The sequence below is a fragment of the Magnolia sinica genome, chromosome 3 (genome assembly GCF_029962835.1).
Source record: "Magnolia sinica isolate HGM2019 chromosome 3, MsV1, whole genome shotgun sequence".
Lineage (NCBI taxonomy): Eukaryota > Viridiplantae > Streptophyta > Magnoliopsida > Magnoliales > Magnoliaceae > Magnolia > Magnolia sinica.
The window spans coordinates 97,228,296-97,300,384 of record NC_080575.1 but is presented as its reverse complement, the minus strand read 5'-3'; the positions used below and the strand labels follow the sequence as shown (position 1 = coordinate 97,300,384).

General features: G+C 40.2%; 2 protein-coding genes across 4 annotated transcripts; one reads left to right on the top strand and one right to left on the bottom strand.

The window, feature by feature from the left end:
• Window positions 1–16,546: 16,546 nt before the first annotated feature.
• Window positions 16,547–56,842, top strand: LOC131240343 (uncharacterized). Of its 3 annotated transcripts, XM_058238493.1 has the most exons (18): window positions 16,547–16,703; window positions 18,408–18,632; window positions 18,922–18,988; window positions 24,683–24,866; window positions 26,746–26,798; window positions 27,581–27,669; window positions 28,073–28,309; window positions 28,586–28,650; window positions 45,537–45,597; window positions 45,672–45,789; window positions 45,874–45,955; window positions 46,076–46,148; window positions 46,224–46,285; window positions 47,118–47,213; window positions 47,341–47,495; window positions 47,965–48,061; window positions 56,205–56,282; window positions 56,374–56,842. In XM_058238493.1, exons 1-18 carry the CDS (start codon window positions 16,697–16,699, stop codon window positions 56,482–56,484), a joined length of 1,860 nt encoding a protein of 619 aa, XP_058094476.1. In that variant the 5' UTR covers window positions 16,547–16,696; the 3' UTR covers window positions 56,485–56,842. The 3 variants fall into 3 exon arrangements, with proteins under 3 accessions (XP_058094476.1, XP_058094478.1, XP_058094477.1); XM_058238495.1 differs by lacking the exon at window positions 18,408–18,632; XM_058238494.1 differs by lacking the exon at window positions 16,547–16,703 and having other exon boundaries at window positions 18,414–18,658.
• Window positions 56,843–57,991: 1,149 nt separating this feature from the next.
• LOC131240344 (GCN5-related N-acetyltransferase 4, chloroplastic) lies at window positions 57,992–68,024 on the bottom strand. The gene is made up of 3 exons (XM_058238496.1): window positions 67,767–68,024; window positions 63,506–63,902; window positions 57,992–58,508 (listed from the first exon to the last, which is right to left on the bottom strand). The coding sequence occupies exons 1-3, from the start codon at window positions 67,936–67,938 to the stop codon at window positions 58,214–58,216; spliced, it is 864 nt and encodes a 287-aa protein (XP_058094479.1). The 5' UTR covers window positions 67,939–68,024; the 3' UTR covers window positions 57,992–58,213.
• Between the last annotated feature and the right edge of the window lie 4,065 nt (window positions 68,025–72,089).

The following is a 72,089-nucleotide window of genomic DNA, read 5'->3' as shown; positions in this document are numbered from 1 at the left end:
CACTCCCGCATCCTCAAGGGGAGACAGCGCACGTACCGACTGCGGCGGTTGATCCTCAACCTTCCGCGCCGTAGTCTTTCGGGCCGAGCCAACCCCAAGGCGAATCAGAACCATCTCCGGCGCAGTCGGCCAACGCTTCCCTGCCCCCGACCGATCTTCGACACGAGATAGAGCGAAGAAGGCGCAACCGCCCTTCCATGGAAGGCACGACAGAGAGCAGTGAACCTTGGAAAGCCGATATTCAAAATTTTAAAAGAGAAGTGCGGGAAAAAATGGCGAAAGAGATGGCGGACATGAAGCATGGCCGAAATATGTATTCGACCAGATCCGAAGCAAAGGCGTCCCCCTTTGTGGACTCAGTAATGAAGGCTCGGTTGCCCGAGAGGTTTCGATTACCTCAAATCACTCCTTTCACCGGCAAGACCGACCCGACGGAGCATATCGAATGCTTCAGAACCTATATGGAGCTCCACGATGCCTCGGATGCAGTAATGTGTCGGGCATTTTCTCTTACATTGACCGATGTAGCTCGACTGTGGTTCAAACAGTTGAAACCAAAGTCCATCAGCTCATTCGTTGAGCTGAGCGACGCCTTCCTCACCAACTTCATCGGCGGAAAAAAGAAATTGAAGCCCCCTGCACATCTGAACAACATAGTTCAAAAGCAGGGAGAGCTATTGAAAGATTATATCAAGCGTTTCAATTTCGAATCCCTTCAGGTTCGAAAACATTCAGAAGAAACGGCTCTCAATGCGCTCATGCAAGGAGTTAGAGATAAGCCATTCCTGGCATCTCTAGACAAAACTCCGCCCGATACTCTGGCAGAATTTATGGCACGGTCGGATAAGTATGCAAACGCCGAAGAAACGCGAATTCTGCGTGAAACTAAAACTTTGGTCAAAGAGTCGGCCAAAAAGGAAGCCGACTCGGCCGGAGGAAGGAAACGCAAGGATGATCAAGCGCATGATGAGCGAAGGTCAGGCAAACGACCAGATCGAAGATTTTCCACATATACCCCCCTGAACAAGACTCAGGAACAGGTATTGATGGAAATCAAAAGCGAAGGCTTTGTTAACTGGCCCAGTAAGCTCAGGAGTAATCCTAATCGGCGGGACAAGGATAAATACTGCCATTATCACCGTGATCACGGGCATAACACAAGTGATTGCCGTCACCTAAAGGAAGAGATCGAACGACTCATAAAGGACGGCCGACTCAAAGAACATGTGGTTAAAGCTGGGGTAGCTGAGGGATGTCCGACCGAGAGTCAGCCTATGGAAGAAATCCGGACAATTATCGGCTGTCCGCGAGGTGGGGGCGACTCAAACAATGCTCGAAGGAATCATGCGAGAAAACTTAGTCAGCCTAAGTCCGAGCTTATGATTATAGATCGGCCACCGAAGGAGAAGAAAAGGGAAAGATATTGCATTTCGTTCACAGAGGAAGATGCCCGAGGTATCTATCACCCCCACGATGACGCATTGATTGTCACCCTGACTATCGCTAACCGAAAAGTGTTCCGGATACTCGTCGATACGGGGTCATCTGCAGACGTGTTGTTTACTCAGGCGTTCGACAAAATGGGGATCGAACGATCCATGCTACGCCCAGTTCGAACCTCGTTGATCGGTTTTTCCGGAGGACAAGTACTGCCCGAAGGGATTGTCTCGTTACCACTCACTGCTGGTAGTGGCCCACATCAGACGACGATGATGGTTGAATTCTTGGTCGTCGATCAACCCTCAGTATACAACGCAATACTCGGCCGACCTTCATTGAGTCTCCTCCAGGCCGTGGTATCCACATACCATCTTTCACTGAAATTCCCGACTGAGTAGGAATTGTCAAAGGAGACCAGCAAGATGCAAGGCGTTGTTACATGATAGCTGTAAAGGGAACCGCCGACAAAAGTCCGATCAACATATCAACGATCGAATCATTGGACCCTCGGGGCGAGAGTCATGAACGAGGGCAGCCGGTCGAAGATCTTATCTCAATCCCCTTGGTCGAAACAGATGGATCCAAGACGGTACGAATTGACTCGTCTTTACAGTCCCCCTTGAAAGAAAAGCTGATAGCCCTACTCCGTAGGTACGCCGACGTATTTGCCTGGTGTCATGAAGATATGCCCGAGATCGACCCCTCTGTGATGACTCACCGACTCAACGTCGATCCGTCATATCGACCGATCCGACAGAAGCGACCACCGCTCGGCCCTGAACGATACGCCATCATTGAAGAAGAAGTCAACAAACTCCTCCAGGTTAATTTCATAGAAGAAATACACTATCCAGAATGGGTCGCGAATGTCGTGCTTGTAAAGAAATCCAACGGGAAGTGGCGAGTCTGTATTGACTATACTGACTTAAATAAAGCCTGTCCGAAGGATAGCTTTCCGCTTCCGAGGATAGACCAGCTAGTAGATAGTACCGCCGGACATGAGCTCATTAGCTTCATGGATACATATTCAGGGTATAATCAAATTGCAATGCATCAAACAGATAAATCAAAAACTACCTTTGTCACCGACAAAGGCCTTTATTGTTACCGAGTGATGCCATTTGGTCTGAAGAATGTCGGCGCAACTTATCAAAGATTAGTTAACAAAATCTTTGCTCGGCTTATAGGCCGAACCATGGAAGTATACATTGACGACATGCTCGTCAAAAGTATACACGCGGCAGATCATGTCAATGATTTGGAAGAAATGTTTCTCATCCTACGAAAGTTTCGGATGAAGCTGAATCCGAGTAAATGTGCTTTTGGGGTGGGCTCTGGAAAGTTCCTCGGTTTCTTGGTTAGTCAGCGAGGAATAGAGGCAAACCCTGAGAAGATAAAGGCTTTGATTGATATGGAATCCCCTAAAACCATTAAGGACATCCAAAGGTTGACTGGACGAGTCGCAGCATTTAATCGGTTCCTGTCCAGAGCCACAGATAAATGTCTCCCTTTCTTTAAACAGTTGAAAGGAAGACAAACAATGGGTTGGACGGAAGAATGTGAAGCGGCATTCCAACAATTAAAATCATATCTCGGTTCTCCACCTCTCTTATCAAAATCCGAATCAGGGGAGTCTCTGCTCCTTTACCTAGCAGTATCCGAGGCAGCGGTTAGCTCGGCTTTGATACGAGAATCCGAAGGAAAGCAACTGCCGGTTTATTACGTCAGCAAAGCGTTATTGCCAGTAGAAACGAGATACCCAAGCTTGAAAAAAGTGGCCTTGGCTTTAATAACTTCCTCTCGCCGACTCAGGCCGTATTTTCATGTCCATACCATCATCGTGATGACCGATCTTCCGCTTCGCCAGGTATTGCAGAAACCAGAAGCTTCCGGCCGACTCACGAAGTGGGCTATCGAACTGAGTGAGTTTGACATTCAATACAGACCAAAGGTAGCAATCAAAGGGCAAGCCGTAGCTGATTTTATTGCCGAGGGAACACCACCAACCGAACTCCCGGTCAACGATATGCCAAAGAATGTTGTAGTTCCAACAACAACCGCTCCCCCGACCCTACCCTGCCCTATTCCCTGGAAACTGTTTGTCGACGGTTCTTCCAACTCGAAGGCAAGTGGGGTTGGGGTTGTGCTGGAAACCCCCGATCATACCTATATACAGTATGCCTTACGACTTGGATTCCAAGCGTCGAACAATACAGCAGAATATGAAGCATTGTTACTCGGCCTCCGACTCGCCGCTAGTATGGGAGTCACGCACGTAAGTGTTTTCAGCGATTCTCAGTTGGTTGTTAATCAAGTTACCGGTGTATACCAGACACGGAAAGACCAACTAAGAGCATACATGGAGAAAGCGAAAGAACTTATCAATGGATTTCAACTCTGTCGTGTCACTCGGATCCCTCGTACAGAAAACGGCAAAACCGATTTATTAGCAAAGCTCGCCTCCGCCGATAAAGATGATATACCCAGGTCCGTCCCTGTTGAATACGTCGATAAGCCGAGTATAAATGAACCAATTAGCGAGGCCGTCAATACAATCGACTCGGAACCATCCTGAATCGATCCAATCCGCCAATACATTGACAAGGGAAAGCTGCCTGAAGATCGTGCCGAGGCTCGACGAGTTAAGATCCGAGCCTCCCGTTACACCATACTCAACGGAACCCTCTATAAGAAAGGTTACTACGCTCCGTTGCTGCGGTGCCTCAAACCCAGTGAGGCGAACTATGTACTACGTGAAATCCATGAAGGAATCTGCGGAAACCACTCTGGAGGGCGATCTCTCGCCCACAAGGTCCTACGACAGGGATATTACTGGCCCACTATCCAACACGACGCTCGCAAGCTCGTCCAAAAATGCGACAAATGTCAACGGTTCGCGGCAATTCCGAGGCAAGCCCCCGAGGCACTGACGCCGATGACTGGTCCCTGGCCCTTCGCACAGTGGGGTGTCGACATCATAGGTCCACTCCCTATGGGAAAAGGTCAGACCAAGTTTGCTGTGGTAGCAGTGGATTATTTCACGAAGTGGGCCGAGGCAGAGCCATTAGCTAAAATAACCGAGCAGAAGATCACCGAGTTTGTATGGAAAAACATTATCTGCCGATTCGGAGTACCCCGTACCATTATTACAGATAATGGAAGGCAATTTGATAATAGGAGCTTTCGCGAGATGTGCGACAACCTCGGAATCAGAAACGCCTATTCTTCACCTCATCATCCTCAAACTAACGGACAAGTTGAGGCGGTTAACAAGATTATCAAGCAACATCTTCGGACCAAGCTTGACCGGGCCAAAGGAGCATGGGCCGAAGAGCTTCCGAAAATTCTTTGGGCTTACCGAACTACAGCTCGAACCGCCACAGGAGAAACTCCCTTTTCACTCGCGTATGGCTCGGAAGCCGTTACTCCCGTTGAAATCGGATTACCTTCAGCTCGAATCACTTCGTTCAATGCGGAAGAAAATGAAGAACTCCTTACACTCGGACTAGACCTTCTGGACGAACAAAGGGAAGTGGCGCGGCTGCCCACGGAGGCACGGCAACGACAAGTGGCTCGGTTCTACAATACCCGAGTTAAGATCAGGAGGTTTCGAATGGGAGATATGGTTCTCCGAAAAGTATTTTTCAATACCAAGGAATTTGGATCAGGCACGTTGGGACCCAATTGGGAAGGACCCTATATCGTCTCGGGCACCATCCGACCAGGAACGTATCGGCTAGAAGATCTAAACGGACAATCATTGCCTCATCCTTGGAACGCTGAGCACCTCAAGATTTACTATCCTTAGCTTGGTACTCAATGTTTAAAGACTCTGAACTAAGAAAGATTAAAGCCAAGTCAAATGAATAAAACTAAGCGTTTTCTTTCATTCATCAACCACATGTTAGTACAACATGTGAATACATCGATTTTAAAAAAAAAAAAAACGCAAGGGGCCTTGGTTACTGTCCTCCGGTAGGAACGGTACCCGAAGCATTCTCGCATGTACCGGCCTCATCCCCAGCAGTGACTTCAGCAGCGACGTCCGGATTTTCGGATTCTGAGGCTCCTCCACCCTCGATTTCTGAGAGATCAAGGTCAGGAAAAAATTTCTTTATGTCTTTGACACATTTCAGAAATCCGCTTTGGAACAAGCGATCCCTCTCATCCTCGAACTCCGCTGACTCAAGAAAAGCTTGGACGGCTTGGTCCCTAGCCTTCTCAGCCTCCCGAGTCTTCTCGTTGGCCTGCTGAATATGCCTCGCCGCCTCAAGCTTAGCCCGAGCCAAGTCATCTGCACAAGAAGCATGGACTGCGAGAACTCGTCGGTTCTCTTCTTCAGCTCTGGAAAGGAGAGCCAATACCCGAGTAACCTCGGCTTGCGCTTCATCAAGGGCTCTCCTGGAGAAAGCCGCCTCTGCTTTTGCGTCTTCGGTAGCTTTTCGGGCAAGGGCCGCCTCGCCTATCAGAACGCCGACCCGAGTTTCGGCATCCTCGCGTCACCCTTCAGCTTCCGACAGAAGAGTCTGCAGCCGATGAGTCGAAGATAACTCTTTGTTGGCCTTAACCAAGAAGGGAGCGAGTTCAAAAAGCACCCTTGCTGCATGGCCGATGGTTTGCGATGAAGGAGTGTTGTAGAGACTGATGAACTCTCTTTCGCTCCCATGGGCTAAGGCCCAGGGAACCATCCCCGACACCACCTTCTGCAGGACGGACGACCCTTCTTGGTTCGTTTCCTCCCCTCTGGAGGATGCAGTCCTCGTCTCTTCTTCCCCTCTGGAAGACGCAGCCCTAGTCTCTTCCTCCTGTCTCGGAACATCCGTCGCAACGTGTCCCAAGTCGGGTGCCGCCTGAGGTTCCGAGGCTGCGGCCACCGTCACTTCCACCCTTTCTTCCGGGTCAGAAATTACAACGACAGTAGGGGCAGAAGAACTCGCAGGCTCCTTCTCCTTCCGCACCACTCTTTGTCTCTTCCACGGCCGAGGCTCCGACAGAAGAACTGATCGCGGAGGAGCCTTTAACTTCGAAACCGCCCTAAGAGGAGGACGAGCTCCAGTCATTTCCGAGGGGGCCGATTCGGGAATAATCCTGAGATGGGGTCGAGCTTCGGGCAAATCTAAAAATAATAATGAAAAAAAAATGAAGTAAGTCGGGAAAAATTCAGAAGATACATGAAGATACGTTTTCAATTACCTGTGACGGCCGAGTCTAGACCTGCGAGATGAAGACGCTCCGGCTGTAAGAGCACCTTCCAGGACCTATCTGCCGGATCTAACGTCCTCAACTCTTTAATCCGAGCTGAAGCATTGGAGCCGAGCTTTTGCCACTTCTTTGGAATATCTGCCAGACACAAGCCCGTCAGACTCAAAATATTACAAAAATAAAGAAGGGCAAGAGAGAAGACCCAAGTCACCTGCTCTCTGGAACGCCCGAGGAACACGAGCCTCGCAGGACCCGGACTCAGCCGTCTCCCAGCGACCACAGACCCAAAACCAACGTTCTCTCCAATGTTTGTTGGAAGTGGGAGGGTCAGTTATTAGGGAGCCGCCTCCGCCCCGCCAAGCAGCGAAGACATAAAAGCCGGGGTAGTTCGGGTTCACGCGCACTTGGTATAAGTGGAGAAATTCGTCGACTGTTAGCGATGGTTGTTCCATCTCAGCCCACAACACCGCACACCCGAATAAGTTCCTCCACCCATTCGGAACTATTTGCCCCGGGGCAATCTGAATACGAGATAAAACTCCCCGGACAATGGCAGACGCAAGCCGCATTGCATCGAGACTTGGTAGATCGCGACCGCCCCAGCAGGAGGATGATCCGACAAGTCATTCGAACGGGGGAGATAAGTGATAACCGATATGGGGATGTGATACCCGATTCGGATTCTGTCTAAATCCGCCTCAGTTAAAACTGAAGGAACCGGGCCGCTTAGATCATCCCCCGATCCTTCTCCTTCAGACTCGGCGTGTGCCGACTTATCAACAGGAACCGGCCCAGAGGTTCCCTCGGCAATCAATATTTCCTCTTCCTCCTCCTCTTCTTCCTCCATGCCCCTTGAAAAATTAGGCCTTCCCGGGCGGGTTATTAAAGGCGACCCACCACGAGAAGGATCAACGGAAGCAGGGCGCTCCGCCGGAGCTTCAGTGACCCTTTCAGAAAGAAAAGCAGCGTTCGCATCAACTGCTATCTCTGTCAGTAAGGAAGGCGATTTCGCAACATTCCAAAAACGTTGCGCTTCGCCTTCATCTCCGGAAACTCCCTCCTGGGGACTTCGAGAACCTCTAGCCGCCATTATCACTAAATAAAGAGGAAGGGGAGACTCACCGGAGGGAGGAAGGAAAACGGAAATGGCGAAAGGAGCCGCTGACAGTTAAGAAAGAGGAAAGGAAGAAGACGAAAGACCGAAAAAGCTCCAAAGGAAATGCAAAGCGGGAATGGCAGTAGAAGTTCGAAATACGGGACCCCCACCATTTTATAAGATTGCCATGTGGCGGAAGCGATTAATGGGGAAATGATTCGACGCCTGCATTGACTCCCCCACTCGACACGTGGAGCATGTCGACTGACTACAATAATGCCCTTGCTACGTGTCCAACCCTCATTGGCGGGGTGAGCGATTTGACGGCTGTCGGCGCATGCGATGTCAGAAACTGAACCGTCTCCCGTCAAAGGCAACACAGAATGCATTAAATGACTACTTATTGTCTCGGACTAAGTTATGAACCGACTCAAAACTCGCTACTCCTAAGTGTCATATGAAACACATGGAGTAAGGGGGCTTACTGTTGGGGACAAAAGATACAGAGTTCGGAGACTCGGACTTAATGCCTCGGGTCGCCAAAGGATGTGTCAGATCCGAGGCATGGTTCACTAAACCGAGACAGAAATTAAGTCGGTTCGGACGATACATCAGCGATCCGGGCATGCATCGGGCCGATCTTCTTATCAGATCGGCCAGCGCAAGATAAAGCCTCATCCCGAATATCTTGGGATAAGATCCCCGACCCCGAAGCTCACGGGATCGGATGAAGACTAGAGATGGGCACGATCCTGTCTCCGTGATACCAGGAGAGGATCCCGCACACGATATCAGGAGGAGAATCCTCGTACGATTAAATGCTCCAGCAGCTATAAAAGAGGAACCTCCATCGTCTTGTGAGGTAGGTAAAAAATTCTTTCTCAAAACCCCTCAATACATTTAGACCCAGCATCCAGGCCTGACTTTGGCATCGGAGGGTCCCCTGCTCAAGCCAGGGTCTCCTTTGTCCTCTTTCCGTGCAGGTATACGAAGGTTTAAGAGGACGAACCAGATTTTTGCATCAACAATATTTGTTCCTACAGTTTCTCTAAGTTTTAATAATTCTCTGAACGGTTTGGATGGCATATAAACATCATGGTCAGGTGCGTTTCAACGGTGGACTTGTTGTTCCCACTGTTCTGTTGGTGTGGTCGCCATTAGTTTTGGATCTGACTGATTTTTTAAATTCCGTTCCATTGTGTACGTTCAAAACAGATGGACGGATTCGATTTGTCATTTACATCTCTCTGGGCCCCACTTAGCCGATATATCTCTTGGTTCGAGTCACAGGCAATCCGCTTCCCTGACGGAGTATTACGCGCCTGATGCGCAGCAGGGTCGGCGGTGTGTGTGTGTGTGTGTGTGTGTGTGTGTGTGTGTGTGTGTGTGTGTGTGTGTGTATATATATATATATATATATATATATATATATATATATATATATATATATATATATATATATATATATATATATTGGACGAGACCGTTTTATGACACATGCATAAAAATGAAGTAGATCAACCTTCCTCGTGCATGCATGTACCCATACGAAGGAAAACACAAATATCAATTCAAAATTGACGTGGCGGCGAGGAGTTTTCGATGACAGAGTTTCAATGTCTTCTTTGATGTGGTCCGCTTGAGCTTTGATTTTAGGTCATATATCTTTTAAATGATCCCACCAAATGGACAGATAATCAGTGTGGCCCCGCAAACCTTGGTGACGCCATCACGTCACGGAGCTTGGTAGCGTGTGACACACCATGCAATCCGTGTCCTTAGGAAAGGATTTGCCTTATGTGTTTGCGTTACCCAAGTTCTGGGGCCTCACCATGATGTATATGTTATACCACATTGTCTATTCATTTTATGATATTATTCTAGGGTACGGAACCAACCAAAACGGAGGAAGATCAAAAGTGCAAGCCGAGTACACGGTAAAGCAGTGGAGATTAAAGGTCTACCGTTGAAAACTTTTCGGATGTCACAAAAGTTTTGAATCATCTTATGTTTATTTTTTTCTCTTCATCTTGGTACGTGGGGATGACAAATAAACATCATGATAAGCTCTACGAAGGTTTTAACGGTGGAATTCATTGTTTGTGTCTTAGTTAGATTTTGGATTTGTCTTAATTTTCAGGTTATAACCTACAATGATCTTAATAGATGGATGGACGGTGTAGATTTAACAAATACATCTTGGTAGGGCGCACAAAACTTGGGTGGTGTCAACACACCACCACTTCCATTGAATGGGGAGCCGATTGGGTGATGCCGTCACTGACCAGGATAGAGACGCATGGTGCCCGCATATATATATAGAGTAAAAGAGATATGGAGTCCGAATGGGACGGGGGTTTTCTTCCGGGATCGAGAGATGGAATAGAGAGGGCCATATGACCCACCGTAATATATATGTTTTATCCTAGTAGTTTATCTATTTTAAAATAGTAAATCGCAGGTTTTCTGTTGTAAAATATTGATTTTAAATATATTTTGATAATAAAAAATTATATAAATATTATATAAAGTCGTTTTGCAAAAACTCACTTTTCGATGGTATGAGAATGGCCTCATACTGAAAAAGGAGAAAAAATTTGTGTTATATGAGAAGGGTGGAGTACCTTTATGTTTACTTACTTAGTCCGAAGTATATTGGGCTTGCATGTTTCACACTGGAACAACCAGGCTCTGGCTCGGGCACAGTCTTGGACACGATCATGATCATGGTGCAAGGGTGTGGGCATGTGAGGCAGTGCGGCTGAAAGTCTAGAGGTCTGAATGAGACCCTGCAACTTATATATAGGCTGAAAATATTAGCCATTGGAGTGAGGCGTAACTCCTCATGCACATAAAGGTTGATCATGCAAAAACTGTTGCATGTGGCTAGTTCAACAGCTAAAAATGACTAGCCAATGAGTTTAAACGATCAGCATGCAGCAGCTATTGCATAACATGCATAACGGTCAGAAACTACCAATAACGACTAGTTTATCACCAACAGCTAAAAACAGTTATATGGTTTAATAGCCTTGTACTAAAACTGTCAGTCATCCTATCTTATATAAACAATGCTTTGATGGGTTTGCAAATACCTTAGTCTGAAGAACAGAACCATGCTATGGTTTAAAACAATTCATTTGAACTTTTACCCGAAGAACAGACCAGTGTTATGGTCTAATACACTTTCTCTCTTTCTCTAAATTTGGGATTTTTCTTTTGCTCATTTCTGCCAGAATTTTGTGTACAAGAATTTCATTGGTGAATCCTTGTATTTGTTGAACGCAAATCCACACCAGGCTTATCGTATCATATAAGCTATTTGTTTGGAACCTTTCAGCATACTTAATTTATTTGAGTAAGGAGGGAAATAACGCTTTAAGGACAACGTTCTCGTACGTGCTTCAGCCTGCCCTGATTATTTTCGATTTACCTATTTACAGAAAATAGTATTCCCGTATTATTTTTACAGCATTAAGCAGACCACTCCACATGAAGTTGTGAGGATTGAACTCTTACAGTTGAAAACTTCTCAGGGCCACCACGATGCTTATTTGCCACCTAACGTATTCTTAAGGTGACATGGACTTGCATGAAGGGAAAAATTAAATATTAGCTTCATCTAAAAATTCTATTCTCATAAAGTTTTCAACATGCATGGTCTTTAAATCCCCATTTCTCAATGTGGTGTGGTTCACTAGAACCTTTGATCTACATCTTTTTTAACTTATGCTCTAAAATAATCTAGTAATATATATATATATATATATCACGTTGGCCCATGGAGGCCCTCATCCCATTAAATCATGGAGACCGCATCAGGTGAGATAGAATGGATTAGGTAAGACCTTGGCCTCACCTAAGACTGCGTGGGCATGTAAAGCCATATTTTTATATATCAAGGATGTCCTTCCATTTTTCCATGTCATTTTAGAGCATTATTCCAAAAATGAAACAGATCCAAATATCAGGTGGACCACATCATAGGAAACCATGCTAATTGACCATCAATGGGCCATAAAAGTTTTGGATGAGGTTGATATTTCTTTGTTCCCTCCATCTAGGCTCATATGACCTTATTATCAGAAAGCAGTGGCGAGAGTGCTGTCACTATTAAAATTTTCTAGGGGCCACAAAAGTTTTCAATCAAGCTGAAATTTGTGTTTTACCTTTTTTCATATCTGTCTTACCTTATGAACATGTTACAGATAAACATCATATTAGACCTTAGGAAGGTTTCAATGGTAGGCATCACTCTTCCCACTGTTTTCTTTGGTGGGGTCCACTCCAGATTTGGATCTGACTCATTCTTTGCCTCGTACACTAAAATGATAACCTCCAAATGGATAGATGGTGTGGATACAACACATACATCATGATGGGTCCCACTTAACTTGATGATGTCACTTCACTCAACCTTGAAATGCCTCCCGCCTGAACTTCTTGCAGAAGAGTATGTGTGGGGTCCACTGAGATGTTTGTGAGAAAGCCTGTCCGTCCATCCATTTTTTGAGCTCATTTTAGGACATGTGACCAAAAGTAAGATGTATCCAAAACTTAAATGGGCCACATCACAGGAAATAGTGGGGATTTTGTGACCGCCGTTGAAACATTTATACGGCCACAAGAGTTGTGCATTGGTATAAGTTTACAGTGTTTTCACTTCATCTCAGTCAAAATAACCTTATAAATAGTTTGGATGGAACATAAACATCAAGGTGGAGTCTAGGAAGGCTTCAACGGTAGGCATTCCTTTCCCCACTGTTTCATCTTTTATGGCCTACCTAAGTTTTCGATTCTCCTCATTTCGGTCAAATGTCCTAAAATGAGCTTTAAAAACGGATGGATGTGTTGGATTTCCCACAAACATCACAGTGGGCCCCACCCAAAATCCTTGCGCTGGAAAGGCTTTTGTCGGGGGATCCCCCGATTTACCGCTAAAGCCTGAATTCCCTGTGCTGGAAACAAAGGTAGGGCGCAGCTTCATGTTTGTGAGAAATCCACTTTGCCCATCAGTTTTGTGAGTTTATTTAAGGACATGGAATTGAAACCGAGGTGGATCCAACAATCAAGTGGGCCCAAAACTGGAGGATTGATAGTCCTCATTTGAAATATTTGTGGGGCAACAATCAACATAAGGAATTTATCTGTTTTATTATTATTATTATGAATAATGATATTTTATCTATTTTTTAATGAATAATGATATTTTAGTTTTCTCTTAACTACTTTAGTTTATTTGAATTAAATAAAATATTTTTTTCATTAATAAAAAATAATTTATTTATAATGTAAAACATTTCTAAACAGGAGATAGGGGCAAATGCATCAAATTAACATATTTTAGACATTTTTTAAATTCAATACTTAAATTTCTGACTTTAACCATAATTACCAAACAAGTTTTTTGACTTCAGATTTCAAGATCAACCTTTAAATTTCATATTTAGGATTCAGATTTCAAATTCAGGCTTCAGACTTCAGATTTAACAAAAGGGGCCTTAGCCCAACCTGACCTTCTAGGGTGCGGGCTAGTGTCCGGGCCTCTTTAGCTCATCAGGGTCTAGTAGCCCAATTCTAAGGCTTTAGGCCTTGGGGTGTGGCCAACGCTGACCTCGGCCCAAGCCTAGCCTAGCCCATTGCACTCCCCACTCACAAGGAAATAGAGGAGTACGGATACAACAATATTGAGATCCAAGAGAGTTATGATATTACAAATTTTTTATACCTTCAATTCCACCCCTCCAACGGGTATATGCAATTAGAGATTTGTTAATGCTATTATCCAATGTAATTAAGAACCAACGGTGATTTGGATTTATTAGTCTCCACCATTGGTATCTTGTAGCGTAAGCGTGCAATGATCACTAGATTTCAAGGATTAAGATGTACTTGATTAGATGTTCCCCCATCAAGTCTCGTCATCGAGAGGCCAATTACACTTGGTACATATTGACTTAATCATGCACTAGCTTTAACTAATCCTTAGACCTAAGCCTGCATTAGGACTTCATGTTCATGGTCTTTTGATATTATATTGGTGGCTAACATATAGGCGTAACTGAGCACACACACTATAAAGCTGTTGAAGCCTTGCATGAGCCAACATAGAGTCCGCTAGTGTTGTGACTAGATCTAATTGATCAAACTGTTAATCAAGTGTCTTATAACTAGATGATGCATCCCAATGTTTTCAAAAGGTCATAAACGTTTTCAACTATTAGATTTTTATTTCACCGCATATGTAGCTGCACCACTGATGGTGGAGGGGTTGGGGTCGTTTTGGATGCATGAGTTAGGTGGGTTTATGGACTTCTAATCCAAGGCATATTAAAGTTAGCGGGGTGCCGAGTATCTTCTTTGGAACTTTAAAATCCTTCTTAAATAGATCTTATCTTTAAGAAATTGTGTGAGAGAGGACCAGAGGTTAGCCCTTCTTCTTGGATACTTAAAGAGTTGGAAAGGAAATGAATAGGTAAAAAAATTGGAGAGGAGAAGGAAGAGAGAAAAAAAGAAGAAGAGAAATCTCCTTTTCATTTTTTTAATTCTCTTCACATGGTCTACTTATTGGATTCTCATCAGTTGGTTTTGATCACTGCCTAATAGCGTGATTAGAATGTGTCCTTCTCATTTCTCATTCACTAGAGATAGATCGAGAAGAGATTCATAGGAGGAATGGGATCAGATCTATAACTTTTCATGGTCAAACACAAAGGTATAATCCTAATCATCTATTTATTGTTTTTGAAAATTTATGTTCATCCATATGGGAATTATATTTTAAACAATTAAACACACAGGATTTGAAAAGTTTCACTTTCATCTTTCATAAAATTACAAACATGTCTTTCATAAAATTACAAACGCATGTTGCATGTGTATTACATGCAGTGTACATGACGATACATGTGGCACAAAGCACATGTGGGGTGCTTAAAGATGATTGCGGCACATGTTCCATGAATGACACATTGGGGTGTATACACCACGCTACAATGTGGGGCATTTTGTAAAGAGAGGAATGCTTTCTCTCACTTTCTTTAAACTCTTGGAAATTTTGGGTGAGCTATGCGCATATCTACACCAAAGTGCTCTTTCCATCTAATGCAAGTGAGCGCTATGCAAACAAATATTGCAAGATTAACTATGATGATATTTTTATGACAGTTGAAAGAAAGTATTAGAATCCAAACCTAGATACATGGAGAGATGCTATGCTTTGGAATATAGCAAATTTAAAATTAGTTAGGCTAAAACATAGCACATTGAGTGCAATTTTAGTAGCAATATAGTGACAAGAATTAATTAAAATCACCAACCACGAAGTTTTTCAAAATGACAACTTTCAATATTTTGGATCGATAATTCACGAGGGTGGAGAGATTGAGAAGGGTTTTGTACATATAACTTAAGCTGGCGAGAAGAAACAAAGATGTGGCTTTGAAGTTTTATTTGATCATCATGTTCCACTCAAATCAGAAAAAAGAAAATTTATAAGAAAACTATAAGATTGCCCATGCTTTTATGGGACAAAATATTGTGTAATTAAAGAACAACATGTTTATGTGACAAATATAGCTGAAATGATGTCAAACTTTATGAATGGAAAATCAAGAGAGGATAAAATTAGACATGAAAAGTATTGGACGAAACTTATATGTAATACAAATAGATAATAACAAAAGGAATAATAGACTTAAATGATTTTTTTTTTTTTGGTCATGCACAATAGAGAGCAAGATCCGATCCCATTAAGGGTGAGTTGGCATAAAATTAAAGTCTTCGAAAAAAGCAAAAGAAAGCTCAAAATGATATGAATAGAAGTAGTAAGAAAAGACTGTGTACTCCTCTAACTGAAGATTTGGACCTTCTTAGAGCATTATGGTGGGAGAAGATTCATGTAGTAGACCTCAATTGGGATAAGGCTTACAAGATGATGGCGGCAGCTGCGGTGGTGATGATGATCTTTTGAGGAGAAATGAACAAAATGGTACTATCAAGAGATTTTTGAAATATTGACAATTTTAAATTTCTCACAACTTCCAAATTATATAAATTGCAACCATTCATTACATCATTAGGTTTGAAAATATAGAAGAATGTATTTATTTAAAAATTATTATTAAGTTACAATATTTTTTTAAAGCTAGATTTCCCACTGATATATCCCGAGTAAACCTAAAATCTTGAAAATCTCCCGAGTAATAAACGAAAAATTACTGAGAACCAGATTTCTCACTATCAGAGCGTCGATGCAATACCTACCCCATCTCGGAGAGCGCCCAAGTCGTGCGGCCCTTACCGTGGGGACCACCTTGATGTATGTATTGTGTATCCACGCCGTCCATCCGTTTTTTCAGATCATGCTAAGGCATTATCCCAAAAATGAAGCAGATCTAAAAATCAGGTGGACCTAACATAAGAAACAGTGGTGATTGACCGTCCTACTATTAAAAACTTCTTAGGGCGCACCTTAATGTCTCATAGTGTTTATTTACCATCCAATCTGTTGATAAGGTCACGTAAGCCTGGATGAAGGTAAAAAAACAAATATCATCTTGATCCAAAACTTTTGTGGCCCATTAATGGTCAGTCAACACTGTTTCCTATTGTATGGTCCACCTTATAATTGTATCTATTTCATTTTTCGGTTAATGCCATAAAATGATCTGGAAAAATGTATGGACGGCGTGGATACGTAATAAATACATTAAGGTAGCCCCACGGTAAGGGCGCACCGTCTCGCTGAGGCCGGGTTCTTACCTAATCCGCTCTCCACATCTCCGTGACCACGTGCGCACAGTGGTATATTCTCCGCATCCAGCGTATTGTAGCAAGAAGCAACAGATTATAAAATTCGTTATTCTGGTGCCTATTCTCACTTTCTCCGCCAATCTATTTCTTACATCCAAACCTGACCCAAAAAAATCAAAGATTTCGCATTTTTCCCTTCTTCGAATGGCAGGTTTGGATTCAATTACCCTATTTTCTACTCAACTGCATTCGAACAATTCGAATTCATTTTTTTTTCCTCGAATTCAGGCATTTCCTTGATCAATCATCCGGTTTCTTTACTCCGATTTAGGATATCTGAAAAACCCTAGAATATATCTAAGATCGTTGGTCAACAGATTTGAAACTGTTAATGTAATTTAGGTTTCTGATTTCCTGTTTTCTTCTGATCCTTGTATGTATGTATTTGAGAATTCACTTCTTGTTGAATTTTATAATTTTCCGATCGATGGAAATGGTAGCTTGATGCAATTCAGGTTTTAAGTTACAAACCTTTTTTTCTTTTTAAATTTTTAAATTTTTATTTTTAACATTGGTATTGGACGGATGGAGGTGAACTGTTAATGTAGTTTGGATTCCCATCCACGCCTTTGGTTGATGAAGATGTGATTGTATTTTAGGTGAATGATATTTTCACTGTAGAATTTTATTGTTTTGATTTGGTTCGAAAGGATATTTTGAAGATTATATCTGGGCATGTCTGGATGTACAATTGACCTAGATTGCAGTAATTTAGTTGCAGCTAAGTGGAAGTGAATGATCACAAATCGTTTTTCAACTAGTAATTTTAGTTATATTTCAATATTATTGCAATTGTCTTTGTTCCAATTCAATCTTAAGATGAACTTAGTGTCAATTTCAGTATGGGTATTCACTAGAAAGAAGCGGGGCTAATCCAAACTTGGAGATTTAACTTCATTGCTACTTGGTTATCATAATCTAAGTGAATTGCGCACCCCAATGCGGCCTAAGTCTTTGTTGTTGATCTGCTCGATGATTTTCAATTATTTTCATTGTTTCGCATTGTGCCACTAGAGTTTTGAAGACCTAGTTGCCAATCTTCTTCTCCGTCTTTTTTTTTTTGGAGCTCTGAAGTTCTGCCTATGAAAGAAGAATAAAGAAAAATCATGTTGACTTTTTATCACGTGACTCGGAGTCTGAACTAAATGTCCATTTTTGATTAAGATGGCAATTACTTTAGTATCTTCTATCACATATTCACATATGAACATCGTCGTTGTCATCATCATCTAAGCCTTATCCCAATTAATTGAGTCCGGCAATTAATGTAGTATCTCTTATCATGCGTAAACATATTTAATGGAAATCCGTTTGGGTTGAATCTTATTTATAAATACAGGAGAGACATATGTTTTACTTGCCGGATTGTTATTTTTTTTTTCTCCCTGAAGAAACTATAAGTTACCCATAAATCGAAGTCAATGAAAATCTTGCACACCAGTCAAATGTATTGGAAATGCAATTGCATAATTAGAGAATTCGTGGCTTGTGACATCTGCGGCTGCTTCTGAATGTTTGTCCATATATAAGACACTCCTGCACTTGAAAACTGTTGATAAAATATTGTAACTGAGTAGAGAATTTCCAACGTTCTTTGGTTCATCATATCATAGAGCACAATCTATCCAGAGGGCTGTGTTCTGTAATACATGGAGCAGTTAGTTGCCACCATTTAGTTTAATATTATCATCATTCTACACAACAGTCACTACTATTTCACTCCAATGTTTTAACAATCTTTGCTACAAAATCCAGAGGAATAACCCTTAAACAGTAATAGCAGAATTCATGTTGCTCTTTTGATGAAGCTCACTCAAATTATATAAATCTGATAGGTTTGCAAATTTGGTTGCAGCAATATCAGGGAAGACTGCTCAAAATGTATTTCTGGCACAGTGTTGCCAACGGAATAGACAATTAGACACCCAACATCTCAGGGGCTGTTCTGCCCCTAATTTGCGCAACTTGCTTCCCCTGCATGGGAGGAAGCTGGCATGGGCTGGAATGTCAGCCATGCAGTTGCACGCTTTGGCAAAATACCAGAGCGGTCCCAGGAACCAAGCAAGTGTCCATTGCAACGGTCTGTTCTAGACTCTCACTATCCAGGTTGATATCAAGTGCGACTGTGATTTTTTTTTTTTTTTTTGTTACCCCTGACATTTTGCATCTGCATGGCCAATTTTTTGTGTTATATTTTCTCTATTCCTGTGCACACAATTGCCTATTTTCGTGGCAATGTTAACTATGTAAAATCCTTGACTTCCTAATGTGCTTCAACACAAACCTTTTTCTGACATTGGTCCATCGTTGATGAGAGCTAGTTCTTCTTTCTCAACTAATCGTTTTGCCTTATGTGGATACTTTTGCAGCTGCCGCATATGCCAGTGCAGTCCCATCTTTTGAAAAAGTTGATTTTTGTAAGCTTCAAAATGGAAGGTACAGATTTCTTGCCTCCATTGCATGTAGTTGGATGAGAATGTCAGGACCTGCATGAGGTGATGTTATATGCTGGCAATGGTGTACTATTATCTTTCAATTGTTTTGTTACCTTTAAAAATGAGTTCCTTTCTTTTATAGCATCACTCATGAATTGGAATAACATCTGTTATTGGATATGGGCTGTTCTATGGTCCATCTACAGCCCATCTATGTTTACGATATAATGGGCATTCTTGCCTTTGTTACTAATGACAAGAAGACATTCTTGTAATTATTAAAAACCATGTTAATAAATAGGTGGGTTGAACCCTAATCTCCGCTTTTCTTTTCCTCCTTTCATTCTTTCTCCTCTTTTCTTCTTCTCTCTCTTTTATCAACCACGCACATGGTATTAGAGAAAAATTGATTTGGATATTGATCCATTCCATTTCCATCTAACTTCCTCATTCCCTCTCTTTTCCTCCTATTTACTTGAGCTGAATTTTTGAAAGTCATTGGGGACTGATCTACAAGAGTTCTATTCCAACCACCATATAGTGAGTTGCGTAATCGTGTATAGTGAATGCATGTGAGGCCCACTTTCTTATAAGACCATTGTGATGGACAAAAGTGGGCCATCGCGTGTGTGGGGTCAGATTTGTGCATGTGGCTAGAATTAAGATCTAAAGTGTGTGAAAAAGTTGTGTATGGCAAGGATTAAAGAGCATATGTACTTGTGAAGTTTTTGGATCAAGCAGTGCTATTAAGTAATTGTGTTCATTGATTTTTTTTGGAATCCGTGGTGGGTTAGTTAAAAAGTTAAATGTTCTTTCCTCATGAATTTGATTTTGCCTACATCAATGGATGTCAAGAATGAAGCCAAGACTAGTCTTTTGTCTTCATCTGAGTCGATGAACTTTTAAATTGCATTGACTAAACTCAATGGAGCAAATTACTTGCAAAGGGCCACATCAGTAGAGGTTTTTCTTACGGGAAAAAGGAAATTAAAGTATTTGACTTCTCCCAAACCTGAAGAAAGTTTAATAGAATATGAAGATTGGGTGGCAGAGGATGCTCTAATTAGAGCGTTATTATAGAACAATATGGAGCCTCAGATTAGTGCGAATATTATCTTTTTCAAGCTCGTAAAGGAAGTTTGAGATAATCTGAGAGAGATGTATCTAGACGAAAAGAATTTTACTTGGATCTACGAGTTACTGCAAAATATCTTCGCTCTTCAACATGGAGGTAAGTGTCGGAGAGCATTATCCAGCTTTGCAAGGAATATGGGAAGAACTGAACACACACCAGCCCTATTTGTCAATTATGAGAATATGAGACAACAGAAAGAGTAATTCTGCGTTGTTAAATTCCTCTATGGTCTTCGCCCTAAGACAAGCTTGTCCAAGCTCAGATCCTTGAGGGCAGTGAGATCCCATCCATCACTGAGGTATTCACTCACTTCAGCATGTCGTTAGTATATAGAGTTCGTCTTCTTCAAATCGTTCCACATTTGTTTCTGCATGCGGTAGAGGAGATGGGAAAAGTCGTGGTGGCAGTCACAATCTTGGTGGTCGTTTTGGTGGTAGAGATTTAGGGGGACGTTGCTTTGGAGATAGAAATAATTAGGGAGGTGGTATAGATTTCAGTGGTAGTCGTGGTCTTGGCTGTGGTAATCGGTAATGCATTCATTATGGTCTTAGTAACCGTATAGTTGATACATGCTGGGACGTTATTGGTAGACTTTTTTGGGAATTAGGTTTATTCTTTCGATGATGGCACTGAGGGTTATGTCTACAACCCTATCTCCCCTGTTCAGTACTACATGTGATACAGTTACATTGTTCAAGGAAGAATATGCCAGATTTTAGAAGGATCGTTTGACTCATGCATCATCATTCGCATCTACTCTCGCGCAGTCAAGTATCATTTGTCTTGCATCGTCTAATAGTGTTCCCTAAGTCATTGACTCAAGAACTTCTGATTATATGACCGGTAAGCATAGTGTATTGTCTCAATCAGTACAATCCCTTCATTTCTTCTGTCACATTAACAAATGGTACTCCAACCATGTGTTTGAATTCAGTGATGCTTGTCTTACCTCATCACTTTTATTGCCGTTAGTACTTTACATCTATAAATTTCCTTTGAGTTTATTGTTTGTGAGTAAGTTAACTAAATCCTTAAATTGTTCTGTCACATTGTATCATTCTTATTGTGAATTCTAGGATCTAAAGATGGGGAGGATGATTGTTGAAGGGCATGAAGCGAATGAACTTTATTACCGCAATAGTGAAATAACTAGAGATGCATTGCGGATAAATCTCTCCACATCAGTGGTATCCAGGCTTGGTCATCCCTGATGAGCTTCATGTACACCCTTGCGTACGTATCAGAGGAGGAGACGGGCCATACCGACTTTCCTGTGGCTAGGCGAGTATTCGTGATCGTGCTGAAGACCCCATGTGCATGTGTAAGCATTTGTAAGACCCCACATTGGGAAGATGCACATGGGCTGCTTTATAGAGTGATCCAGACCGTTGGATCGGATTGATGTGACGATCGGGCCATTGGATCACATGATCGGGCCATTGATCGTGGAGCGTCCACACTAGTTTTTCTTGAATTTTATCAGCTTATAGTATTTAGTTTTGTTTATGTTATGTTTGGACACTATTATGAGTGTTTTTAGTTGATTTTAGTTAGATTAGGGCCATTTTCGTCAAATTTCACAAAACAGGGTGTTTATTGTAAATTTTGAACTTTCTTGAAGCTATAAAAGAGGGTGGGAGTGTGAACCTCTCCCTCATTGGATTTTGTGATTAAAAAAAGAGAAAACTCTTGCTTTCTTCTTCCATCTTCATGTGATTTGAAGATACTTCCATGCGATTTGGAAGAGAGATTGGTGTGAGGCTAATCTTCATCAACTTAGGTATGAGGTCTCCATCTATCTCCACACTATCTTCTCTCTTCTCCTTTATCAAGGTATTTTCTACGAATTCTTCGATTCTCCCATCCTAAGCCTTCATCCTTTAACAAACCTATATTTCTTTTATTTTTCAACAATCCCAAACCCTAACCGACCTAACCCATCCATCCCACGCCACACATGTGACCGTAAGGCCACACGTATGAATCCTTCGGGTTGGCTGTATGGCCACACCTTGCCCTTTTTGGTTTTCCATCATCCTTTTATCAAAACCCATTTCTTCTATTCCCAAAACCCTAACCCTAAACCTAAAATTTCTAATTTTCGTACTTTCCCAAATTACCCAAATCCTAATTTCTACCCTAGGTTGTATTAGGTTTTCTACTTTGAAATAAACTATACTCTATGCTAATTGGATGTTCCTACATCCATTAGATCATAGTTTCGTTTTATTTAATGATCTTGTGTGATGATGTTAGTAACTTAGGCTAGGATCATGTATGATGTTTTTTTGGTTTTTATGGGATTCATGATGATTATGGCAGTGTTTTTTTTTTTTTTTGGGTTAATTGCCTTAATTATGCTACTTGATCTCACATGTTATTTGGTTCATACATCGGTTCTACGTAAGATTTTAGTTATGTGTTATAGACCAATATGAGGACTCAACAAAACCTAGAAAAATGGCTGACTAAACTCTACGATTTTTACGATTTGGGTAAAGGGGTTCTGTAGAAAATTTTCACCACAAAAAAAGAATTGACAATAAACTGACTTACGCTAAAACTGTGCTCAGATACCAAATTTGATGTAGGATCATGCATGATGTTCTTTTGGTTTTCATAGGATTCGTGATGATTATGGCAGTGCTTGTCTTTTTTTGTTAATTGTCTTAATTATGCTACTTGATCTCACATGTTATTTGGTTCATGCATCGGTCCTGCGTCAATCCTTCAAGTAGTTTGAAGGGTCTAGTTCTATCGTTGTTGCACATGTTTATGTTAATGTGAGGTTCATGAGTTGAGTAAGCACCATAGAGTGTCGTTTCTTTCTTGTGTGGACAAGAGAAGTGATAAACCTTTTTATTTTGTACATTATGATATGTGGGGTCTAGTTCATCTTACTGGTTTATCTGCTTTCAAGTACTTATTTATTTTTGTGGATGGTTATTCTCGTATCACATGGTTATATTTGATGAAAGATCAGTCAGAAGTGTTTTATTGTTTTAAAGAGTTTTATATGGAAGCAAAAACTCAATTTGATTCAATCCGAGCCCTTCGCCAACATGCAATGACCTATGACGTCCATCCATACCATATTGATCAGCAGCCCCATGAGACAATTGAATCACTATTCTGGTCCTAATCATGAATTAGTTATTTTGGATCCTCGATAAAGTCCATATTTACAATATAGACGATCGGATCAGTCAGATCCTTGATCGAGATTGTTGGATGGGTCCAATCAGGGCCTGATATGCAATATGATGGATTGATCTCCAATCAGCCAGGTCACAGGACATTGATGCATCCTTAATTGCCCTATAGGGTCCTGGATGCATTAGAGAAGGGGTGGGGTAGCAACTGAAGTAGTTGATATCATCATGTAGATGGTCATCACTTGGCAAGTTAACTCATCCCGAGATAAAGGTGTTAATCAATCATTCCACCCTTTGAACAATTGTTTTCTGAAGCGGAAAGCATTTGGTATTTTGGTTGGTATTTTAGGTTCTAGATGTTGAGGCTTTGGACATATGATTTTGATATATAAAAGGGTAATGAAAAAAAATGTCGAGGAAAATCAATAATGATTCATATGAAATTCCTCTAATGGTTAGTATAAATGGGTAAAGTAAAAATAGCAAATGCACAACAGGACAAAGGAAAGGAGGTTAGAGATTCCTCCATAGCATTTATAGAAAATTATAAATTGTGCAATGAGTAGTGTGTAGAAGTTTATAGGTTATCCAGATTGACACAAGTGTTAGTCGAACTATCTCATCATTATATTTTCTGTGGCGGTGGATATTTGATTAGTTATTGTGAAAAGAGTCTACATGCAATTATGTACTATTGGACATCAATGATTATTGCAAGCCATGAAGTGTCACAGGCAATGTGGCAAGGAACCTATTCTTTTTGGCGGCACATAAGCTTGATATTCTAGAGAAGGGAATGCTTGTCCAGTTACTCAAATATTTGGACACTTTTTAAGGGTTGATGGTTTAGGCTTGAATCTTATTCCATTTCCATGCTTGTCAAAATGGGAGCACGTTGGTGTGGTGAGTTAAATTTTCAGCTAGACCTTTGTGCTGATAGCTGTGTCCACTTTTCAGCTTAATTAGACCTTTGTAATCAGCCCTGCTTTCTTGTGATTATATATGGAATCAAAATACATGTGTGTGTTGCTTTGAGTTGTCTTTGAATCTTTCTCATACCCGCTTCTTGAGAACTGAGATTTCTGTGTAGAGAAGTCATTTGTAGAGCATAGGGTGAAGCCTGTTTTATTACCAAATGAACTAATAAACAATGTGTTTTTTAGCCTATTAGTTGATGCGAATGTGCATACATGAGTTAGGGTCCTTTTGATGCTTGCAGTGCTGTGATTTATTTGCTAAATGGGTACGGATTTAGTTTTGGATGGAATACAAGTTTTATTACAAATGTCTAGATTAGAACCAAATTGATGACATTGATGCTGGGGGTTGAGCACTGACTCTGAAAGAAGACTTCTCTGGAAGAAGCTTATTATGGATTTTTAGAGATTGATCTGCATCCTTTCAGTGATATTCGAGGTGTTGCTCTTGCTGGTGTTGAGGGAGAACCAATCAACCTCACAGAACCAGTTGCCGAAGCAATAGCTGCTGCCTTTGCTACATGGTTATCCGACAAAAAGAAAGCAGATGCACCAAGACGTCTGAGAGTTTCAATTGGTCACGATTCACGAATTTCTGCACAGATGCTACAGGTACTTGTGTTCTTTCTAAGCTGCTGGGTTTTGATATTAATGATAACTCTGGCAAATAGGCTCTTAATTTTACTACCAAAGCGAACTGCTTGGTTGCTTTATTAGCTTCCAATGTCTGTTGTCTTGTTTCTTATGCTTGCAATATATATGCATGCATACAATATCCACACACCCACACACACCCACACACACACACACACTCACACACACAATTCATAAATTCAAAATGCATTGCTCTCTCTCAGAAAGAAAGAAAGAAAAAGAGATGCATTGCTGGTACTTAATGCGCCCTACCGACATGCATGTATATATGTATGCATGCATGCGCCTATTTATTCATTCACACACACACACACACACACGCTTCATAAACCCAAAATGAATTGCCCTCCCTTGGAAGAGAGAAAAAGAAGAAGAAGAAAAGAAATGTGTTGCTGGTTTTTCATCCACCTGCAGACATGCAATACTCATTTCGTTCCATCTTTCTGTTTATTGTTGGCACTTTCAAGTTCCAACACATACTTGATATTTATCATGTTAAAAGTGCATTGATATTGTTTTCACAGAGCTTGAAAATTGGAATTATACGTGTTGATAAAATAGCAGTTCTCTAACATTTACCAAGATGCTGGTTGAAGAGAGGTATTTGGTTATGGTTCTGTTCAATTTCTTGTGGTCCTTTTTTGGCCATTGGATTGTATTTTATTACTTCCTCGTAAGTTAGAGATCCCATGCATGGATTTTGGCTTTTCCTCTTTGTGGTCCTATGATGCAAAGGGTATGCTCATGTGGTTATGACTTATGATGCAAGGATAATTCTTGGAGGCGGTACTGGTTTTAGCATGGGGCCTGGGGATTGTCTTGGCCTGTACCTTGAATATTTTATGGTTGTACCCAAGTGTCATTGCAGTAACTTGGACAGAATTCTTTAAAAAACACTGCATCTTTGAAGAAATCTTCAAGCAAATTCTCGATGGCTTTCTTTTGCCTCTCCCTTTATCTGTCTAATTTTTATGAGAAAAATTTTATCTGGGCATTACAAGTATAATGTCCAGTAGATCACTAGTGTATCTGGCTAATATAATAATATGGCTTTGTAAAAACGGTGGGCGACGTCTGTACTATTTGTTATTACACTTGGGGGTATGACACATTTGATACATGTGGAGCAAGGAGGGAAGGGTTTATTCTCCCTAATGTATGGCTTCTGTTTTTCAACAATAAATCTTCCTAGAGATAAATGAAAACCCTTTATGTCAGGGTTTCTTGTCAGAAATAGAAACGCTATTCTGTAACTATAACAGACAATTGAAGGACACAGCCAATGGTGTAGCAAGTAACAAAAATACATCCATGCACAGACAATGAATGTCAGGGAGATATTTGGACCAAAATGAGGTACCCTTGCCTAGAAAAGCTATTGAACTTGGACAATGCCTATCTGCTCAGCAATGGATGCTTTTGACCAGTCCTCAGGAAACTTCTGCTGCTCCTCAACACCAACCATGCCATTAGTTCAATCAAGTCTACTAATTTGACATTAGATACTCAAGTTTCTCTATGAGCAGGCCACTGACTTAGTAATTTTTTCCATGACCTTTAACTGGCCTTTTAAAATTTTTTTCCTTTCATCAAACATCAGATTATCATTGTCCTGATCAGCAAGGTTCTGGAGTTGTTTGGTTCCTTGTTTATCTAGCAGTGGGTTTATCATGCCTTCTTACTGGAAAACCAATCTTGGAAATTTAAAAAAAAAAGACAAAACAAAGTCTTTGGACGTTAATTATCTTAATTAATTATAGTAGCAAATCTTCTTGTTCACCAATTTCCTTGTAAGCTAATATTTTGATATCTGAGACGATGACAATGCACCTTTCAGGATGCAGTTTCTCGAGGAATTGCCAGTGCCGGCCTGGATGTTATCCAATATGGGTGAGTACCATTTGTTGTCTAATTTCCCATTATCCACATTGTTGGAGTATTACTTGAGGTATACCCTTTATATATATATATATTAAATTTTATTTAAATAAAGATATTCCCATGGTGCACTTTTCACACTGAGGAAGTTGTATGGATGCTAGTGTGGACAGTAAATTTCTTCAGAACATTTCTTTTGAGTAATTAGGTATTAGTATCTTGACTATCTTCACCACATCTGATTTATTGAATGGAATTCCTATTGGCGTTTGCAATAGAACTCTGCATAATTTGTAATATCATCTACGGGGCATTTCCCCGTAATCTTTGTATTTTGGCCCGGGGTGTACAGACCTGTGTATTGTCAGGTCCAAAATTACTTATGTATGTATGGATGGATGGATGGATGTATGTATGTATGTATGGATGGATGGATGGATGGATGGATGTACGTACGTACGTATGTTCCTAGAGATAACACAAATAATGCAATTGGACGAAATGGGTTAACTTTAGGTTGAATATACTCTCTGCATTGTATGGTTTTCCTCTTATTTCCTCGTTCTCCCTTTTATTTTATGGAAAATAAACTCTAAGAGAAATTGAGTTTCCTGATGATAATTCTCATATCTCTGGACACATGCTGTAATATGTCAGCTTATAGAGCCGAACAATACTTGCTATGGGACAAGATGTAAATTCTTGAACCTCTGTTGATGTACCCTTAGTTTTATGAACTTCCACCAGTATGACTTTATACTCTCATGCTTATGGGTGCTGAATGTTTGTTTTAGATTGGCATCTACACCGGCAATGTTTAACAGTACGCTCACGGAGGATGAGGAATTCTTCTGTCCAGTTGATGGATCCATAATGATAACAGGTATTTGGAGAAAATAATGCCATTTTTGGATTGAACGGAATATGAACTTAGGTTAGAGTACATTGCCAGTTACTTTTAGGACTGAAGTAGCTGGTAGATAAAGGGCCTAGATCTAGTTGATAGCTGGAGTATTTGGGATAGACAGGAAGGAGTTGAGGTCTAGTAGCTTGGTACCTAAGTTAGTATGCTGGAGACTTGTACAAGTGAACAGTGGTTGAGATCTAATGCTAAATAGATTGTATTTACCTGTTACAGTCATGATTCATAGTAGGGGAGGTGGGTCGGGTTCCTATCATTTTCTCAAAGTTGACCTTCCAATTTTGTCATACTTTCATATCTATTCACACCTTTTTTTCATTGTCCAATTGTTTTCTCTTGATTGAGATGTAGTTTCTGTAAACAGCTAGCCATCTTCCATACAATCGAAATGGATTTAAGTTCTTCACAAATGCTGGAGGACTGGGAAAAGCTGACATCAAGGAAATCTTGGAGCGTGCCGCGAGTATATATGATAACTACTCAGTTGAAAGTTTAAAGGAATCACAACGAGCAGTTTCTGCGGCTGTGAAAAGGGTAGACTACATGACAGTTTATACATCTGATCTTGTAAAGGCAGTTCGTAAAGCTGCAGGAAATATAGGTACTAACCATGCTATGTGCTTTTGAGTGTTGCATCTATTATCAACAGTCTTGTTGCATAGCCAGTTACATATCAGGAGTCATGACAGTCCTACAACAGGACATGACAATTTTAGTCATATGGTCTGGTTTCTGTGTTCTCTGTTTATTGGAACTGAGGATGGTCTTTCTGTTTTTCGCATCCAGCTTTTAGATGTGGCTGTTATTTTTTGTTATTATTTTAATACGAAGCAGTGTATGATCGATCCATTGATTGTGCTTCCTTGTCAACTTTCAGAGAAACCATTGGATGGATTCCATGTAGTTGTTGATGCAGGGAATGGAGCAGGAGGTTTCTTTGCGGTAAGCTTATACATTAAATATGAACCTGAAATTTCCAGGATAATGGGTTAGCTTATACATTAAATATGAAACTGAAAATTCCAGGATAATGGGTGTATAAAGTACTTGGTTACGTGAGACGGTGATTTTAGCTCAAAATTTCTCCATTGATTCAACACAAAATGTGTATATCAGTATGCATGATCCCACATGTACACATGATGTTACCCGTGCATATATTTGGGGAATGTGAATTCCTGATCTTTATCTAAGATGCTGAAACTATGAGTAGGAACACTATTATGAATGCTACTTCTTAAGGAAGTCAAAGGTCTCCAAATATTTGCAATTCACCTAGGTGACATTCTTTCGCTAAGGGGCTGTTTGGCAACCTGGAATTTGGTTATTACTAAACAATTCAATTCCAGTATAGAAATTCCTTGAATATCTTATTTTGTCAGTCGCTTTTTTTTTTTTTGAACACTGACAATTTTATTGATTAGAGGCCAAAGCCTAAAGAATACAACAAAACAAAAAGAGAAAAGAACTATAGGCAAACAACTACAACTCTTCCCAAATTTTATAGAACTTATTGGCCACAATAATCCTTGCATCAACTGCCCATTCCATAAGCAATTCCTTAGCGATTTTGCAAACCTCCAAAGATGACTTTTTCCGATTTCGAAAGCAACGACTATTTCTTTCCATCCACATAACCCATATTCTTATAGGAAGACAAAGATGCCATACTTTCTTCCCTATCTCCCCTCTACTTCTACCATGCCAGGATGAGAATAAAACTTCAATAGAACCCGGCATTAGCCATTGAAACCCAAACTTGACAATGAATTTGTCCCAAATCTTTGTCACAAAGTTGCAATGAATGAAGAGATGATTCACCGATTCTTCAGCTTTGTAACATAGAAGACACACATTCAGAAGAATCATCCCTCTCTTATGTAAATTGTCCACCGTGAGCACCTTATTCTGCCCATGAGCCATGCCAAGGCTACATTCAGCGGAGCTCCATATCTCCAAACGCATGCTGTATGGCTAACCTTGGTGACATTTAACTTGCCGCTGATTCTTCGATAGAAAGATTTAACTGAGAAATTTCTGGATTTTTCATCTAACCACCTCATCAAATCGCTTTGATAGACAACCGGCCGAACCTTACTTGACAACTCCAATAAACTCAAAAGCTCCTCCACCTCGTCATCATATAAGTTCCTCCTACAAGGAGGAGCCCAAATAACTGAAACCCCATGGAGTGAAAAACATCTTGCCGCCACTATATTCGGCTCTTGAACAATGCCTGCTAACCGGGGGAACCTCTCCCTCAAACTTTTTTTCCTAACCAAACATCCTCTCAAAATCTAATTCCCACCCCACTACCCAGTGAAAAACTCACTCCTTCTCAAATCCTATCTTTCAAATAGGCCACCGCTTTCCAAAGAGACAATGCCCTATAGAATGACGACGCCTTAATCTATCTAGAATCTTCTTGGAAACCATACTTTCTTCCCACAACTTCTCTCCATAAACTACCCTCCTCAACCCCAATTCTTCACACCCATTTCCCCAATAGAGTTAAGTTCATTACTTCCAAAACCCGAAGTCCCGCCCCCCACTTGATCCCATGGCTTGCACACATTTTCCCATTTCATGGGATGAAACTTTTGTTCATCTTCCGCCCCCCTCCATAGGAAATCTATCCTACTTCTTTCAAGCTTATTCACCATTGCCTTAGGACATTTAAACAAGGACATATAGTAAACTGGTAAGTTGGACATTGCCACCTTAATTGACATTAATTTCTCACTCAATGACAAGTGTCTGATTTTCCAACTAGATAACCCACTCACAAACCTTTCAATTTCTTTATACCATATATATTAGGTGGCTTCCCTATATAGAGAGGAAGCCCAAGATATGTTGTCGGAAATGGACCTTCTCTATAAACAAAGGTCTTAGCAAAGAAGCCCACCTCTTCCCTCGTCAACCCTACTCCCAATACCCAATATTTCGCTTTTACCCACATTCACCTTCAAGCGCAATACAACCTCAAAGCATTCAATAATCATTCGAAGGCTATTAATCTCCAATTCATCCTTTTTGCAAATGAGCAGCATATCATCTGCATATTGTAAGTGTGACACTTGAAACTGAGAGTTATCGACTTTGAAGCCTTTAATTAAACTGATGGCCACACTTTTATCAATCATCCCACCTAATGCCTCCATCACCACCACAGCTAAGTATGGGGACAATGGATTGCCTTGACGCAATCCTCTTGAGGCTTGAAAGAAACCATTCGGGGATCCATTTATTAACATATATAATTTTGCTGATTGGACACACATGAATCTGCAATAGCCATTTTGTTTCACAACCCAAGCTCCCCAACATTAATCTAGGAAAGCCCAATCCACATGATCATACACTTTTTTGATATCCAACTTGTAAACGACTCGTTTCTTGCCTTTCCCATCATCTGCATCAATTACGTCATATGTTATCAATGCACTAACCACAATCTGACGACCTCTACAAAAGGCCCTTGAGATTTAGAAATTATCTCACCAAACACCAATTGGAATCTTGTAGCCAAAATCCTCGCCAAAATCTTGTATGGACCTCCTAGAAGGCTAATTGGTCTATAATCCTTCGAACACACACACACACACACCCACCCCCCCCCCCGTAATTAGTGCCACAAATGTTGCCCCTAGTTCTGCCACAAGGAATCCCTTTTCAAAAAATTCGTTCACAAACTTAATCACATCCTCCTCAAGTAGACCCCTAAATTTTTGATAAAAAATTGTCCTCTTTGGGGAAGGGCCAATCCATTGATCATTTCAATACGGAGCTCTTATATCGGCGAGTTTGGCGTTTCATATGGTATGGCATTTGGTCCAGGCATCCAGAGATATGGAACTGGCTAGTAAGGGAGTAGGTATCCATCTGTTATGGGAGCTTTGTTACCCCCCAAATTCGAAATTGCCACTTTTATCTCCTGAACCGAGAAGGGTACCTCAAGTGCTTTGGCCACCTTCGTTGATATGGAGTCAAAATGAAGATCCTCAAGCAATGGTTTGTCCCACTCTTCCCTAGTTAAAATTTTCTTATAAAAATTCACGATCTTTGCACAAACATTGCCTTTCCCTTCCACCTTGATTCCATCTATCACCACGCTTTTTATTTTGTTCGTTCGAGCTCGCACGCTAGCCATTGCATGAAAGAAGTTGGTGTTCTTTTCTCGAACATTTAGCTAAAGAGCCCTTGACCGTTATTGCCATTTGATTTCATACTCCCGTATCCTTACATTAAACTTTGCCCTATGAATATCCCTCCATGCCCATTCTTCGTTCAATAACTTTGCTTCCTCTTCTTTAATTTGAGCCTTTGAATCTCTTGCAAAATTCTGAATATTCCTGATCTCGTTTTCCCAACACCTTTTTTTTTTCCCCAAATATTTTTCTTCCCTTTTAGCAATTTCAGCTTCTGGAAGAGGGACAAATCAGCCTTGCCTTGAATTGAGAAGGAAGACCACCACTGTATATCACATTTTTCAAGAAGCCCTCCATTTCCAACCAAGCAAACTCAAATATGAAATGATGCGGCCCCCAATCCTCTTCTTCCACTTTCAATATGATCGGACAATGATCAGTGACTGGCTTAAGCAAGCCTCTTTGGAACACTAAGTGCCCGTTTGGACGGGGGGATTGAAAGGGATTCGATCGTAACTGGGTGGATTGCATAGAAACCAATGGTATTAATGGCAAGTCAGTGGATTGTCTCCAATCCCACTGTTTTCCGTGATCCAGCGTCCAATGGAGGGGTCTGTTTGGATAGTCAAGTTTATCCAGGGATAGCACGTTCGTCTGGTATGTTTGGGAAGTTCACGCTTGCCGAGAAACGGATTGGCCCCATTATATTCGGTGCAGTGCCATGTCTTTGCAGGAAGCGGATTGCATACTGAGTTACTCAGTACACTCTTATCGTACTAAGTAAACTCTGTGGGGTCCACTGCGATTTTGCTATTGTATCCACTCCGTCCATCCATTCTACTCGATAATTTTAGGTCTTGAACCTAAAAATTAAGTATATCCAAACCTCAAGTGGACCACACAACAGGAAACAGTATGAATTGAACATCTACCATTGAAAATTTCTTGGGGGCCACAAAAGTTTTGGATTAAGTTTGTATTTTTTTCTTTCCCTTCATTCATGTTTTTTTAATCTTATGAACAGGTTGGATGAGAAATAAATATCACTGTGGTCCCTATAAAGGTTTCAACGGTGGAAATCATTATTCCAACTGTTTAACTAAATCGGTGTACATTGATACAATTGCATTTAGCACACGGTGAAAGTGCCGACTGACGGTCTCACCCGATCTAATAAATCTGTAACCTATGACCCGGTTGTGAACATTGTGCCCCAACATGTGTAGGAAAATAACTACTTGTTCTTCAAGACTAACATTACAAGTATCACAGAGCCGTGTCTTCTCGCGTAGCAGCGTACATAGTTCAAAAAATGAATCTCGATTCATCCTAAGTTGATCTACACAATCTCCGTCGCTAGCCCGAATGATAGAATTGATGAACCACGCTCACTCATCTTCCCCATGACGCGCCGGTTGTTTGAACATGTACGAGCGACAATATTCTCCAACAGCCTATACACAAGCTGCCACTGCTTGAAACTCAATTACCCTCTCCATCTCTTCCTCATCTGAATCATCCATCGTCAACTGATAACCTACACTCTCACGTGTGAATTTCTCATAAATATACATTGCAAATAACAGTGGATACAAATACACACACACACACACACACACGAAACTTTGGGGTCTGAGTGGCTGGATTTTTATATAGTATATGAATACTTAGTCAAGGGTCTATAGGGTTGATATGATTCAACCACCACCTTAATGCAGGGAATAAATATTTTATGGTTTTCAGAAAATTATAGAAGTCCTTGCAAAGCTTCAAGATTGAATCAGAAAGGTTAAGGTTTAAGCCATTATGTCATTGTGCCAGTTAGAAATTTTCAAGCATCTCTCTGTGACAAGTAAAAGACGGGGGCTAATAAGCCATGAGAAAATGGTGACATGAGTTTTCATTTTGCAAATAAAAAAAGAAGAATAAGAAGAACAGTTACTGATGCCACGAATGAAACTTGAGAAGAGATGTCTGTATAAATCTACTGCCTAGTGCCTACTGCTCCCACTCTTGTTTCCTTCATTCCTCACGAATTTTCTTTCCTGTCATTATAAACAGGACTGAAAAGTTGAAATAACGATTTATTCCCTTGATCTATGGTAATGAAAACTACACTCAAAATTTGTCACTGGTAGGCCACGTGTTGTTGAATGTAGACTGCTGGTAAGTTATTTTAAACCTTCCATTTTTTTCAGTTTATATGTGGGACTGCCTGATGAGCTGAGGTGATTTTGAACCAGGCCCTGTAAGCACTAGGTCTGACCTGATTCATGGTTCTAACACATTTGGTGATGAGGACATCGTGCACACGCACGCCCGCACACCACCACCCCTACGCACGTACGTACGCAGAAGGAGGACCCCACCATCGATCTGGCTTGATGACGACGTCTAGGGAGGGCCTCCTAGCTAGAAGACAAGTTTTGGTTCAGAAAAGTGGCCCGATAGTCAAGAAAAGCCCACCATGAGATCTCATGATCGTGGCCCACTCGTCGGATTGGTTTTATATTTTAAGTTTTGCTTATTGTTATTATTTAGAACATCGTGAACGCTTTAGATTTTCTTGTTTGGTTTTTATTTTAGTTTACTTCATCGCCAAGTAATAGATGTCGCACATGGTGCGAGTTCTTGGGTATAGGGTTCTCCCTATAAATAGGCACCCTTTGTAGTTCTTTTCATTCATTGAAGTTAATAAAAAAATTCCTGCTTTATTTTTCTGCTCTCTTCGTGAGTTGTGGAAGAATTCAAAAGTGGGTGTGAAGCCCTCCCTTTTCAAAGGGCTAACTACCGTGGTGCGAAGCCACATCGATCCCAATTCACCCCCATCTTCCATCATCTTTTTTTTCCATCTTTCCCCACCATCCATATGTCAAATTTGTCCTTTTGTTGCATCAGATTTCTTCATTGAAGCGGGTTTTCAGATTTCAGCCCGCAGGCGAGCTGAAACTTTGGCGGAGCACTACGCACAAACCGTACATCGGATCGAGCTAAAATTTGGAGGTTTTGGAGTCCATCCTTGGCTGACCAGGGCCAAGGTGGCCTTTTTCTGAATAGTGGGCCCCACACACGTGCGGCCGGGATCACACACACGTCCATCTGGACCATTGTTGCTGTCCACACGCGGGATCATCTTTTGGTTCAGGTTTTTATCTTCTTTTATCCTCTCATAGCCGTTTTTTTCATGAATCCTAACCCTATATTACATGATCCCTAATTGATTTGCCCCTTTTTATCACCTTAGGGTTCCTTGAATTGAAATTAGGGAATCCCTTGGATTAGGGACTGATTTTTATGCATGAGTAGTTGATTTTATTTCCCTTTGACATTGTTTGGTTTATAATTTTATTGGTCCAGTCCTAGCCTGTGTCGGCTTGGACCCGCATAGATTCCCCTTTAATTGAATGTTTGGATTTTCATGTGGGATGTGGAATTTGTGTGATTGTTTCTGAATTGGTGTGATCTAAGCCTGCAATCTTGCATATCATATTTAATTTTCCATGTCCTGCATCATTTGGCACATCCGGCTGTTCTTGGAGAGAATCATGTGACATGTGAAGAAATCACTGCACTTCTAATTGGCTACACTGCACTCACTTGGATGGTCCCCAAGGAATCACGGTGGAGTGAAGAAATGTAAAAGACTGAAAGAAAATATGAAATCCAGAAATGAAAAAGGGGTGGTTTCTCTGTCATGTATTTGGCAAAACAAAGAAACAAAAAAATACAATAGAAAAAAAAAAACAGACATGCAAGAAAGAAAGAAAGAACGAAGAAGAAAACAAGCTTAAAATGGTGTTACTTGATACTGAGCTATAACCTTTTCCCCACTATATCTCTAAATACCTGTCATTTGGTCCAAAATTAAGCATCATAAGAAAAAAGGCCACCCGATTTTGCATTTCATGAAAAGACAAAAAAATACATTGATATAGAAAATTAGAACTTACAAGCTTGCATTGTATAACATATATTCCAAGACTAAAAAAACTCAATGTACAAGAAATAACAAATGTAGATAACAACATTGTATCCATTCTATTCAAGCCATACTACTCATTTGAGAGGTGGGACCGCCTTGATACCAAAATGGTGGATCTTGGTCATGGAGTCAATGAGATCTCAAACACTTTAATCGCAGAGAATGGACAGGAGTAAAGCCACAAGAAATGTTTAAGCAAAGAGAAGAAATAACTTTTTTGATATTCAAACTTCTTCTTTTACAATACTAAAGGAAATTCACAACAGTGAAAATGTGGAATTCCTAACTCAAAACAGAGATTGGTAGCTAGAAGACCAGATACAATGTCCAGTCATGATGAGGTCCATTTTTCTGTTGTTCTAACTTGTTGATGAAATTATTGCCTTGTTCACACTAGGAAGGATCCCACTTTCAGCTACCAATTTTCTCTCCCTCATCATGTATCCATGGCAGTTGGCACATGTCTTTGGTGTTCAAGACTGCTGTTCTCATGGGCCCATGTACAGGGACCAAGCTTCTTCCCTAGCTGTGGTTAGACAGTACTAGCCATCTGATTGGTGCAAAATTTTCCTTTAATTCTGGCCATTTTTCACGCTTCTACTCAAGATATTTTAACCAACCATTTGTAAACAGCTGATGTAACCCTTAATTTAAATAGATAATATAAATGCCTATGAAAATAAAGAGAAACCTCACCAATACCTCTACAATAATCCATTATCAGTTTCAGCCATGAATAGAAAATGCTATGAATGAGATCGAAAAAAAGTAAGATAGATGATATGGACCATACCAGAGATCTTTATCAAATCCAAGGTCGGAGATCAATGACCTTTAATTCATGAAAACCAGGCTACGAGTAACCAACAGATTTCCAAAAAAAACTTATAGCATTAGGTATACAAGATCACTATAGTTGAAGTATTTTGAAGGAATCCAACTGTGTATATATATTGGAATCCAACAGTGTTAGATGAACTGTGTATATATATTGGAATCCAACAGTCAGAGAGGACCCCTGAGTTGCAAATGGAACCAATAGTTCAGTTGGAAATTAACAGTGTTAGATTTCAGATAACCCAAAACCCCCAAAATCCAGAGACCCCCATTTTCTTAGTACCTCATGAACGGTAGAAATCAAATATCATAAAACCCCCAAAATCTAGAAACCATGAGCAAAGTAATTTCGGAAAATCCAAACGATTGAATTGAATACAGCGTCTTTGAAGCACAAACAGTCATAATGGGAGAAAATCAATTTCAGATTAACCCAAAACCCCCAAAATCCAGAAACCCCCATTTTCTTAGTACTTCATCAACAGTAGAAATCAGATATCATAAAACCCCCAAAATCCAGAAACCATGCACAAAGTAATTTCAGAAAATCCAAACGATTGAATTGAATACAGCGTCTTTGAAGCACAAACAATCATAATGGGAGAAAATCGATTTCAGATTAACCCAAAACCCCCAAAATCCAGAAACCCTCATTTTCTTAGTACTTCATCAACAGTAGAAATCAAATATCATAAAACCCCCAAATTCTAGAAACCACGAACAAAGTAATTTTGAAAAATCCAAACGATTGAATTGAATACAATGTCTTTGAAGTACAAACAGTCGTCAGTCGTAATGGAAGCCATGGCAGAAACCAGACAACAGACATGCATCTCGGAGGGCCATGGCCCTATCATAACATGGGGGGTTGACATGCATGAAGGATTTACAGTAGTACATGGCGTGTCATGCCGGGAGGGAGGAAGAAGACCTACCTTTGCCCTTAGCCGAACCGTCCGATCGCGATGGCGACGGTGATGGCTGTAATGGCCATCGTGATCGACGGGAGTTACATTTATAACAGGGGATTCGCGCGAAAACTTACCTCCCGCCACCACTCCCGCCATGTCTACCATCTTCGATCCCATCCCGCAGTCCGTATGATGGACTGCGGATGGGTGTGGGATGGGCTCGAGGCGCAATCCAGAGAGAGAGAGAGAGAGAGAGAGAGAGAGGAGGATCCGCCCGGTTCGCTCGAATCCAACAATAAATCCTCTCAACCACTGTCCTCCTTATCTCTTCGCCCTGCCAAACAGGCCGTCGCCCGTACGCCCTGGGATTTGACTCCCGAATCCCATCCATTATGACCGAATCCCTTTCAATCCCCCCGTCCAAATAGGCCCTAAGGGATACTTGTCTACCCATTCGGCCGACAATAAAAATCAATCCAGTTTATATTGAACTGCCCTCACTTGACCATTTGACCATATATACTTCACTCCACTTATAGGGTACCATCTCATTTTTGGTTATCCAATCAGAGAAATTCTCCATACTTTTGGATGTGCGACCGGGTCATGATTTTTCAAAAGGAAATCTGATGACATTAAAGTCGCCTCCCACCACCCACTGTAAATTTCATTTATTTCTACTTGCATCCAATTCAACCCACAATAAATGTCGAACCATCGGTCTATTTGGACCATAAGACTGAAGTACAAACTCATCTAAAATCTGAAGCAACTTCTTTTAGAAGCAAAGAAATAGAGAACTGCCCCTCCCAACTATCCTCCTTAATCCAAAACTTAGCATTCCAGATGATTAATAAGCCACCAGCTAAACCAACCGCATTTAACCAGTCTTTCAGTTGGCCTTTCCATAAGGAATCCACCACCCTCTGATCACATGCTTGTAATTTTGATTCCTGAAATGAAATTATTTGTGCATTGTGTTGAATGCATAGTTCCCTCATTTGTACCCTCCTTTGTGGACATCTCAATCCACCAACACTCGTACTGATTATCTTCATAGAGAAACTGAACTGCCTTTGCATCCTTTGTTTGACTTCTCATTCTGCCATTCCTCCAACGTTTGATTTGTATGGACACTATTCAACTCCCTGTTGGGATTTGGACATTGATCTTCCAATGCCAGTCTGCCTCTAGCTTCCACAAATTCAAACAGCTCAACATAATCTTTGGGTCTATCACCAAAAGTCATCCCCACCATACATGCTATCTGCCCCACTACCCTCTTAACATACTTCATACCTTGCGCCATTGACATTCTACATACCTCAAAATGTCGGGCCTCAGATCCAGCCGTTGTCTCATCTCGAGATGCCAATCCAATCAATTCCTTTCCCACCGTTTCCTCTACCTGCTGAAAAACCCTTCCCAGGCCAAAATGTTGCACGCTCACCACCTCTAATGCAGACACCTTGACTACCTTACCATGGGCCTCTTGATACGATGTAATTGCCTTTGTTTGAGCAACCCCCTTGTAAATCATTAGTGCTTTATTGCAACTCCCGGATGTTTTCTGCTCTACTAATCTCCTAGAACTTTCTTTGGATTCTGCCCATCCTTCCTCTATTTCTGAAATGACGGCCTTCGAAACTTTGTGCCTTCGATCTACTTCCTGCAACTGTCCAAAGTCAAAGAAAAAAGAAACAAACATACCAGCAAGTCATTATATTTTAAGTCCACACAAATGCCGTGACTTAAGAAATCTTCCACTAGTGCAAAATACAAGACGTGCGTCACTTACTCTTGTGTCTCCATTTGTACGATAAATCGTTGTTCGAGACATCTATTTGTATCTCATCTCTTCTCAAAGAGTAAAAAGCATGATGTCAGTTGGACGCATGTCTTTCTCCCCCCCTTTTTTTTTCCCATTAAAAGCTAATACAGACTCTCTTCCACGTGTTGCCTTTCTATTTTTAATGGCCTTTGCTTTTTCTGCCTTGAGATCAGCACTTAGAGGAAAAAAGCAAAGAGTAGCCTCCGTCTCTGTCTTTGCTACCATGCGTCACCACCTTCTAAAGACACGCATCATCACATTTCTAACAACCAATAGATGTGCTACAACACATTGCTTCTCGGTTCAGTGGTCCTCTGGAGACTCGCACTTTTCGGTTCGGTGGTCCTCTGGAGACCGCACTCAGCGACCAATAGATGTGCTACAACACATTGCTTTCTCCCTTTTTTTTTCATTAAAAGCTAATATAGACTCTCTTCCACGTGTTGCCTTGCTATTGTTAATGGCCTTTGCTTTTTCTGCCTTGAGATCCGCACTTAGCGAAAAAAGCGAAGAGTAGCCTCCGTCTCTGTCCTTGCTACCATGCGTCACCACCTTTTGAAGACACACATCATCACATTTCTAGCGACCAATAGATGTGCTACAACACATTGCTTCTCAATTTAGTGGTCCTTTGGAGCTCTGGATGCATGCTCCTTCACCTTTGAGAACCGAAATCTCCATGACATGCCCCTGTGAGCTTCCTTCATCCATCTTCATTAACTGTGTGGGATTGTTGAGACTCATCTTTGTAGCGAACTCATCCTTCTGCAACTCTTGCAACAAAATGACAAGAATGAAATCTTCCCCGACCCTGATTCTAAAGAGCTCTGGAATGATGATGCAGGACACATGATTTAATGCTAGCATGCAACTTGGAGATTATGAAAGAGTCCATAAAGTAATTCAATTAACAAAAGATGCTAATCCACCAAGTAATTAAGAGCAAACAATAGGCAATAAAATCTGATTTAACCTAAATCACATGTCTGCATGCTAAGAAATCACATAAATCAATTAAAACTACGCCCGATAGAAGGATAGAACTTCCAATTTAGCATAGGCACGTTCCACACTCAAGGGACAAATTTGTAGGTTTTATGATTATGGTTAGGAAAGGGAAAATCTGAAAATTGAAAAATTAAGGTTCATGGGAATTGAGAATTTTAGAATTAGAATTTTTAGAAATTGGGGAAAATAGGAAATTGGGGATGTAGGGTTTATGGTATGGTTATGGATGAGAAATCAGGGGGTTTTTTGGGGGAAGCAAGGGGAAATCAAAGGATTGAGCAGTTGTCCATGCGGTTAGCCGAGGGGCTCATACGTATGGGTCGTTGGCTAGGCTTTTTTAGGTCCTCATTAGTTGATTTCGGTTGGGGTTGAAGTTGGATGACGAGAAGTTGAAGAAAAATATGATTTGGATGGTCTTGGATAGGAATGGAAGAAAAGAGATGAAGTTTTTGGAAAAATACATCTTTTGGATAGAAAGGAAGAGAGAAGGAAGATGATAGATGGAGGCCTTGCACCTTCGTTGAATGGGGAATGGAATCACACCACACCCAAGCTTTAAATCACATGGAATATTCTTCAAATTACATGAAGAAAAGAAAACATAGTTTTTTTTTTTTTTTCCAAAATAATGGCATTAGGGCTTCATACACCCATCTGTCTCTTTTATAGTATTAGAAAAGACCTTTTACAAAAAGACGCCCTTAGATAAAATTCTCAACATAAAGACGTTTAATAAATTAAAAGTTGTTCCTAACTCCCTAATCTCAACACAAATATAAGGTATACCAAAAATCAACTAAATTATTTCGTGGCCCATGTGTGTCCACAATCAAGATTCCCGATGATGATGATCCAACGGTCTGATCATCATGTCCACCTAATCCAACAGTCCGATGTGTCTATCAAGCTCCTATATGCAGCTCACGCGCATCTTCCCAGTGTCGGGTCTTCAAAGATGCATGAACATGCACGTGGGGTCTTCAATGTAGCTAGGGATGTGAATTGGGCCAAGTGGGCCCCATGTAATGGCCGTTTAACCATAAGAAGATTGGCTCAACCCTCCTCCTCTGGTATGGTGCTCGGATGTCCTCATCAAATGACCTTGAGCTTCTTCTTCCTAACTCGATCTCGACAAAATGTAGATTTTCACATTTTATTGTTGATGGATCAATCTCCAAAACCTCTCCGAAGAAATCCCCTATTTCCCTAAACACATCATCAATCCAAAGTTCTAACAAATAATCCATAAAGATGAGGCTGCAAAACGACAGGGGTTAGCATGTAGTCATGGCAACATATGACAGATGGTCAAGGCAAGATCAGTACACATGCATGCACAGTGTACTACAGGCAAGAAAGAGAGAACATGCATAAACAATACAATGACAATGCACAATTTGGGTGTACACTCAAAACACCATAATAAAAGAAGGAAAGGGTAAGAAGCATGGTTGAATGACCTCTTAAATGGGTTACGAGATCTAGGGATGGGACTGGGAATATAGGCTGCTGTGTAAGGAAGGCCAGCAGGATAGTGATTTTGAATGTTTGTCGGAATCAATGGAGGATGGAGATCTAACTTCAAATGGTGCCGAATTTGACGGGTTCGATGGTGGCCGGGTTGCCAGTTGTGGTCGGATCTCCGGGTCTGCAATTTGACAGTCAGATAGTGATCATGGTGATGTGCAATTTGCAATCTGCATGCTGATGGTCGTGGTAGGCTACGAACAATGGACAAAGGTGGCTCCGAATCTAATGGTAGGCTCTTGCAGTGCCCATGGAATTTGATAGTGATGATTTGGATGTTGGGACAACAAATCTGAGATGATTAGATGGCGACGGGCAGAGATCCAATTACGACAATGGCAATGGATGATGTAGTGGTTAATGGGAGCAACAATTCCAGTATGGTGATTGGATACAGTGATGGGGTCAAGAGACGGTAGATTTGGTGACATCTAGAGACAAGCAACGTTTGTTGGTGTGGTGGTTACCGGATCTAGGTTGTAGACCACTGAGGTAGTGTTGTAGACAGTGGTGGATTTATGGTAGTAGAGGTAGTGTTGTAGATTAATCTACTGGAGATGGGTGCTGGACAGTGGTGGAGATGAGCGACACTAATTGAAGAAGAAATGCTGGATAAAATTGGTGGGTGGCAGGATTATGCTTGCATGTTTTTTTTTTTTTTTTGGAGGAGAAGGCTGTCAATTTGATGGCGGACAACAAACAACGCTCTGATGATGGTCTTGGGATTATCGATGCGTAGGGACGATGGTGGTGAAACGTCATTGGGATTGGTATCGCTCCGATACCATGTTAAACCACAAAAGTATACATTGTGGAGTATGTAACTTATCTAAAGTTTATTTCATTGACAATAACATTAATATATAAAAGCGGTGAGATATTTGTAAAAGATCTTAACAAATACATGAGAATCTATCTAAATAGCTATCTATAGTAATAATCCTGTACTCTAACAATTCTTACTATTGACTCTTAATTTGAAGTTCAATTTTATCCTTAAAAAAAACTTACTATTGACATTGTTTTTCACTATTGATCATCACTGTTGATGATGGATCCAATCACTTGCGAATCCATGATCAATGTGATGGAGTGGTTAAACAAAGAGATGCATGTACACATGCAATGCAAATAGTAACAGATTAGATAATGGTGGGTCACACATTTTAGGCATCCTGGCAAAAATGTGGGCCCATTAATAATAGTAGGATATAATCACAATATCAAAATCTATAATCATGTAGAATATCTATTTTCATTATTTACATGTTTTGATTTTTGATTTATATGTTGATCATCATCAGCATAGGAGATCTAAACCACTGATCATAAAAACAGACAACACCCTTGGATAGATCTTGCTGACCCCCTTGTCTACTTCTCAAGTCATGCTTCAGATTAGCCCACAAATGACTAATTAAGGCCATCAACAAGCTGCACTTAATCCTAACTAAATAGGTAACTTGGGCTTACTTACAGCTTTACGTATAAATATGGGGCCTACATACACTGTCCAGATGCCCATGGACAACATGTGATGGCCCCCATATTATAGCTTAAAAGTGATGAATTAATGGTGTCACTAAAGCTATTAAAATGCCAGATTAAGGGTTAATGGGCTTGAGCCTAGATTGGGGCCTACATAATTAAAAATCCCGCAGTCACGATTAAAGAGTGCTGGCTATGCATGGGCTTGACTGAGTTGCATCCATGTTCAACAACAGTTTTGAGCCTAAAGAATGGTTATAACTGCTTGAATCAAGTCCTAAAAGAAGCAAGGCCACCTATTGTTGAGCCAGGCCCACAACCTAGGCCAATAAATCTTTTCTTCCTCACCTCTTTCTATCCCTGAGGGTTTGAGAAAGCCTATCTCCACCCACCCTCGATTTTCCAGGCTTCCATGGCTGCCAACATTGTGTCAGCGGTTGCCAGCATTCGGATTAGTAGCCGTTGGCTTTGTATGCCAGCCGATGGTTGCCGTATGTAAAGAGATGAGAAGAGAGGGAAATTGAGAGAGGAGAGTGAAGATTGTGGTGGGAGGTTGCATCGCTGCGGTGGCTGTAAAGGAAGGTGGCGGCCATGGCTGCCTCCATCTCTGTGAAAACTAAGATGATAAAAGGTGTGGGTTTGAGTTACAGAAATGGGCAGATGATGACAATTGATATATGGAAAAATAATGGACATTAACATAAATAAAATTTTAGTTAGGAAAAGGGCAATTGCCTCAACAACAGTCCACACAAATTGGAGATCCGTTGAAGCCGCTCTGATACCAATTTGAAAATGTTGGATGGGTGGACCCACTGGATCTGATGGTATCTACACAATGATATTAGGGACCTTCACAAAGCCAAAGATGGATGACCCTTGTCCAATGACCGCCTAACTACTATTGGAGTGGAAATGAGCTAATCACCACTTTAATCCTATGATTAGGATGGCCATCGGACATGATCAATGGTTAAGATCAGAGTCTCAAGGCAACCTAATGGACAAGTGATATTCTATCACTATTCCTCTCGATTTTTTCTCTGGAGAATTACTTAGATGTGTGCCTTTATCGAGAGAATGCCTCCCCTTTCGTAAAGGGAAGAACCGAGAGGATTAGGAGTTTGGAGATATTTCGAGGGAAAACTAGGTGGCTCCATTGAGTGGGAGCCACCCATAGTAGTTGGCCACAAGTGGGCCCCACAGGCCCATAGTCAACAAGCTGGAATTAGATTCTAGCAAGAATCCATCTCTCACCTTTTTAAGCATTGTCTACACTACCCTGATAAATGGACATACCATGCAATTTTTAAAATGAGGTCCATATACCCTAAGGGCCTGTTTGGATTGCAAATTACCTCAGTAATGTTAATGTAAAAAAAGCACCATCATTATGGTTTTACCATGGCCAAAGCAAACACGGGAATTGTCGGTAAAATACAATGTTTTCAGGAGACAAGTAAAGAAAATTGTAATAATTGTAATTTTCCATTGCATTACAGTAGAAATCTTGAATCTAAATGGGCATATCAGTGTATGGATATGATGATTTGACATTGAAGTAATTAAAAAGTGTCATCATTACGATTTTATAACGATAAACCAAACATGGGAATCGTCAGTCAAATTCAATGGTTTCAGGAGGTAGGTAAAGGATTTTCGATTTTATAATCATTGCACTTTTACGTTACATTACAGCTGTAGTTTGTAATCCAAACAGGCCCTAAAGTTTTTTACCCTCGGGTTTCATGGCGTTGAACTTGTTTTAAATTTGTTGTTTCTGGGTTCCTTTTCTATTGTGGGATTTTCTTGTGCTGTAAGATGAGAAGCACTGGAGAAACGAGTATAGCGTATGGTCATTTCATAAATACATACAAACAAGCATAACATGCATTTCTTGTTTAGATGTACATGGAAAAACATGCAATTATAGATCTTATGCTCTTCTGCTTTCAACTAGAAATGTGATTATCTGATCTTATGTGTTTCATGTTTTACGAGCCACAAAATACCTTGCATTGTTGGATAAAATTGACCTAGTTGCTAAATATTCCTGATTTAATTACGGTCATTTATGGCAATGGTTTTCTTAGGGAAGGGTGCTTGAACCTTTGGGAGCAATTACTTCTGGCAGTCAGTTCTTGGAGCCAGATGGTAATTTCAAAATATTTATATTTGAAAAAATCCTTCAATATGGAATATTACAAGAAATTTTCTTGTGGCGACAGGTATGTTTCCAAATCATATTCCCAATCCGGAAGATAAAGAGGCAATGAAAGCTATAACCCAGGCAGTCCACAAGAACAATGCTGATTTAGGCATAATCTTTGATACAGATGTAGACAGGTGCTTTTGAAGTCATGCTACCATTTATATTGTTCATCTGATGTTCATGTTACACTGTTTCTGAACATTTTTTTTTTCTTTTAGATCTGCTGCTGTAGATTCTACTGGTCGTGAGTTCAACCGCAATCGGCTCATTGCTTTAATGTCTGCCATTGTTCTGGAGCAAGTAAGATTTCCCTACTTTGAAGTTGTCCCTAGCAACAATTGCCTTAACTTCGATTTTTGTGGTTGTCTATTGTTGTGAATTTTCTTTTCTTTTCTTGTCTCCTCGTCCTCTCACAAGTAGCATCCAGGAACAACTATTGTCACAGACAGTGTTACTTCAGATGGGTTGACTACATTTATTGAAAAGAAACTCGGTAAGCTGGAGATTTGGGTCTTGTAATGTTTCCTATTCCTGGAGGTTATTTGCTCATTATCTTTGATTCTTAAAGGAGGAAAACATCACCGATTCAAAAGAGGCTACAAAAATGTCATCGATGAAGCAATTCGCTTGGTGAGAGTTTACTCCTGTAGCATTTCAGTTACATGTTATAAGTGGCATAAGCTCTTCCCCAAAATTCATATACATTCAATTTACCGGTTACACGTACATGATATAGTAGCTATAATCTTGAATATTTGATGGAAGCATTTCATTGACATTGTTTGTTGAATACTGGAATCATTGTATGGCTGGAACACATAATGACACTTTCCAGAAATCCGTCCATACATGCATTCTAAGGGAATAGCAACATGGACAGAGAACATATCATTGGATGCTGTTGGGACTTTGCAATTGCATGTAATAGCAGAGAAGACACCATGTATGAGCTAGTCACTATATCAGAATCTATGTTTGGCACTGGGGTGCAAAGTTTTTTTTTTTTTTTTTTTTAAATTTTTATAACCTTCAAAAATTATTAGAAGATACGTCTTTTTTGAAACCAATGCACAGAGATCTGCATATATGATTGCATGTCTGTCAACTAACCCTCCATTATCACATATGGTCTATAGTGCAGCCTTACGGTTATTTATGTCCTTGTTAACATCCGTCTAGAAGTAGACTGGATATGCATTCATGAGGCATTCAAGTTAAAATGACCAATTCATTTCAAAACATTCATTGCTGTTTTGAAATGACAGATGAATCTATCAAAGATCCAAGTATAGACCTATTTTGAGACCGATCTTTAGTTATTCTGTTTAACTCAATCCATCAGCAGCACATTTTGATTGCTTGGACATCTATATTGTTTTATTGCTTGGTAGATTTGGTTATAGTAATAAGTCATCAGCATCTCCTGAAAATCTCCAATTAAACTTCAAAACAATGATGACAGAACTCTGTTGGTGAAGAGTCACATCTAGCTATTGAAACCAGTGGCCATGGAGCACTCAAGGAGAATCACTGGCTGGATGATGGAGCATACCTCATGGTAGGCATTAGTCTGATATATCTTCTGGAGAGCTTGTACCTTTATAGTCTGGTGCTGAAAGAAATTACTAGAAAGGCTCACCTTGCATGATCATCTTTCCATATTTTTAATTTTCCATGTCTTGCAGGTGAAGCTCCTAAATAAACTTGCTTCTGCCCGGGCTTCAGGAATGGATACTGGTAGCAAAGTTCTAACTGATCTTGTAGAGGGCCTGGAAGAACCAGCTGTTGCTATGGAACTAAGAATCAAGATAGATCAGAATCATCCGGATATCAATGGAGGGTACGCTGGCTCCTAAATCACTCTAGTTTTAGAGGTTTTTGTCCTCTTGAGAAGAAAAACTTGTACAAATTTAGCCCATTATTTGGAACCCATTTTTTTTCCTCAATGGTTCTCACTTCCCATTTCATCTAATTACGTAATTACTGTAACAAACATTCTAAAATGGGATTTATGTGGCATCATTTCTTGCATCCATTTCTCAGTCTGGCAACCATGCTTTGGCCCATATTGTCATTATCCCCTAGGTCCATGAGTTTTTTCCTTGACAAGTCCTGTGTGTTTTCTTTATATTCCATTCAGCTCCTTCACCTGAAATATTTCCTAAATTATCAGCTGTCACTTAGCTTCTTGAAAAGCATGGGAATATTGGAAATCGTCTAATTGTGCATCCCGATACGTATGTCTTACAAATTCTTGGAATTGAGCCACTCTTTAGTTTGACTGATTTGATAAGCTTTGACAATTGCAGATCTTTCCGTGACTATGGAGAGGCAGTGCTGAAACACCTGGAGAATTTAATAGGTTCAGATTCAAAGTTGCAAAAAGCCCCTATTAACTATGAAGGCGTAAGTTCTATATTTTTTAGTTCACTAGTCTCTGGCAAGTTAGTTCTGTTTTTTCAATTTACTAGGCAGGTTTCACATGTGCTTGTGCATAAGGATGTGTGCATAAGGTAGGTGCACGTTTGACTTCAAATAAGTGGCAAGTAAAATTTGGCATGCACACAATTAGTAGGTTTTTATTATCATAATTTCATAAAATTGACAACAAATTTCATTTTTAAGATATACACACACCACTGATTATTAGTCACCATTGTTAAGCAAATTTTATTTTTAAGCTATAGAAAAGCCGCATTGGTTTGAACGTGATGGCTGGTTTTCTTGGTTCCATGGATGATTATCAAGAGGTGGATGACTAGATCTCAGAAAACCATATTGGTTTGAACGTGATGGCTGATTTTCTTGGTTCCATAGTCACTGGCGAGAAGATCGATCAGGGGAAGAAGATCGGCTGAGACGAAGGAAAGGGACAAGCCGAAGATTGAGAGAAAAGAAAAAACGTAGTTGGGGGAGAACTGAGTGGCTTCTAGCAGGTTGTAGGAAGAAAAGAAAGGAAAAGAAGAAAGACATGGAGATGGAGAGAAGAATGCTATAAGAGCTATCAATGGCTTTCATTGCAAATTTTCCGGAGTGGTTTGAACTACACTTTTGCAAGGTTTTTTGGGAAATATGGAGAGGTGATAGACGTAATCATACCAAGGGTGAAGGGTTCTGCAAAAATCAGAGGTTTGCTTTTATTTGAATGCAGAAGATGGAAGACCTGGAAAGAGCAATGAAGGTCTTGAATGCGCCTGTTATGGTGGAAGAACGCTTCAGGTCAACAAGGCAAGATATGGCCTTGAGGTGGTGAATTGGGAGTCCAAGAAGGGAAAAGGAGAAGGAGAAATGAAGATGAAGAAGGTTCAGTCACAAAGGGATTTCCATGCAAAGGAGATAGAGAAACGGGAGAATGGCAAGCACCTGGACTAGAGCTAACAAGATCTCAAGTGTAGTAGTAGAAGGCGAAAGGATAGAGGATAAGTCAAAGGTGTATGCTGCAATTGTTAACTTCTATAAGAATCATCTTAGTAAAGGAGGTTGGGAAAGGTCGAGACTTGACAACTTACATCTTAGCCGGATCTCAAGAGGAGAGGCTGATTTTTTGGAAAAACCTTTCTTTGAAGAAGAAATTAAGGCGGCAGTGGAAGATTTAGGAAGTGAGAAGGCACTTGGACCGGATGGATCCCCTATTGTTTTCTTTCAGAAATTTTTGGAGAGTGTAAAAAATGATTTGGTAGGCTTCGTCAATGAAAATTTCAAATGTGGGCACATTGCAACAGAACTAGGTGCTACTTTTACCGCTCTAATGTCGAAAAAGTAAGGAGCAAAATGCTTGGATTTCAGGCCAATAAATTTACTAGGGGCCCCTTACAAAATTTTAGCAAGAATTTTGGCTTCCAGATTTTAAAAGGTTATGGCAGGTGTGATATCTAAGAATCAGGGGGGTGTTTGTAGCAAGAAGGTAGATTACGGACAACGCCTTGATTGTGCACGAATGCATCAATGCATGTCATAGGGAAGGGAAGAAAGGAGTAGTTTGCTAGCTTGAAATAGAAAATGCTTATGATCATGTGGAGTGGGATTTTCTAGATAACATGCTTAATCGAATGGGATGCGGACATAATATGGAGGAATTGGGTGTAGAAGGCTGTTAAATCGACAAAGTTTTCGTTTTTGGCAAATGGATCTCCAAAGGGCTATTTCGTGGTAACCAGAGGCTTACGACGAGGGAATCCTTTGTCTTCATATTTGTTTGTGGTGGTGGCAGAGGCTTTAAGCAAGATGCGAGTCGGAGATGTGGAAGTAGGTCTTATCGACGGTTTTAAGGTGGATAAATCGGAATTTTCAAGTTTCTCACCTTTAGTGTGCATATGACACTACCCGCATTGTTATTTTTTTTTGGGCAGATGACACTACCTTGTTTGTGAGGCATAAGAAGGTAAAGTGGATAATTTAAGGAAGATCATTATGTGTTTTGAAGCGGTAATAGGCTTGAAAGTAAATATAAACAAAAGTGAGCTTCTAGGTGTTGGCCTTTCAAAGGAAGAAGTAAGCAATTTTGCTACCATATTCAGCTACTGTGTGGGTTCATTTCCATCTACCTACCTTGGGCTTCCACTTTGTAGAGGAAAGCCGACAAAAGGGCTGTGGGATAAAGTAATTGAGATTTGAAGGTAAGCTTTAAAGATGGAAAAGTAGATATCTTTCCATGGGTGGAAGGTTGACGCTTATAAAATTGGCTATGTTCAATGCTCTTATTTATTTCATGTCCCTCTTCAAATGTCCAAGATGAGTATTGGATAGGCTGGAAAAATTGAGGCGGGATTTCTTATGATGAGGTAGAAGAGAAATGTAAGTATCATCTAATAAAATAGGAAGAGGTACGTAAGCCATTTGAGGAAGGAGTGGGGCTTCAAAAGCTAGAGCAAACGAACCAATTTTAAATGGATCTATAAGTTTGGTGTGGAAAAAGGAAATCTATGAAGAGAGGTGATAGAAAGGAAGTATGGGGTTCAAGAAGGGTGGTGGTTGACAGCGGATGCACCTATGTATAGGGCTTCAACGACATGTAAATTAGTAGCAATGTTGAGGCAAAAGTTAATGGAGAATGTGGGATTTTCCTTGGGTGATGGAAAGAACATCCGCTTTTGGGAGGATGTTTGGTTGGGTGAAAATGCATTGAAGGCAGTTTTTCCAAGACAAGCAAGAATATCACCAGAGACCAATATATTGGTGGCTTGTTATTTCTCCTTCTCTGGAGAAGATATGATTTGGGTATTCCCATGTTGTAGGAATTTGTCGGATGAAGAGGAGGTTTGGTTAGGCCTTTGGAGTTATCGCGAAGTGTTAAAACTGTTGCCAAGAGTAAGGGATGAGATGGTGTGGACCCAAAGGGAAAACCAGGCATTTCTCAATAAAAGCATGGTATAGAGCACTAAGTAGGTCTTCAGGAGGAGGTCACTATAGCCTTACAACTTCGGTTTGGCATTATGGTTCTCCACTCAAGGTTGTGGCTTTGGCGTGGTTTGTGGGAAGAAATAAGGTGCCTACAGTTGACGATCTTTGTAAGAGAGGGATAGTGCTCCTGAATGTCTACGTAATGTGCCTTCAAAATGAAAATATAGTAGATCGTCTTTTTATCCATTGCCCATTTTCGAAGGAATTCCGGATAGCTTCTTACATATGTTTGGGGTGTCATGGGTAATTTCGGATGCAATGGAGAGTTTTTTGCTAGCATGGCATGGAGGTGGTTTGCTAATTCTCTCTTAAAAATTTACTTTGATCGGGTGGTCTTAACCTCCAATAAATGGATAGGATGAAGGGGCCATATTTGATTACAATAGACAATCCGGTCATTAAATTCGGACCATCCATGATGTGGGGCCCACCTCTGATTGCCAATTTTTGTATGAGATGAGAGAAAAAGAGAGAAAGAGGGAGGAGAGGGTTACCTTTGTGAGTTTTCCCCTTGATTTGGAAATCTAAGTTCTGATGGATCTGATGGGGAAAACTTTTGTGAGGTTTTCCATGGAACTGCAGTTCTTGCGAGCATGGCATGGAGGTGGTTTGCTAATTCTCTCTTAAAAATTTACTTTGAACTGGTGGTCTTAACCAGTGTTCGAAATATCGGTATCGCGCAATGTATCGCAACCTTGGGATACGGTCGGTTATCGCACAGGATATATCGTTTGTATCGCGTAATTTATCGCACTTTTTGGGAAACATTGGCAAAATGGTTGAACTTTTTTTATGAAACTTCAGGGATTATTTAAAAAAAATCTTAATACACACTTTTAAATCATAAAATCTCAAAAGGAAAAAAAAAAAAAAAGAAAAAAAAAAGTGCACATGATAATTTTCCATTGTATAGGGGTCCCAAGTTATGCGCTAATTGAACTAAGGTATTTAAATATGATGCATAACATTAAAAATTTTGTGGGCCACAAATATGTTTTTTTTAGATCAAGCTGATATTTGTTTTTTCTTTTCATCCAAGTCTGTGTGAACTTATCAACAGGTTGGATGGTCACATTGGACCTTAGAAAGTTTTCAATGGTGGGGGATCAATGACCAATGTTTCTTATAGTGTGGTTCACTTGAAACTTGTATCAGTTTCTTTTTTGGGACCATGCCATAAAATATGCAGTCCTAACAGATGGACGATGTTGATATGCAGTATATACATTGATGTGGGCCCTAAAAGTTTACTCGTGTACGCAGTTTGTTTGGTTAAATCCAAGCAACCAACAACTTGAATGGGACCTTGACCATGGGGCTACCTCGACATAAGATAGTGTATCAACACCGTTAATTCATTTTAACATATCACGTTAGGCCATGGGCCAAAAAATAAGGTAGATCCAAATCTAAGGTGGACCACACCACACAAAATAGTGGTCATTGAATGACCACCATCAAACTTTTTTGGAGCTACAAAATTTTTGGATGAAGCTAAGATTTATGTTTTCCCAGCTAGGTTTATCAAACCTTATGAACAGATTGGATGGCAAATAAACACCACGGTGGGCCCTAAGAAGCTTCAATGATGGACATCATTGCCACCACGGTTTCTTTGGTGTGGTACACTTGAGCCTTACATCTGACTCCTTTTTGGGCTCATGCCCTAAAATAACATATGAAAATGAATTGATGGTATGGATTGGTTGGTGTACCACGCACTAGTGACCTGGCTGGTGTGGGTACGTGTTGTGTGAAGATGAGCACTGACGCTCGTCGAGCTCCAATTACGCAAACAGTTCAAAGGAGAACAAAGTTACATAGGCTCCATAATAATGTATTTATTATATCCACACCGTTCATCCATCTGGAGAGATCATTTTAGATTATAGCTAAAAAATAAGTCATATCCAAAGCTCAAGTGGACCACACCACAAATATCAGTGGGATAATGATTCTCAGCGTAAAAACATTCGTAGGGCCCACCATAATGTTTATTTTACATTTGTTGAAGTGATAAAGTCCCTTGATATACATTGATACACCACACTTTAACAGCTTAAGCTTTTAGAGTAAATGGTTGTTTGACATAGTATCAGAGCGGAAGGTCCTATGTTCGAATGTTTAGAGCAGCATATATGCCTCGCTAATATATTATTCTCCCACGGGGGTCAGGAAAATTAGGTCCAACCCAAGGACCAGGAAATTAAGCCCGGCCTATTTATGGTGTGAGTGTCCCTCCACCCTCGTCAGTATGTTCCCGTGCGGAATTCCCACCCCGCATGTGCGGGGGTTGTTGAAGTGATAAAGTCCCTTGATATACATTGATACACCACACTCTGACAGCTTAAGCTTTTAGAGTAAATGGTTGTTTGACACCATCCAATCTGTTCATGAGGTCACACGGACCTGGATGAAGAGGAAAAACAAATATCATATCGATCCAAAACTTTTGTGACCCTTAAAAGGGTTTCAATGGTAGACATTCAATCTCCCACTGCCTATTTCAGTGTGGTCCACTTGATCTTTAGATTTGTCTTAATTTTTGGCTCAAGCCTTACGACCAGCTTGTCAAATGGATGAATGGTTTGGATAGAACATATACCTCATGATGGGACCCACAGAACTTGGTGACGTCAACACACCATCCAGGTCTGTGGTGTGTGGTACACCAGCCCAGCCACATCTCGTAATAAGGGCTCGGAGCCCTTTTTTTTTTTTTAATTTTAAGGAGAGAGGGTTTTGGAACCCTAAAATCTCTACCAAATCTATCATTTGGCAGAGGTTTTCTTCGGATTTCGTCGAGAATTTCTCCGGATTTCGCGATTTCTCTGAATTTCGACGGATTTCGCCCAAATCTCTCCTAAGAGATTTTGTTGCTGCAATTCGAATGGCCCTTCAAATACAGCTTCCGATTAGGGCGATCTCCTCTACAGGTACCAAAATCTACTTGTTGAAAGTTTTTTTTTTTTTTTCTTAATAATGATGTTGTACCAACATCTTGGAATTGTAGTATCGTTGATGTCGCACGATATCGAATGATATTTGGTGATATTATGTGATATTTATCAATATATCGATCCATATAAAGTATTCTGTAAATTTTTTCAAAATTTTAGTATCTTTCGAAGGGTTTCATATCGCTGGATTGCGATACTGATAATATCGGCCAATAGTATCGATATTTTGAACACTGGTCTTAACCTCCAATAAATGGCTAGGATGAAGGTGCCATATTGATTACAATAGACAGTCTGGTCATTAAATTTGGACCATCCATGATGTGGGGCCCACCTCTGATTGCCAATTTTTGTATGAGAGAGAGAGAGAGAGAGAGAGAGAGAGAGAGAGTTTTCCCTGTGATTTGGGGAAAACTTTTTGGGAGATTTTCCATGGAACTGTAGTTCTCCACCATTTTTAAGTATGTTTTCTATTCTTGCAAATAGTGGGAATGTAAGTTCCTGTAAAAACTATTTTCCAGAATTGGGTTCTGCTTCCCAAATATGCCAAAGTTCCATATAGGTGCCGATTGGTATCCATGTAAGGTGTAACCCAACTATCACGAGAGTGGCAAATATTCTTGGGTGTAGCCTTGTCGCATGGACCATGTGCAATATACTAGGATGGCCATCATCAGGATTTAGGATGATAGGTTGCTTGAAAAATCATGTTGGTTTGCAATTTTCAAAATAAATGGACGTTTGTGAAAAAGTTTAGCATGGGATCCACCTGATGCATGAACCTGCATGATTATTATCATATGGCATCAAGACATGGGTCCACCTGCTAAAGAACTTGGCTGCCACGGAGGTAACCATGATGGAGCATACACACACTGCCTTCTACACAACAGAAAAGTGACAGATGAATTTGGCCAGAGACAATAGAGCAGTGTAAATATGCATACAAGGATAGTCCATATCCAAACGGATGCACATTCACATCATGCCACAAGTTATGAGATTGCAGTCGTTCTAGACATGGGGCCCACTGTCCACATGCTTGTGAAAGAAATCTAACATGCTCAGTCGTCAAATTTCCACAGTTCATGAAACCAATGGATGAATGGATGCAATTTGATCACATTCCTGTGTCCATTGCCCCTGTATTCCCTCCATCTCTTATGTAGGTCATCCTTGAACTGTGCGTTACCTGATCAGTGGACAAGAACCCACATGTAGTGGTTGTGCCTCTTCAATCATACACATTGCATAGTTGTACATCAATCCAGATCATCCAAATCGCTCACCCAACTCTAGATGGAGCAAAACTGCAACATTACACTGGGAAGATAATACTAACCATCTGATTTTCTCTTCAAATTTCAACCAATCAATATATTACCTGTAATGATCTATATGATAGCCACTAAATGGATGTTGGGAGTTCTAAACATCATAAGTTGGGTTTATGATCTGAATTCAAGAACCAAAGTTCACGTGGTTTGAAGATATTGGGTGCTAGTGTTTGGATGTGAATTTCCAATAGCTCTCCATGTTCTCATGTCAGAGCAAGTCAGGTCAATGTTGAAAACTTGCTGATCCACCAGGAGCTCAGCCAAGCATGACTGAGTCAACTTGGTCCGGTCAGGCTGTGGATTACCTATTCCAAGCTCCATTTCTTGAGGAATCCGCTGAGTCTAACTGGCTAAGCTTTCATAAGATCAGCAAGTTTTTCATTTATCAGGACAAGTTAAACCCAGGAATTGATAGACCAATCTACAAGTGGAGTTTCGAGTCTTTCCCTGGATGCAAGTATTACGCACATGGTGACATTTCAATGTTCTCAGGGCAGTTCTCTAGTTGACTTGGAACTCTGTTTAGCTGCGCAGTCTGGCCAGACTCTAATTACTGAAGTCCAAACTCCAAATTTTCTTTTATGAAAAAAGAAAAGAAAATGAAAGGACAGTAAAAACAGCAGTAGTCAATATCATCAACTCTCTCCACTTTTTCATTTACTCATCCTAGCTTGAAGTTTCAACCTTATGTCTTGAGTGTCTTTTTCATGATTTTGGCATCTAATCTGCACTTAAGAAAGTGAAGAAAGAGATTTCTGCCAAGAAACCAGAACTGAGATGGCACTTTTGACTTTAGTTTTTTTTTTTGGGAAGTTCCTGAACACAATACATTTTTTCCACATTCCTGAACAGATTCGTGTCTCTGGATATGGCGGGTGGTTCCTACTCAGACTCTCCCTTCATGACCCTGTTTTGCCTCTTAATATCGAGGTAAATTACTTTAAATTTCCCAAAATGTCAGTGAACTTGCACCTTGTTAATATTATACCTGCATTGACAAAATAATCACAAAAAATTGCAGGCACCGAGTAACGAGGATGCCATGAAGCTTGGGCTCGCTGTACAGGCTGCTGTTAAAGAGTTCCCAGCATTGGATACATCAGCACTAGACAAGTTTGTCCAAGCATCATAGTTGAAGGATTTGTCGCGGTTTTTTCCAACAATGAAAGCCTTACGACCAGCTATGGCGCCTGTCATTATTGGGTTTCCTGAACTTGTTAGTAGTTTGTTTTAATTTGATTTGGGATTGCCAAATTGCAGATCAAGAGGTGGCCGATTGTTCTGATGTTCTTCTCCGAAACTCAGGGCACTCAAATGAGCAGTTTGGGTGGATGGCAATCCATATGGTGCTATAATAATGGCAGTGGGAATATATCACCAAAATACGATTTGAAATTGACAGTGCAACATGGTCGGTCCAAATCATAACTGAGTTGTTTTGTAGGAGCAGGATTTGAAGAGAATGAGAAGGAAACGTGCATTGTAGTGCAGCAACTCTCCACTGCCGTTTGGATGCCTCTAGAACTCTCTGCCAAAGCTTCGTGGACAGCAAGTTCCCGAAAAAAGGAAAAATGATTTCCTTACCTCATCTAATGAAAGAACTATTTCTCTATTTTGGAGTCTAGAACCTTAGAAGCAGGAGCTCGAGTTGGTTAAGTAGAGAGTTCCACACTTCAAAAGACACCAAGGTGAAAGGGTAAAAAGCAGACCCAACTGCCCAAGGTCTTCTATTAGGTTTTGGGGCGACATAAATTCAGGTGTCATTTTGATCTATTAAAATAGAATGCCGGTAGTTAAGCTTTGCCAATCAATCACTTCAGATGCTCTACACCCTTTGATGGCGTCCAGATCCTCCATGAGGGCAAAAGCTGACAATGGCAAGCAGATGGGGTTGGCATGGGTCTCGTCATCATTTATAGCAATCCAAGGCTCTGCATTTTAAAGATAGATTCTGTTGCAAATTTTAAGATCAGTGGTCACACAGCCATCAACCTTGTTTGCCTTTGACTCTCAGGAAATCAGCTAACTGGTACCCCACACAATCTAATCTAAAGGGCAAGCAAGTGAGATAATCTAGAGGCAGATGGTAGTTGCACTGCAGAATGAGCTTGTGCCGGAGCAGTTGGCTGAACAGAATCTGAAAGGGGTTCACCAGACCATTCTAGGCAAATGTTAGGCAACTATTACCAAGTACCCAATGGGGACTGCAAATAGTTAGGGTCTAAGAGCATGCACTCTCCGAGAGCATGATGAAGATTCCCATGGGTGAAATTGCATATTTCTCAGCATGCCCAAAATCCTTGAATCCCTCCAAGGACTTCTTTGATATTCCATCTTTCACACCAGAACTCCCTGTTCATTCAAGATTACCCTCCCACTGTTATAGTGGTATGTAAATCTTAAATGCTTTTGAGGTCACTTAATTAGGACTTAGAACCTGTGCGAACATCACACATGATTGTATTTTACCACTGATGAAACTTGTCTACTCTTTGAACTTTTCCTCAGATTCACTGTTCAAACAAATTGGATTTTACCAGTTCCTTTTCAGAAAACTACAACTGAATGAGAATATATCTCTGCAAATGGAATCGGGACAAGTTCTCTTACATGTCTCTTACATGTCGCTAGAAACTCTCTGCAAAATCTAATGGTATCAACTATACATTTTTCTACTTATATACCATTTTACCCAGTGTAAAGGCCATTAAATATTGTCCATCCATTGTACACGTCACTATATGCTTCTGCTATCCACACCCATTTGTGCAATCTATACATATTCAAACACATGGAACAGACATGGAAAGAATGCACGCTTGCTAACATAAACCCACAACCTTCTTTCGATGTGGGGTGAATCAAATGGCAGCAGCAGTGGTGCTGGTTAGGAGCTTCATCATGAAGTTAAACTCCATACCTGCGGAGGTTTTCGGCTGAGGCCAGTTTGCACGGTCAGGAACCTTGATGCATCTGAAGCCTTGGCCTACGTACAGTTGCATAGCTGCTGGGTTGCTCGCATCGCAGTGCAACGCAATGGCCCGGCAACCCCAGTTCCTTGCCACGGCCTCTGCCTTGGCAACAAGTCTTTTGGCAATCCCTTTGCGCCTGTCCCTCTGCCGAACTGCAACGTTTGATATGTATGCTATTCCTGTCCTGAGAAGATTTGGTCATCTCAATTCAGATATCTAGAGATTCCATGTGTGAAAAAGATGCAAATCATGGGGAATGTGTTGATGTTTGTTTTCTATCTACAGCTAGCAATTGTTCTGCAGCACTTTCATGTCAGGTTTGAGGAAAATTAATGCAACCTTTCCTTTCATTGATGTAAACTATTTAAATGCCTCCAGAAAACTTGAAAAATAATCAGAACACCGTCTTAAGATTCTACTTGCATTTGTACATATGGTCATTATGTGATGATGCATGTAATGATAACACTCTCTAACTCACCAACCATAAAGTCATGAGCTGGACAAAGACAAACAATGAATACAATATATTTTAAAAGGTTGAAGAGAGGGCAATACAAACTGAGCCTCATCAGTAAAAACAGAAACATGTAAACTGGATATGGATGCCCAACTAGGTGTAAGGCATGGGTACCAGATGTAAAACATGGAACACCCAGATCCATAGCTCAACCGGCAGACTGAGTGGATATACCTCCTTTCAACACTTGAGGTCTTGGTATCGATCCCTAGCGGGGGTGGCTAACATGGAGTGTGTGTACTGACATGGGTGTGTACTGACAAGCTAACCCAAAAAAAAAGATGAAAAACATGGAGACCCATGCAGGCATGTACATAAAAACATGAATACAAGAAGAGAGGAAGGAATCACCATAATCTGGCCCTTAAAAAGAAAAAGGAAAGCCCTAATCTGATCTCCATCTTGTTGTAAGACATTGGTACCAGATGTCAAATACGGAAACTCCAAAACCCAAAAAGCAGGCATGTACATACAAGCATAAGATGATAAAGATGGAAACTCTGGCTCTCCTTGATTAACATGTCTGGCACCTTTGAATAAGGCATTTTTTTTTACTTTTTTAATTTTTTTCTTTCTTAAATGAAGTTCCTGGTTATGGATGCATGTTAAATGACTTAGTTACAGGTATGAGCCTCGAACATCTGGGGTCATTAGTCTCACGAAACAACGGGTTACCCTCTCGATGCAACGGGTTTGATCCAACTTATCCACAAAGTAAAATGGCCCGTAATGGTTGTGGAAGCTTACATGGTATAACAGATAGGCTTACAAAGGTCCTTTAGGGTATATCTCCCGCAGCTGCATGCACGTCATCAACAAAAAAATAATGGAAAGCAAAGAGTAAAAAATTGGAATTCAAGTGCATGGGGAAGTGTACATACCCAATGGAGCCAACACTAAACTGGGAAAATGATTTCCAACAGACTAGTAGATTCTAGGATGACAGAAAGAAAAGAAACTCCCTAATTAAGGGGGGAATGTGGATGAATCCAACAGCCTTCTAGAAGCAAAGCCCACTAGAAAACTTAGAAGAATCACTTTTCTAAACAAGAGTATAAAAGAAAATACCCAAAAAAGTTCCATTCGCAAAAAAAATCTAGTAGTGATCCATGCATATGGCCTTGTATATATAGGCTTTGAACATGCACACAACTTTCCTAAGTTAACTTCAGATCTTTTCTTGCTAAGCAAGTTTTACACTCCAAAGGGAAACTACCAACAGAGAAGAAAAATGCTTAATCCACGCACGTGTACAGGATGAAAAGTGTTCCTGGGACACTTGGTAGGGTGCCAAGAGTTGGAAGTGTTTTAAAGTGTCAACTCCAAAAGTCTAGTCACTGGGACATTTCTGAACACAAATAAATAATATTTAATTCAATAAATAAACTTAACAAAAAAATAAAATAAAATGATGATAAACAATGATACTTTGATTGAGTGTGTCGGATGATACACATGCACATAGAAATTATTTAAAAGTTGCGTATGTGGCATAAAAGTCAAATTCAACTCTCCAAATTATGATTCCTAGTTCAGATGCATCATGAACAACTAGGCTTATTTGATCATCCAACTATTGTGGTGGTAGACATTTATTGGACAGTTAAAAACGAAAATATGCAATGGTCCTATTTCAACAAACAAATGTCCATGAATAAGAGGTTAGGATTGTTCAATCAATCTGATTTTGCTACTGTTGAGTTAGCAGAAGTGGGGTTCACAATTTAGTTGGCTTAATTTGAGTTAACATATTCCACATGTACCATTTCTGAGTGCCTGCATATCAAGTTTTATGTGCTGCCTGAGTATCCCATAACTTCCCTAAAATGATGAAAACATAAAAAGAAAGGAATTTAGACAAGCATATCCACATAGTTCTAATAGAAAAAATAAAAATAAAAATTGACTAATCTAAAGTAACAAATAATTGATTAATAAAACCACCAATCGCCCATAATCATCCCAAGAATTAGTGCTTTTTATGAACGTTGCTCACTCTCTGAAAAATTGGAGAACCCCCATGCAAGAATAAATAAAAAAAGAACAAGAACGCTTGCTTTTTTGTTATATGGGTCATCGTACTTATAATGAAAAATGAACTAACATCTAGAGAATGAGAGGAAGTTGGTTTCTTCAACAACAAGGGAATGGTGGCAAACTTGAGGGCTGGGAGTGAGAGATCTTTTGGCTTAAAAGAAAATTAACGAAAGGAAACAAACGAGAAAGATCAAAGGAAGGATTCTTCCATAATATGTTTGACAATTTAGTCAAGGTGTCCAACAACTGGCAATTTTGATGACATCGCCAGGACACTGTGTAATACATATTTTGAAGTGTTGTGTCATGTACAAAGTGTCCAAGACTCCCCAAGTTTCAGCACAGTCAAAACCTAGAAAGTGGAACTTTTCAAGTAATACTGATGAATTCAAAAAAAGAAGAAGAAGAAGAAGAAGAAGACGAAGCACCGATGAACAGTAGAGACATTTGAATGGACGAACAGCATGTATGTGTGAGCACTATGCACATGTGAACAATGCAAACGTGGGGTCCATAACAAGATCAGATTACTTCTGGGCCAATCAATCTGATCTGATCGCGTTAAGGCCCTCCATCTGATCTGATTGCTCTGTGGGGCCATCAATCTGACTGTAGGTGTCAAATCATTGTGATTGGAGGTCTGGATGCACCAAAACCACTTCTAGGAATATCAAAATTTTAAGATAAGGGGACTTCTCCCATATTTTTGTAGAGTGCCTTTTGTTGACCCGTGGCATCTTCTGATTGTACTTCAGTGTCTTGTTTGTGTTTCCTGTCTATGGGCATCCTTTTTTCTTTTCCTTCTCTTGTCAAAGGCCTTATAAGGGCATTCCTTAATTCTTCTTTCTCTGTTAAGGAGCATTAACACTAATTTCCAGGACTAAAATACATTATCCTCCAACTTTCCAAAAAAAAAAAATGGTCTCCTCCCATTACGGCTGACTATAATAAATCTTACATCATACCACTGCCAAATAATGCTTGCATCAAGATTGGTGTACAGCTGAATGTTTAGATCTAGTTTATTGTACAACCAAACCTGTTTTTTTTTTTTTTTTTTTCTGAGCTTTCATAAGATGCCTTGATCCAGGTAAGAGTGACAAAACCAAATCAAATAAAGAGTATCAATTTGGATATGAACCTTTTTCTTGAAGATCAAACCCTTAAGTTTCTTCACAGACAACAAAAAGATAAAAAAACAAGGGCTGTAGATTAATATCCAACAACCTACTAGCTGTTATGCTAGTAATTGCAATAAAGCCCGCTCTTCTTCTACTGTAAGCACACATGCCGAAGGGAACCACCACATAAAATAGCTCCAGAAAAAATGTCTTTTTATTCCATCATACCTCCCTAGAAGAGAGTCTTTACATGTATATAGATTCTTTAGTAAAGCAAGAGAAAACTTAATATAATCCTAACCATCTATTACTTTAATCCAAACCATCTATTTCAGTGAAATATTAAAAATGACTGAAAAACCTTGAAACATGTCACATCCCCAAATTTTGTTGTATCTCAAACAGTGTTAGAATCACAATATCACAGGCTCATTTGAAAGCTAACTCAATAGGCTCTCTAGCAAGACCAATGTCATCTTATTCAAACATCGTTTGATACTCGAAAAGTGGCCCCCTATATAAGTAACGAATATAAACTCAAACTAATTGAACAAGTTGTTTAAACGACTGTTGGTATGATTTAGAATGCACATTGGAACTGTTGATCTTTCATTGGAGTTATTAAACCCTCAAAGTGGTTTTGGTATGATTTAGAATGCACATTGGGACTGTTGATCTTTCATTGGATTTATTAAACCCTTAAAGTCGTTCAAATCTTCAATCTAGACAATTGGATGGTCTGTATCCTCCTTGATCACAACCCTTGGATTGGCTCAATCTATGATAGGGCAGCTTATGTAGCCTGGATGCATCAAAGAGATTGATTTCTATCATATTTTAGATATCTGTAGACTCATAATAACTTGCTTTGGAATTTCAGGACTCAAGAATAGAGTTTGAGGTGAAGGCCTCCGCACCGTATTGGGATCTTGTTCATAAGATGGCGTCATATATCACATATGATGGTTATCATTGCCAACAAGTACAACTTACAAAAAGTGTGCAATGTACATAAGCGTGTCATATTGGATATGATCCGGAGAATTACAGATTCAAATTGTCATATGAAGAAATATACAAAAACCTAGGCTCTCAAGAAAAGGAATAAACCACGAGGAGTCATAATAGCAGGTAAGGTTAGCTACATTAAGTATACTTTCATCTAACAACAAGGCCATCTAGAAGCCTTAGTTTTCCCTGTTTGTATATCCTGGCTTTGGCCCCCTTTTTTCAATAAAATTTGTTCCTATTGCTCAATAAAATAAAATAAAAAATAAAAAAAAATCTAGACTACTAGATGTTTTTGGATTAAGATTTAGAAAATAATGTCTAACCGAAGGTATGGCTCTTGATAGAGTGGAATGGTAGAAAAGGATTCAAGTAGCCTACCCCAATTAATTGGGATAAGGCTTAGATGATGATGATGATGATTAAGAAAACAATGTGTTCTACTATATTGCCAAAGCATGAACCTTCTAACTCAACAATTAAGCCTTAACTCACCTTCTTTGTCGAAGTGGACCTTTTCTTGGAAGGAAATCAGCCACTGTATCTATCGTCAATATTCCAGCAACAGACCCCTTGTTGAAGCTGAATTTCCCTTCAAAACCTCCAATTTTGAAGTCTTCACTTCCAAAGAAAAAGTTATCATTGAAAGAGTTGCTGATAACAGCAACAAGACATGTCCTCATGCAACCATTTGGTACAGAGAATCCTGACAACAATCCCACCAACCGGTTAATCCTCAGTGCCAAATCTAGAGGAAAAGAATAGTTTGGGAAGAATGAGCTACAGTGAGTCTCAGCCACTTCCCAGCAATCCTCTAACCGTGCCTCTCGGACGACAACCTCAGGGCGAACAGATGGAAAGAATTCAACTGCCTGACTGGCTCTGCAAGCTCCTATACAAGGAAACATTATTGAAGGAGAAATGAATCTTTGGAATTTCAAAATCTAAATGGTGCATGGACCCCAAGTAAAACAGAACTTGCAGGTCAAATGAATTCTCAGGGCTTTCAAATCAGGCTAAAAAATTCCAAGCATCATCAAAGTCACTGCTCAACTTGCACAATCCAGGCTTGCCCTAGATTAACTTTATTAACTTTTTATGGATAAACAAAATTTTTAATGAAGGCTGAATCATTAATTTCCGTGACTGCAAATGATTCATATTTCATCAACTTTTTTTTTTTTAAAAAAAAGAACATGCATCAGCCTAACCCCAACATATACTTACACACATCTATACAAACATAGATAAATTGCGTACACAGATAGAGTTATATACATATTGATCAGCATGAGTGCGGACGAACAAAACATACTCGCAAACACATTGTACACATGCACAATAGAAAGTCCCTTGTCCAATGCTGTTGGAAGTTGGAACCAGATGGTTAGTCTTCATACTAAGGAGCTACTTAGTGGATAATCAGAATTTAGGGTTACATGGCTGTCAATAATACAAGTATACAAAGGAAGTTGTTAGGAGTACCAGGATGATTAATGAGGATGACGGCCAAAATATCTCAACATTCCATCAACAGGATATAAATAATGGTGTTGTAGTACAACTTGCCTGGGGACCTAAACTGGTATGGCTCATCCGTTTCAGTCCAATTTCAGTCTGGTCACTTGCTTCATTGCTGAACCAAAATTGGTACGACTCAGAAGAAAAAAATTGTATCAAACAAATGTAAACCAAGCATTCAAGGCAAACAATGCCTCGCATCCTCTAGTGGGAAGGAGATCTGACAGCTAACAAATTTTATTTTATTTTTTGATAACTGATAATTTATTAATAAAAGCCAAAAGCCAAACAACAACAAAAGAGGAGAGAAACCAAAAGAAAAAAAAAAGAAGAAGAAATACAACCCAACAACAGAGAAATCAGTCTTCCCAATCCTAAATTAACACGAGCCTTTGTAATAATAATATTAGAGATCTCACTGCAATCCTTGAAACACCAACTGTTCCTTTCCAACCAAATAGACCATAAGATGGCAAGCAATGCTAACCACCACTTTGACCTATCTTTGAAACGAGGAGCTCCCTCATGCCAAGAAAGGAAAAGCTCAACCATGGACTTTGGCAATGACCCATGGCACGTTAAAAACAGGGAGAATGCCACAGCAAACCTCCTTCGCAAATGGACAGTGGATGAAAATATGCTCCACCAATTCCTCATTTCTCATGCATAGGAGAAACATTAGGAAGCACTATTGCCCTTTTGTGCAAATTATCAGCAGCTAAAACCCTATTCCTGCCTGCCAGCCACGCAAATGCTGCTACCTGCGGAGGGGTGCCATAATGCCAAACATATCTTGCATGACTGCCTTTATCAATAGCTGTGGGACTAGAGAGCACTTCGATGAAGGAACGGACCAAGAATCTTCCCAATAAATTCCTCCAGATAAGCGCCATCTTCTTCACCCAGATTGGGACATAGGCCACTGAGCCAAGAGAGGAGCCTAGATAACTCCTCGATTTTGACATCCAGAGGATCATGACGGCAAGGAGGAAGCCACGCACCCTCTTGACCTTGACCCAGCTACTGAGATGTTCTGGATGGGGCAGAGGCTTGCTAGGTAGGGAAATTCGAATATGAGGGTGGACCCCCGCACCTTGATATCATCCCAGAAACAAACATTTTCTCCGTTCCCCACTGAAAACCTGATTCTTGAAAAATAAAAAATAAAAAAATCCAGCCATCCCAACAATCAATTTCCAACAGGAAGAGGCCCTATAAAGAGAGGACTCCCAAATCCACCACCTTGAACTGGAAACCCCATACTTGCCCGCAATAACTGATCTCAAAAGACTCCCTTCCTTCACCCTAAATCTCCACCCCAATAGCATAGAATTAACAACTTCTATCCTGATTTGACCCCCCCACCCCATCCAGGGCTTACAAAGCTGCCTCCAACTCAACAGATGAGACTTCCCATTTTGAGGTCTGCCTTGCCAGAGGAAATCTCTCCTCAGTTTATCCATTCTCTGAAAAATGGACTGGGGGCAGCAAAATAAGGACATAAAATAAAAAAAAGGGAGATTTGACAAAGCCACCTTGATTAAGGGGATTCTACCACCTAAAAAGAGAAGATTGCTTTTCCAGAGAGATAATTTCCTTTCCATTTTTTTCAGTGACAACGTCCCAAAGATGTTTAGCCAAATTACCTATACAGAAAGGAAGACCAAGATAGGACCTTAAACCTAATTGATGCTCTCCTCTTCAATGAAGCCATCTCTGCTTCTGGTCTTAATTACACATGCATTCCTTCATTACATGGAAAATCAAATCTCAACAGTTGCTTGGATTTCAGTTTGTAAATTTGTAATTGATCAGAAATCCTAAATCCAAAAGGGAAACCCATGGTCCCCCCCTCCCCCCCCCCCCACACACACACACGCGCAAAAAGGGACAGGAAACACCTTACTTTGCTAGACAGTCTGCCTGATCTTTGGCAGTATCCAAAATGTGGAAAAACAAGGTTCCCATGAACTTGCTTAAAATTATTGTAATTCTTCTTGATTAAACTGAATGTTTGCATTTTAGTTCACTTCTATTGTGAGCAGACACCGGTGACAAGGAACACATTTTTGCTTTGTTGCGCTACTAATACTTATATTTTCTCTACAATTCTGCCCAAGCTTGTCTGAGGAAGAGTTACAGGGAGTAAAACACAGATATGTTGGTTCAGCCAGGCAACCATGTCATCACTTGGGCCTGATCTAAACAATTCGTGTGGAAGATGCTTTAGGCAAAATCCTTCAGTCTTTTTCTAATTTTGGTTGTGTGTGATTTCCTTTTGCTTGGGGTCTATTTGTTTCTCGCAAGAAACCAACAAATATTGAAGGATTACTAATCATAAAAAAGAAGAAGAAGAAGAAGAAGAAGAAGAAAAAGAAGCATCCAAATCTCATAATCTCTCCTCCTAGGCCCAATGCATGACTTGGACACGTAAATGCGCTGACTTTTGGGCCCCGCATGTCACCTGATCATCAATCCAGACCCTCTAGATCAATCATCGACAATCCAAGCCTCAACTAGCAATAAAATGACATGAGGGGGCCATCCAGACCATTAGGTTGATCATGCAGGCCCCATGAGACAATGAGATCATAGATCTGATTCCGATAATCAATTGGAGCATTTTGGACCCTTGATAAGGTCTAGATCTACAAGATGGACAGTCATATTGTTCAAAATCCTTGATCAACATCATTAGACGGGTCCGATCATCCTAATATGCAATTTTAGGGCCTGATTCTCAATAGGAAAGTAATGTGATCATTAGGACCCATTTGATGTGATTTGCGGCCTTGATGCATCAATTACCCATTTAAAAAAAGCTGCTTTGAATCTGATTAGATATCTTCCGCTAAAATCCTCTCTGGAGCTCAAACTCGCAAATAACTCAATCCATGCAAACTCCAATCAAATAATGAATCTAAGGATTGGGAGATCCAAACTAATAAGAGAGTCTTTGTGAATTCAAGGCAGCAAATCCAAGTCTTCAGTGCACCTAACTTAGAGAAAAAAAAAATGGAAAACTTCGAATCCATCCGGTGTAAAGAAAAAAAAAAACGCATAGAAATAAAATAACATAACAAAACCATAATTTTATAAAAGAATTCACGCCGCAGTCAGTGAATACCAGGACAACTCAACGCCGAAAATAAATAAATAAATAAATAACTAGACAATAGTGGAATTGAAGACCAAGCTGGAAATTGAATAAAGGGATCACATTCGATTCGACTACCTGATTTGGATGCAGAGGGATCGGCGAGAGGAGTAGAAGTAGGAGGGGAACGAGAAACCCTAATCCTCGATGGAAAAGTGAAGTCGCTGAAATGGAGAGATGAGTAGGGTTTCAGATGATTAGTTAGAGCACTGTAAGAAGGAGGAGAAATACCCAACGGAATCGTCGGCATTTCAGAGAGAGAGAGAGAGAGCGACTGAGAGAGATGGAGAAATTTCGCGGGATTTATTTTTATATTATTATTCTTTTCTTTCCTTTCCGCTCCTTCTATCCTCTACTTGAAACCATGCCACGTGGCTGGTGCGATCGTAAGGGAAATCACACGGTACACAGCCGGTAGTATATTTCGGTTATGTCCCGGATCCACGGAAGCGGATTGCGTGCTGTGTCGCACACCATTGACCTCGGTGATGTGTTGACGTCACTACGTTATGTGGGCCCACCATGATGTATGTGTTATATCCACACCGTCCATCCATTTTATGGGATCATTTTGTATTATGGGTCCAAAGTTGAGGCATATCCAAAGCTCAAGTGGGCCACACCGTAGAAAGCAGTGAGGATTGAACACTCACCATTGAAAACTTCTTGGGGGCCACAGAAGTTTTGGATCAATCTGATATCTTTATTTTCCATTCATCCAGCTCTGTGTGACCTTACGAACAGGTTGGATGGCAAATAAACAACATGGTAGACCCTAGGAAGGTTTCAATGGTGAGTGTCATTGTCCCACTACTTTCTGTAACGTGGTCCACTTGACCTTTGAATCTGCCTCATTTTTGAGCCCATAACTTAAAATGATCTTACAAAATGGACGAACGGTGTGGATAAAATACATACATTATAGTAGGCCCCACACAAGCTGGTGACATCAACACCACAGCACGTAATCCACTTCCCGGTTCCACTACTTGGAGGTTAAGCTTAACCTGCACAACGATACGTCCGAGGACAGCGATGTATTCATGACATCCAATCCGTCCATCATGTGTGCCCCCCTCATGTTCTCATTGGATCCCAGAAGTCTGCCTGATCCGAAAGACAGCCAAACATCTAAAATCACGTGGTGTGGCCCACCTGAGTTTTTAAATGATATGTCATCCATACTTGTGGGGGCTCCTTTTAAATGGGTTGGATGGCATTTGAAATTATTTACAAGGCTTTTAATGGTGTGTATCTGCATCTCAACTGTCCCCCATGCCGCATGGGCCACTTGAGTTTTTTTATGGGCATGATTTTTAGGATCCGTGAATGGCCAGACATGATAACCCCACACATAGTATTTTGCAAAACGTCCTAGTGAATCGGCCTGTCTTGGTTAAGTTTGCTAAGCTCCCCTCATTTGTATATACGTGTTAAAATGATACACGTGTGTAAGATCTGAACTTCCCATCGTTGCTGTTTAGATCATCTGACTGAAATTTTATCCCCTACTGTTAGAAAAATAAAATGGCAGTCAAGACGGTTTTGTTCTCTCTCTCTCTCTCTCTATATATATATATATATACACACACGCTGAAACGCTAACCTGCGAACCAGTTCGTACGTACGAACTTTTTTGAGAACCCATCCCACGTGATGTGGATCCAAAATCTGAACGGTTCATGTGAAGCAGCACCTCGTGAAACCCCTTTATCCCAAGTTTTACTTTGATCTAAAACTTTGATGGCCCATGAAAAATGAAAAAATTTTCCTCCCTTGATTTGCATTTCTCTTTGCTATGGCCCAACAGAATTTTAGATCAGGGTGAAAATTTGTCACATTGAGTTTCATGGAATTTCGCATCACATGGACCGTTCAGATTAGACACCCATGACACGTGTGCAAAGGTGCGCAGGGGAGCATGACTCTATATATATAGAGAGAGAGAGAGAGAGAGTCATGCTCCCCTGCGCACCTACGCACGTGCGCACTTTTGCACACGTGCCACTGGTGTCTGATCTGAACGGTCCATGTGATGCGGAATCCCATAAAACCTCATGAGATAAATTTTCACCCCGATTTAATATTCTGGTGGGCCGTAGCAAAGAGAAATGCAAATCAAGGGAGGAAACTGTTTTCATCTTTCATGGCCCATTAAAGTTTTGGATCAAAGTAAAACTTCGGCCCTGGGGGTTTCAGGAGGTGCTGCTTCACATGAACGGTTCAGATTTCGGATCCACCTCACGTATGATGGGTTCTCAAAAAAGTTCGTACCTAGTATATACAATGCTCGCATATATATATATATATATATATATATATATATATATATATATATATATATATATATATATTGACAGCAGCATTATCTCCCTACGTGCCACAAAAAAAATAAAATGGCAGTTAAAATGATTTTATTTAAGAGAGAGAGAGAGCAGAAGCGTATCCTTTTTAAGTGCCAGAGACACCTATGCCAGCTGTTATTCCGGCCGGCTGTCATAAAAGAAAGCAGCAGCTAAAGCAGCAAATCTAAAGCAATTGCTTTTTTGCTTTTTAATGTTAGCTAACTAATTAATTGGTACTTAAGTAACTCTGGAGATTTTGTGCTTTTAAAATAAAAGAATGGTCTCTTGTCTTAGTAACGGTGGTGTAAAAAGTACACGATCTTGTCTTGAAAGAAAAGCTAAACTGCTCTTACCGCTTCTATTTTAGTTTCGCCGGCTCATGCCTTTGAAAGAAAAATTATAATGAATATTACGATGCAACCTTGGTGTTTAGGTTCTACCGATTACCACAGGATCTAATACATTATATGCCATGTAATGGGGACATGATTATATTGAGAAGTAACTTTCCGTAAAGTAAGAGTTGAATAAAAAGAACTCTCTACCAAATTAAATCCCGGAGTAGGAAAAATTGAATTAAATTTATGCAAAGTAATAAATTAATTAGTAATAACAAGTCTATGTAAATGGAAGAGTTCACTTACAAAAGTTAAGGAAACTTCCTATACATGCTGCTTGATGATTGGATAACAAGAGGCTTATGAAATCTCTCGTGTACATGTAGTCCAACGTAATAGGTTATGTTTATATGGAGAATCAAATAAATAAACACGGCAGAAAAAACAATGCAAAGTTATTGGCTTCTCTAAGTTTATAAAAACCAAACTCGACAAATAGCTCAACACCCTCACAAACACACACACATACAATTTTTTTACGTAACATAATATTGTCTATTTTAATTTTAGCCTTAGTTCTTTTATTTTTACTATCTGGCACTATTATTACAATATGCTTAGGAGTGATGTAAATATCCATCACCACCATCATAGTCAAGTTTCCAATCATATGATTCATATCCTTCTAACCACATATATGGATGGTTTATACACACAGACCATCAAATATAATTTATCTTATATATATATATATATATATATATATATATATATATATATATATATATATATATATATATATATATATATATATATATATATTCACTTATTGTAGTTACAAGCTTGTAAATCAATAAAAATTGACAAATAACCTTTATTTTTTTGTTTTATTTGTCCATCTTTATATTATTGGAAAACTTGAAAATCATGATCACCATTGAAAGAAGAATTCTTGGATCAAAGCAAAAATAAAAATAAAAATCCATTGAAGGATTAACCCTCACCTTCCAAATTATCCGATTGTTGCAGCATCGATGGCTGGACAGTTAGATCAACTTTCATGGAATTGATCTACGGTTGATTCGGCACTTGAGTTTGCAAGCATTCAATTGAACTCGAGTCAAGTATGACTCTAACATGCCTAGCACTATCCTAATCGCATATGTTTAGCTTAATACAGGTTGTTCATTAACACTATGGCTTCGTTTTTAATTGAATTGCAACACTTGGTTTTCCATTTCTTTCATTGGGGATATGCTTTCGTGCCACCACTTTCCACAGTTGATATTGTTCGGGTTAAAGATAATTGTTTTCAGAAGTCTAATATTTTATTGGAGGAGTGCAGATCCTCTGTTTCCTGGAGTCAGGAACTCCCTGACTCCAGCATTTTCATTGGTCCACATCATCGTAAGTGCCACATCACCAGTTTTATTTTAATATATTAAAAAGAGTACGTGTAATAAGAAGCATAACAGAGACATTAAATGGAAGCGGTTTGCGTGCTGAGTACCCCAGTATGGTAAGCGTACTAAGTAAAGTTTGTGGAGCCCACCGTCATTCGTTCATTGTATCAACTCCATCCATCTCTTTTATCATCTAATTTTAGTATTTCATAAAAACAATTAATCATATCCGAAGATCAAGTGGACCACACCACCTGAAACAGTTTGAATTGAATTTTACCGTTGAAAAGTTTTTGGGGGCCCACAGAAGTTTTA

Bases quoted from the DNA above. Each gene is read 5' to 3' on its own strand.
- LOC131240343 (XM_058238493.1), top strand. The intron at 45,790-45,873 runs GTGCTTTTGAAG...TTTTTCTTTTAG, and splicing joins TTTGATACAGATGTAGACAG to ATCTGCTGCTGTAGATTCTA. The intron at 46,149-46,223 runs GTAAGCTGGAGA...TGATTCTTAAAG, and splicing joins ATTTATTGAAAAGAAACTCG to GAGGAAAACATCACCGATTC.
- LOC131240344 (XM_058238496.1), bottom strand. From the start codon at position 67,938: ATGCCGACGATTCCGTTGGGTATTTCTCCTCCTTCTTACAGTGCTCTA. The intron at 63,903-67,766 runs GTAGTCGAATCG...TTCCTTGTATAG, and splicing joins TCCCTCTGCATCCAAATCAG to GAGCTTGCAGAGCCAGTCAG. The intron at 58,509-63,505 runs GTGAGTTAAGGC...AAATCTTCTCAG, and splicing joins GGTCCACTTCGACAAAGAAG to GACAGGAATAGCATACATAT.